General features: G+C 39.3%; 3 protein-coding genes across 3 annotated transcripts; all 3 read right to left on the minus strand.

Moving 5' to 3' along the window:
- Positions 1-1694: 1694 nt before the first annotated feature.
- LOC119737844 (beta-1,3-galactosyltransferase 5-like) lies at positions 1695-6552 on the minus strand. The gene has a single exon (XM_038212469.1). The coding sequence runs from the start codon at positions 5860-5862 to the stop codon at positions 4762-4764; it is 1101 nt and encodes a 366-aa protein (XP_038068397.1). The 5' UTR covers positions 5863-6552; the 3' UTR covers positions 1695-4761.
- A 1703-nt stretch (positions 6553-8255) lies between these two features.
- Positions 8256-36645, minus strand: LOC119737422 (receptor-type tyrosine-protein phosphatase epsilon-like). Its single transcript, XM_038211762.1, has 26 exons — positions 36493-36645; positions 36122-36225; positions 35011-35251; positions 33763-33886; positions 33003-33152; positions 32116-32299; positions 31708-31750; positions 29315-29323; positions 28497-28578; positions 26741-26820; positions 25727-25830; positions 25339-25429; positions 24907-24983; positions 24607-24643; positions 23613-23710; positions 22039-22158; positions 21496-21695; positions 20614-20749; positions 19503-19652; positions 18665-18758; positions 18164-18240; positions 16833-16967; positions 16157-16285; positions 15235-15386; positions 13166-13301; positions 8256-12658 (listed from the first exon to the last, which is right to left on the minus strand). Exons 1-26 carry the CDS (start codon positions 36536-36538, stop codon positions 12584-12586), a joined length of 2874 nt encoding a protein of 957 aa, XP_038067690.1. The 5' UTR covers positions 36539-36645; the 3' UTR covers positions 8256-12583.
- A 734-nt stretch (positions 36646-37379) lies between these two features.
- LOC119736658 (fibrillin-1-like) lies at positions 37380-49716 on the minus strand. The gene is made up of 15 exons (XM_038210673.1): positions 49463-49716; positions 48286-48429; positions 47795-47917; positions 47123-47371; positions 45810-45950; positions 45206-45463; positions 44831-44974; positions 44084-44344; positions 43466-43594; positions 41159-41287; positions 40527-40829; positions 39614-39916; positions 38874-39167; positions 37849-37998; positions 37380-37405 (listed from the first exon to the last, which is right to left on the minus strand). The coding sequence occupies exons 1-15, from the start codon at positions 49647-49649 to the stop codon at positions 37380-37382; spliced, it is 2841 nt and encodes a 946-aa protein (XP_038066601.1). The 5' UTR covers positions 49650-49716.
- Between the last annotated feature and the right edge of the window lie 6268 nt (positions 49717-55984).

The following is a 55984-nucleotide window of genomic DNA, read 5'->3' on the forward strand; positions in this document are numbered from 1 at the left end:
CATGAAAAAAAGACAACTCCGGAACTGTAACATTGTGCAGCATTAATTCTTTCGTTTTTCTTTCGATGAAAAAGCGCTGAATGCACTTTACAGTGTCAATTTTATTAATATGGCCTTGCATTGAATCACTGCCAGAAATAGCGCCAAGATGACTGTCGCTTTCGACTTGTTGTACGTGCAGAAAGTTTCATGCTACTCTTCCGCCAAAATAGTTCTTCCCTTAGGCTAAAGGGGCATTAACGGCCGGAAATCCCCGGAAATTTCACGTTTTGGATGCTACCACTATTTTAAAGGTCTAGTTGAAAGGAAACTAACCTAATGTCTTACTGTTCCCGAGAAAAGACGAAAATAAAACCCCAGTTGTTTACATCGGACACGATGCGGAGAACGCAATCGCTTACGTATTTCCTGTCGTCTTCATTCAGTGGACACGTTGTGTGCTATATAAATTACACGTGTACATGTACATCCATGTTTCACGTAAAGGGGCGGTGATACACAAAACATCGGATATACCGGAATGCAAATTTCCTTTTCATTGGCCAACTAAAGAATTCACGTTTTTTTCATCTCGCTTAAACTTATTATATACAATAATATTACGAATCCACTGTTTGTTTCACATTCTTAGCGCTAGCGTTTAGAGTTTGATACCTAAGATCCTGGCAAACGTCTTTATGTAAATCAGTGCCCAAAAAGCCCCCCCCCCCCCCCTGCTGCCGATTACATGGCATTTGGAATAAGGGTAGGTCGGAAGGGATTTATTTTTGGCAATTTGTTTTGGTGTACGATCATTAAGGAGGTGTCTGCGTGCAGTCAAGGGTAAAATGTATACTTGACGGTTTTCGGGTTTTTTCCCCTCATCCCCCCCCCCCAAACAAAAATATGGTATATATTAGTATGGAGACTAAGGGTTGTCAAAATAGGGTAGGTATAGGGTAACCGGAGGCGAGTATAACCAAGCTAGAAAAAAAGCGTGCCGCGCCTTCACATCTCGACCCAACTCAATACTTCCTGACAACTGTAACTTGGACCATGGAGCTTTGTTTTATAGCTCCATGCTTGGACGTAATGGTGCAAGTCAGAGAATACACTCGCAAGCGTGCATTCTTAATATACAATTTCACTGACAAATTACGAATCCCCACTTTTTCGTGTTCTCCTTAACAGAACTTTGTCTACGTAATACGGCAGGAGACTTGCTCCGTGGATAACAGGTAAAACTCAAGACTAAACAGAACTAGAAATCCGCAGAACCCCCCCCCCCCCCCCCCAAAAAAAAACCGTGTATTTTTCCCCATCGTAAGTTCTGGCGTGATCCACTTGTGTGAATGTAATCTTCACGTGTTTACTTGGCATTGTAATACCACAGATAACAGAATGGTTCTACAACAAAAGAGGAAGGTTTTGTTTGCATGAAGCAAACAGATAAGACAACCACAGTGGCTTGTGGTAAAACAGTGTGAAAAGGGCAACCGTGCAGTTTTCTTCAGGAGCTAACTTGCAAATAAAACCATTGGAGTTTCTATACCGTGCAATGCCTATAGCGAGTTAGCAACATGCTTACATCATAAAGCAAGGACCAATTCTTCGTGAAAATTCCTGCCACAAATCTGCAGCTGACAATGTCGTCATCACCGCTCCTCAAACTATGAGAGTCAATTGCCATGAACAAAATATAAAACACAGACATGTTTCTTTCTTTCAAAATCAAACAATATGCCACCGCAATTTATTTATAGTTTGGTACATTTACACTTTACATGAAAAGCATACCTTGTTTCCCAATAATGACATATTAAAAGAGGGACTTCTTATGCGATGTTCGTTTATAATAATGCACATAAATAATATCAGGATCACATTGTTACATGTATTACATTTTAAGTCCTTTTACATTTGAACTTCCTCGCATGTGGGAAAATGCAAAGATAGCGCAGTAAATGCTACTGTACACGATAAGTTAATTAACGGAGAATTTAAAAAAAAAAAAAAAAATGAGATCTATTGTCTTCATATACATACATGTACAAATGTACATATTAGTTTTTCAAACTGGAAGTTGACATGTACATTTAATACATTCAATGATATGTCTTTTCTAAACAAATACACATTTTTGTGGGTGCAATATTGTGCAACAATGTAACTTCGGTAAAACTCACTAGCTTCTTGGCTATTTTCTTTAATTAATTCTATAAAGAAAATATTTTCTGCTCAGAACTAATATTGGCTGCTTTTAAGAGAATCCACAGTAGTTAGGGCACAGAATTGTACATACATAAAGCACACAATATGTGCACTATTATTGCATTTTTTGTGCTTGTAAACACATTACTTTGAACACTGGAATAAACTTATACATGTAGTTGTCATCGGGCTTTTCAACTTGTTAATTTTTTTCTTCCTCACGAATGTTCAATTTGTCTATTTCAAGGAAAAGTTCCGTTTTTCCCCCGTCTATATTTGAAATTTTCAACTTTCTGAAAACACATTGTTCATTTTGGGGTACTGGAATGAGTGGAATCGGCTACATCAGAGAATTGATTCCTCAAAAAAGTGGAATCGCGATTCTGATTCCGAAGTTGGAGTCGATTGTATTTGATATTGGCATGGATTCGCCCAAGCCTAGTACATACACCCTGTCTGTTCCGAATGTTAACATTAATGTCAACAGGCACATGCATCAAACAAGTCAGAAAGCCTAGATGAAGAATATGTAATGAAATCCAATAATAAAAACATCTTTAACACTTAACAGCGTTGACAGATCAATAAATTTTGGAACATTTCATGAATGTTTTTCTATGAAATAAACTGCGCTTCAATTTCAAAATTTAAGGAACTTAGAAAAAAAATTTCCTTAGTCTCCAGATGATGTGACAGATTTCCTGGTACATTTTCCAAAAGCAATTAAAGATTCATTTATTTATTTAATTAATTATTTTTTAAGTTTCAACAAAAACTCTTGGTTAAAGATCACGCCTGAAACTTTATCGTATCTTGTGACTTTGCGCAGCATTACAAGTTATTTCAGATTTTTGAAATACTGAAGTGCCTTGAATGGAAGCACTGGCCAAGCTGCACAGGAGAGTGAGAAATCAGTAATTTAAAACAAATCTGTTTCTAACAAACCCTTGTTCATGTAACTTGGACAAGTGAATGAACATGGAATAAAACCAAGTTGAACTTTAAAATGGAAGATTACTTTTTTTACAGAAAAAAAACCCAAATTTAGGCAATTTCAAATAAACCACAATCTAATGATTAAAATTTTTAAAAGTTGAACAAAGAAATTGACTGGAGTGGGGTTTGAAACTCAGACCTCCGGACTGCCGTTACGGTGCTCTACCAACTGAGCCATCCAGCCCTATGTTGGTGGTTCCCCCTTTTGTGAATATCTTTGTTCAAGGGCGCTAGGGTTAGGAAATGATAAAGTAGGAAATGATAAAGTCACAGGTTGGGTAAGACTAAGATTGCAACTAAAAAAAAACCAAAACAAACCTTTTTGATAATATAAGAATTTTGTTACAAATTTTAATATAAACAAAGACATCCTCTGATATCTAATACGCAGCATATACGCAAACCAGAAATTGTTTGTCCAAAAATACGACTCTTGTGAACCTTATGAATTTTGCATTGACTTGGCATAAGTTGCATTGATAGGAGGCAAGTAAAACAAAAAAACCTCTGGAGAGAAAATATTCACATCAGCATGCACTTAAATAACAGTACACCCAAGATAACTAAGATTATGTTATTACTGCTAGTTTTTATTCTAAGATGAAAACAACTGTACTCCTGAAGGGGATAATGAAATTTCAAATTCTTGATTGAAATACTTAGAAAAGGAATCAATTCAGTTGAAACTCAATAAAATTCACCCTTTTTTTGATTGAATGAAGGCTGGTTGATACCTCACACGAATTCCAACAAAGCGAATTTGTTAGGGAAACAGCAAATGTCGCGACGAAACTTCAATCGTTGATGTCACAAAATTCGCATTCATATTTGTGTAACGTATGAACCAGCCTTGAATTTCACTCTACATTTTTTTGGCCATACATGTAGTTTGAGACAGATTGAGTGAATTTTTACTATTATATTTTTCCCATTAATTGGCCAAACTAATTTTGCAATGATCAGGAGTATAATAATATGTTCCATCTACATTCTTGGCTTATGCGATAAGAGCCTCGTACTCTCCTTCACGTTATTACTCTTTCTTTTTTCATTTTTCCTATTTATTTACCTTAATTTAATTAATTTGCATCTAATTATTTGTTTGAAAATTGTGTTAATTTCTTCTTTTTCTATTACTTTATCATTACATTATTGTACTTTCTATGAATTCACTTTGCATTGGTAAATTGAATTGAAATCTGTGCACCATATTTTTGAAGGTCCTATTCAGATTACCTTGCTGGACAAATCGCAAGAAATATTTCAACAAAAATCATACGTATTCTGAGAAATTGAAGCATTTTTCTGTACAGCAATTTCCAATTAATATAGGATGAATTCAATAAATAAACCACGTCAAAAGTCTTTGATAAAGACATGTCTACAGGAAGTTTTTTGAATTTTAATAATCAAATGATCATTTTCTAAAATATTTTGTGAGAACGGCAAAATGTTGTAATAATGAGAATTTCAATGGAGTATAGCGGCCTCAATATAATTACAATAAATTAATTTTCCAGGGTGTACTGTTTACTTGCGCTCGGAAGATTGATTCTGTTGATGTTAAATTGGATTTTATTCCCAATCTGTTGCCTCAGACTCTCCGTGGCACTTGTCATGGGATTCAATGGAATTGCGCAAACCAAGAATTTGCTGGTCAGGGGTAACGCCGTGCACGACCAGGAGAAACAGGTAGTTGCAGAGCCGCCAGTTGACATTGTTGAGAGCAAAGCGTGCCGAGTCTAAGAGTGGCGTGTCAGTGTAGCTTGCCAGTAAGCCAGTGTAGGCATCTTCAGCTGCGAATGGCTGGACGTACTGGGCAGCACTGACCATAGCTTCCAGAACGTCCAGTGACAGGATGTAACCGGTCCCACTGGCATAGTGTTGGTACCGCGACGGCCGGTACGTCTCCTGAGAAACATACCAACGACTCTTTGGATCCCGGACAACTTCCAGGTTCCTGATGGAGAATCCAGCGTACAGTTTTGTCCGCTGTTGGTTGTTGGTCTTCAGGAAGTTTGTTAGAATCTTGGAGTTGACGAAACAGTCGTCGTCCGTTTTGAGCAAGAACTGTGGCCGGCAAGTTTCAAGGGCCCAACTCATTCCGTGCTGGACTTTTAACGTCAGGTTCCTGTAGGTGTCGAGATAATTTCCCATCAAGATGTCGCCGTGCACGGCACTTTCTTTTTTAAGAGACTCTTTGAGCGATGGGTTGTTTGGAGTCCTTCCAATCAGGAAAATCGTCCTCCATTCCGTGCTGTTGGGGTCCAACCAATCCCGAGCCCAGGTCTCCCTGATCGCCTTCCGTCTTTCGTAGTGCTCTGGGGCGGATGTGACCAAAATCATAAGAGGCAAGTTCGGCTTGCAAGCAGGGGAGGGCACAAAGATGTCCCGGTAATCGCGAGGATTCCAAACCGTCACTGTCAAGGAATCGAAGGCACTCAACGTGTTTTCCTCAACATAGGGGACTGTCATGATCTGCCTGCTAGAAGAACTTGATGAGTAACGGCCATTTCTGAAACTGCTGCCGTACTCGCTGACATGATGCGGATTACTTTTTAAGAGGTTCATCATAAGTAATGTACTCAGTGTCATGAAGGTGGCCACAATGGCCGCGGAGGAACTCAGGATCTTGAGAAATATCACCTGCATTGTTCTGCAGTTTAGGCAAGACATCAGTGAAGGCAGCTCCTCCTGGTAGCCCGGTCAATTTCCATATAGCTGTTCGCCTCTAGTTCATTCACGGCCGGCTGCGTTTACAACCCAGCAACGGCGTGGTCGTAAAATATCCCACGTTCCGAACATCTGGAGTTTCCGCCTTGAAAATGAAACTGGCTTGCCTTGAAAACTCAACTTCAAAGTTCAAGGTTCCAAGCCTGATGACAGTGAAATTACCGACAACATGGACAATGTGGCAATTCACCGAAGATACAACAAATCTGTCGCTGCCCTTCTCGGGATCGTTTGGTGGAATTTCCGCCTGAAACAAGTTAGTGAACATGTGAAGTTGAGTCAGCACAATTCTCTTTCTCTAATTCTACCAACAACTCCGAGTCCGTACTCCCGCGATACAACTCTCCAAAAACCGTCGACAGAACCAAAGTTTACTGACGTAAAGACTGAATTTATGGCATCAACTTCCAGATCAGTGTTTTCTCTTGACCGTCAGACGTTCGTGGGCTGAATGTTTACTATCAATCTATCAGCAAATACGAGAATTGAGTGTGCTCCCACTTCATCAATATGTGCAGTTTGGAACGTGGCCTTTCTGGCCTACATTGGTCGCGTGTTATGTTGTGCATGCAGCAATTGCATTTATTTACTACGTGCTCGCTTGCGTGGCGCGGCATGCACAAAAGCTTGTATTCTTGTTGCCTTATCGATCCAGCCAGACGCGCGTAAATGGTTAATTCTTTGCACATAGTTGATGATTTTACGATTTCTTTACCGAATCCCTCACCTGTCACACAATTGTTCCTGGATGTAAACGTTGTGTCAAACTTATCATATAACAAAAATAAAGACAACAAATCAAGTTGTTTAAAATATGAAATACCACGATAAAATCTTACATGAACTACACGGTCTAGAGAAAAATCTGATCACCGCGTTTGACGTCAGAATATTAATGACAGTGGTGAGAAACAAGCGTTCTGATTGGTTTATTATGGGAGGCATGTCTTAGGCTGGAGAGGGCAACAAACTTTCGCATTCGTGGTATTTACAACGGGGAAAGTTTGTCGACCCTGCCGCCAGCCGAAAACTACACATCGTATCTCGTAAAATTTTTACGCCTTTCTTTTTCTCCAACTGAAAAAAGACACGTGTACGTGCAACTGTGAAAAAAAACTAACAATATTTGAGCAATTCGCATGGTCTTTGTTTCTCCTGTGAACACGGTTCTTTATTTGAAACACGAGTCTGGAAAAAGCTGAAAAGTGTGCGGGCTTATACAAACACACAGACGTCGATACCATAATTGCATCATGGAGAGATATTATACATAATTTTAATATAGGCATTAAAAAAACATCACAATGAAGAAATAATGGCCATATTATTGTAAATTGCAAACAATATCCTCTTGTTTTCTGCTATTATATTGTGAAATCATATAGAGCAATGAGGCTCTATGTGAATTCTAGCCCTTCCATTCCTTCCTCCATGCTTACAAGTAGAGTTTTCTTGCCAAAACACGCCGCTAATTGTCAGAAATTGGGCCTAGGCAATGGAACTGTATAAACAGCAAAATATGGAGCAAATAATTGTACTGATCATCATCATATGTTAAAATGCCCACTTTCATTGGGCTTACTTGTAGCATGGAGGAATGTGTTCTTATTCCTCCATGCTTGTAGGCTGGATATGTGCACAATATCTTCTTTTCCCTCGACCATGGCCATGCCGGGGATAAGGGCACGTGACAAGGATGTCACGAGTTCTCCTTAGTTCCCGCCCCAGGGGGCATCAGCGCCACTGCGCGCCATATTATGAATCACACGCAAAGTTTGTTGACCCGACCTTCAACGGGAAATTTCCGCTGCTACAGCCACTGCAATGTAATGTCGTGTTACCCGTATTTATTTATGTCCGTATAACTTCAGTAAACTGCACAGCTGTGTTTGTAAAACGTAATTTACATGTACATATATAATAATACAATTTAATTTGTACCCCTAAATTAACACGCAATTCAGGGAAATTTATTTTTAGCATTTTTTTTTTCGTGACTGTCTAGACGGGTTGGTTGGAGAGATTGGAGAATCGATAATGATTGGTTAGTCAATGGAGGAATAGTCTTATATCGTTTATTATATCATGGAAAAAACGAGCTTCAGTATTTCAATTTTTGTATTATTTATATATCTCTTTTAATTTTTTTAAAAGTTTTTTGAGGGTGGGGTGTGTGACATTTTGGAGGGTTTCTTTGCACTGAACCAATAATTGTAGTATCATTTAGAAAAACCTTTGTCATGTCAATAATATGATTTTTTTCTCGAAAACCCAAAACATTGATTATCATAATAATAATCATGAAGTCAAAAGAAATCGGAATCGCCGGCCACTGGTTTTGCAAATGCTAAGCAGCTTTATTTATATGGCATAATTATTGGGAAAAACAGAAAAATTACAATGACAAAAAAAAAACCCACCAAAAAAACAAACAAAAACATTTACAATGCTGACACCAACTGAACTATGCAATAAGTGCGACAATGTACTGTAATAAAGTTGGGCCGACTCTTTTGTCCAAATGCAGTTGGCCATTTTTTTTTACCCAAGTTATGAACTCAATACCAATGTTTATTGGGCAAAAACAGTGTTTTACCCGCCTTTTTAAAAAAAGTGTACATATGCACGTATAAGTACGCAGAAAACTTTACTTGTTTAAAAAGAAGAAAATTGACAATCAACAAAAATAATTCCAAAATGTACAGATCATCCTTAAGCTATTACAAAAGACTTTAATTAAAAAAGGAATAAATCTGTAGGCGAACCGCCTCAGACTATTCGACCAGTACTAGATAGAGGTTAAACTGTCAGAATATATTTCACTGATAAACTTAGGAGAGTACCAAAAGAAGGCAACGTTTTAAAACATTAAAGCATGCAGGCACTATAATCACTCCTAACAATTAAAAAGTAGAAAACACATTCCACGTTTGAAAACAAATGAAAACAAAGAAATACAAAATGAAGTACTAATTCAAATTAGTGATGCCATTATGGAAAATTGTGCGCCTGAATTTGCGGGTAATTTGAGCAGCTGCTGCAATTTTGTTTCTTTTAATATAATTCCAAATGACGCCCACGCGTGTCCGGTCACATGACTGTGACGTATGCTGTGAATGTCAACTGCTGAGTTGCTACATTCTGGGTACTGAGAAGCAATTCAAACCGCACTGCAGTATATACGCTGTTTGAATTAAACCATTACTTGTTTGTAACTGATGATATTCTGGTTTAAAACCCTTAAAAACTACAAAATATCTCCGCAAGAATAAGTTGAACTTGGATTCAAATTAAATTTGTATGCTGTCTAGCTAAGAAAAATATACACCATCAAGTAATACATCTTAAGAAAAACTGATTCAAATTTTGAAAGTTTTGAACAAAAGTATTTTCTATAAGTCCATTAGGACTGCGTGCAGGGCAGCTCCACGACTTGTCCCGAGCTCCATTTTGACGCAAGAAATACTTATAATAGAAAAATAGTCTGTTCCTAAAACTGTTCTAATCAATTAAAAGGATGGAGAATTGGAGGGGGAGTCTAAATGGGGCAGGAGAATTCTGAAACCAAAAAGAAAAATCTCGTTATCTTTAGCCAATAGATTGATTTCAATTCATTAGCCTATCCCGCCTCCAAAGATTAAACTCCACCCCCAAAAACATCACTTATAATTTCTACATCATTTAATATCAATAATCGTGCTAGCATTTTTAGATAGAAAACACATAATAAAAATATAATTCTATAACTTTACGCATACACTGAGTATAAATATAATATATGCCACTTTAAAAATACAGCGTCCCGTATGAATTTCTGGATAATTGTTTATATAAAAAAATCTGCAATTTCTCTCAGATTTAACCCAATTACTATGGAATGATGAAACTATGCACACATTTTCCTGGATAACGTGTTCACCACAAAAGCAATCGAGAATCCAAGACCAGCTGAAGAAATTGAGACAAATTATTACTAACATATACCTCAAGACATCGAAACTACGTAATTTCAGCAAAGCCTAAAGGCTGTACAAAAATTGATGTGACCTAACGAAGAACATCAACATTACAAGTGTAGGTTTTCCCGGCCATTTTAAAACATTTTTCATTCAAATTCACCAACTCTAAAATTCAATTTCGCCCGAGAGAAATTTCACACGCTTTTAACAAAACCAATTTAGTCATTTGCCATTCAATCTCAAAGTTTGGTAACCCACTTTTAGTCACCGGGTCGAGAATATTCGTCATTGCAGATCAAATTCGTCTAAGTTATTGCCGAATGGCAGCATTCAGAGATGGAATCCGTATTATATAATTCAATTAGACGAATTTGATTTCTGAATAACAAGGTTTGGCGTAGACGAGGTGAAATCGAATACTCCGGGACGAAAACGTGTGCTCATTGTCTGAATTTGCTTGAACTGAATTTGAAATTGTCTGACAAAAGACGAAATTAAACATTGGAAGTGCACTAAATCGATGTTGGTGAACGCCTTTGAATATTAGAAACAGTGAATTCGAATAATAAACGTTTTAACTTAGCCGGGAAAAATAGTAACGGACAAATATTGAGGCTATGGTACTAAATCCGAGTAACAGAAGAAAATAAAAGTCTATAAAGCTGTTCAACAAGATATCAATTATCAAGTACTTACAATCCTGTCATTTAAAATATTAAAAAAAGAGAACTGTTGAAAGACTTTGTCACCTGATTGCATTGTTATCAGGTCATTGTTAAACTGATTACAAAAAAATCATCATGCATAGTACTTTAAATTTTCCATTACTGTAAATTTTCCATTCAAATATCAGTTGGGGGAGAAAAGGGGCGTGGCATATGGTCAAAAGACGAAAGCTGGAACCCTATCATTAAAAATGAAATGCCTTTTCTTCTGCGGGGTTTATCCTTGTTTCCATGGCAACCCATGAACCTGACTGAATTTTATCAAATCTTCGAAATATGGAAAACAAGTTTTGGGTAACCCATTAACTTTTATTTATTTATTTTTTTTTTTAAGTTTTGCCTATGACTAGTCTTATTCCACTTTGCTTTTTTTAAAGCAGACAAAAAAAAGTTGGGGATGGTTCACAATTTAAATGGTAAACTGTTCGATATTTACCCAAATTTACACATTATTTCTACAGCATCCATTCTATCTCACCACCTAATAATTATGTAAAAACAATTGACATTATAAAAGTATATAAACCACAAAAATATATATATTCCACTATATGATACAATCCGATTACAAAAGATGAATTGACGGGAAATATTACAAAATGTTGAGTTTACGAGCTTAAAAAATAGCTTGCGAGCTGACTATGCAGTTTCATTAGCAGCGCTATGTACAGAATTTACAAGGGAAAAATCTGGGTACTTCAAAGTTGCCACAAAAAGTCATAGATTTGCAAAATTGCAAATTTCTTAAACAGAATCTGTGATGTCTGTTCTTTTCGCCATATTTCTCCATTTATACATATTTGTACCCAAATTTTCAAAACCTCTCCCTAATAAATTTGCAGTTTCACTCTAACAATATGTACCAATATCAAGTAAAAATTGTACAAAAATGCTCGTTTTGATTCTCATCAAGATATAACAATATTTTCAATAAATGAATCCCCTCCTGATATGACAATACACCTTTAATTTTTCAGTTCATAAATTTGATAATTCATCGCATATTTTGCATTTTTTTTTGCCAATTCCAAATCATGAAGGATATGTTGATAATTGTTCACATATCTGTATGTTGATACTTGACGTTGACTTACTGTATAGCGATCTCTGAAAGTATTTCAATGTTGATTGTAATATCGCAACTCAAAACAAACCATGTCGATGCACATTCCTCACGATCAGTGACAAATCATAAAAAAAGCTATGTTTTTTCTGGATAATGCAAAAATAACAAATACGAATGTCAAAACATCAAAATCGGTGGTGACTGCGTTGCACCAAATTCTGTGTACTTTGTACCTCAATCCAAATAGCATAAAACAAATCCACGCAAATTTCAGTATTAAAAAAAAAAAGCAGAAACAGTTGTGATATCTGCATATCTGGGTTCACAAACATATTTCAAAATGGTGGGAAGAAATCGTAAAAATCGTAAAATCTTTCCAAAAACCCTTTGAAACTTATATTAATCAACAAAAACTGTGTACGATGGAACCGGTGGTACAGAGTTCACATTCTGTCATATCCTGCCAAAATAGTCTTCATCTTTTGATCAATCCATATTCTTTCCGCAACGGCATAATTATTACAACAGAGTCAAAAATTAAAAAAAAAATAACAACAAAATCCACTAATTGTAATCACTTGCATATATATCTGTTGCAGCTATCAATTTTAAGCTTAAGTACCATTTTATTATCATTTTATTATTATCAGCATCTGATTAACAACTTATGTTCCATCCACACAATACATTAAAAAAAAGCTTGTAAATATAAAAATTGATCTTGGAACATAAAAGACACTTCTCAACCAAAATCAGTTTCGACGTTAACTTACACAGGTAAAAAAGAAATCACGTCAACTTTGTCCCCAGGGTTACTATCTGTCCAACTTGTGTATACACTAGTACTGTAATGACAGGGATGAGCACAAGGTTGCACCTATTCTGCTCACCATGGTGGGGGAAGGGGGCGCCGTTTACTTGAAGTTTGCGTAGTGGTCGAATGAGTCCAGATACTCCATCATAGCACGGTAGCAGAACTGGTACTGCGCCTGTTGAGGGAACCAGCCAAAATCAAAACACTGAACTTAGATGGCGGTTATTTTTACTGGCGGAGTATTAAGTAACTTTGGTAAAAATCATTGTGTCCTTAAGAAAGACACTTTACAGTATTTGATTTACATAAGTCAATGACTCGCACTCGAAATCCTTTCAGACATCAGAATCCCCAAGTTCCTTGTAAACATGAGTTTATTGAAGGTGCTGAGCCAATTACAATTACAATGATAAAATGCATACGCCTGATGGTCGGGGGTAATAACATTAAACATTTTAATGACTAGCAGATTATTAATGCTCAATGCATTACGTCACATTTGAATGGACCCTTGCTACCTGTTGATCAAACAGTATGCATTGACCAATTAGATCGCGTCTTTTGGTCAGGTGACCATAGTACCCCCTTTAAACTCGGCCACCGAGCACTGTGAGAAATGTACACAGACTGAAGGTGGGTGGGGCTTACGGCCGAATCTGCAACTATGAGGGGTGCGACTTACCACATCCTGTACCATGTGAGGGCGCTGTTGCCTGAGCGTACGCACCGCCTGGAAGACGTCGACGATACCTTCGGCCTTGGCCCTCTGGAGCAAGTAGCTGAGCGTGATGAAGACACCGGTACGTCCGGATCCCGCACTGTCAGCAAAAGACACAGACAGAGTTTAAATCAACCTCAACCATTTGAAACCCATCAGAATCCAACAATGCCTTTTTTCATGGATTCCAAAGGATTCAAGACTGTATTGACCAATCACTTTTACTTGTCAACCCAAGTGAAAAGTGACATCCCAAGTGAAATAAAAAGAAATTGGTGATTACAGCACTAAACTTTTGTAATTCTTAATTGTTTACTATGTAGGTGCAAGTGAGTACTTCTTATTAGACCAACTTCCCTGAATGATCTGTCTTCAAATTTGAATTTTTTAAAAAAGTTTATATATCTTTTTTTTTTTTTAATATTGTGCTGTTTTGTGCTGTATACATGATCCTATACTTTGTTGTAATTTTATGCTTCTACTCCTTTTAACTGCTATTTAACAATTTTTAATTCCTGTAAAGTGTAAACGTGGTTATATCAGCGACTCTTTTGTGGCTGCCTACCTTGTGTTTTTATTTGAATAAACCAGAATAATAATAATAATAAAGTGAAATATCAAATGAATCTTTTGCTGAATTTACATTTTGCAACTTGCGACGTTGCGACCGACACCGATCGAACATTGTCAGGCAACTGATGACCTGGTGGGCAGGTCACGTGATAGGCGGTTCGGAATGCCTTGAATGGCCCGGTACCATGTATGAGATAAGTTCAAACGTAGCCCGCCCTTCTTGTTGAGGGATGGCCTTTCTATGCTTTCCCAGATGGCTTCCCTGGTGCCAATTTTATGCCAGTGTTCATCTTGTTTAGGATCTCAACGTTCTCACTACCGAAACTATGGCCAGATTTTTCTGTTTACGTGTAAAAACCCTGCCGAGTTCTTTGCCTCGTTGGAGCTGAGTCTCCTGTGTTGGTATATTCTGGATGTTCCAAGTTATCTCATGTATGGGACCGGTCTATTCAAGGCATTCCTAGCCATCTATCACATGACCAACCCACCATCATCAGTTGCCTGATGAAGTCCGACGGTTTCGGATGCAATGTTGCAAGTTGCGAAACGTAACTCCGGATTGTTTGATATTCCATCTTACACAACTGGTTGTCTGAGAATATACATCAATAGAACACTACAGTGTTACAACGTAAAATTGCCTTATTTATAAGTTCCCCTCTTCCTGAAAATTTGTCCATGTAAATATGATGGTTGAGCATGATGGTTGAGCATGATGGTTGCGTTAAGGGAGAAAAATAAAATAAAAAATAAAACCACAAAAAACAAAAATGACCGAAAAAATGGGATAACTGAATGAACATCATACAGGGGTGTGAGTGACCACTGATAAAACTAGCTTAAAACAGCCGAAAAGGGTGTAAAAAAGCTGAACTTTGGAAATCTCCAGTACTTTTGTACACAGCAAGTGAGGGAAAAAAAGCTGAAGTCCAAAACAAAAAAAAGCTGAAATCAGCTTTTTTAAAACAAAATGTTTGGGGAGTGAACACCCTAAACTCCAAAATGGAAAAACATAATTAAAACAAAAACATTACAATACAATACAAATCACACTAAATACAACCTACATGCAGGAAAACACCTTGGTCTATGCCTCACGAAAAATTACAAAGTGTATTTTTTTCTACCAGTATAAATGCTAAAATCACCACTAAATTTAACACGTTACTTTTCTTATGTAGCTTCCAATTTGTGTAAACTATGAATGTTAGTACAGGATAAGCACCAGACGGTAACCTGGTGCCAGCAGAAAAAAAAGAATGTCTTAAAATATTTAAGTTACTTAACGCTGAAAAAGCCTGTCAAATGAAGCGGTTACTTTCTTACATAACTTCCGATTTGTTTTAACTATAAATGTTGTTTTATGATACGCACTAGAGTGTAACTTGGTGCCAGCACAAAAAAGAAGCAGTTACTTAATGCAATAGTGAAGTAGGCTAGACAGCCTTTTTTTTTTTTACCTGCAGTGAACAAGGATTGGGAATCGTCCAATATCTTGCTGATGTTCGTGAGCCAGGCCAATAACCTTAACCAGGGAGGCTGAGTTGTCTGGAACCCCGACTTCTGGCCAGCCATGGTAGTGGAACTGACGGATCAGCTTGGTACCAGTTCCCTGCAGAAGAACATAAATTATGAAGAAGTTATTGTCAACTAAATCTGCTGAAGTCTCAGGTCATTCATGGTCAAGATTCAAGTCACTCTGGTCAAGTCTTAAGTCACTCTGGCCAAATCTCTAGTCACTCTGGTCAAGTCTCAAGTCACTCTGGTCAAGTCTCAAGTCGCTCCAGTCAAGTCTAACATCACTCTGGTCAGTCTCAAGTCACTCTGGTCAAGTCTCAGGTCACACTGGTTAAGTCTCAGGTCACACTGTTCAAGTCTCAAGTCACTCTAATCAAGTCTCAGGTCACACTGGTCAAGTCTCAAGTCACTCTGGTCAAGTCTAACATCACTCTGGTCAGTCTCAAGTCACTCTGGTCAAGTCTCAGGTCACACTGGTTAAGTCTCAGGTCACACTGTTCAAGTCTCAAGTTACTCCGGTCAAATCTCAAGTCACTCTGGTCAAGTCTCAGGTCACACTGGTCAAGTCTCAAGTCACCCTGATCAAGTCTCACACCACTCTGGTCAGTCTCAAGTCACTCTCGTCAAGTCTCAGGTCACACTGGTCAAGTCCCACGTCACCCTGATCAAGTCTCACATCACTCTCGCCAAGTCTCAAGTCACTCCGGTCAAGTCTCAAGTCACTCTGGTCAAGTCTCAAGTCACACTGTTCAAGTCACAACTAAAAGTCAACATTTAAAATCATTTTAAACATTATGAACATCATACCGAAAGTTGAAATGAGTATTAAAACCATCAAAAACTCTGCCTAAAAAAAACCCTGACCTTTGTAGTAGAGACCTCCAAGTCTCTGACAGTACAGTCCTCTTCCTCCTTGGAATTCTTGACAGACACTGTCAGGAAAGCAGCGTTCATAGACTCACCAGATGGAGGCCAGTACTGGGTGCAAACATTCTTAAAGCAAAGGAAAAAAACCCAAACATACATAAATAAATACATTTTGAGGCGTTAATTGCCTTTATACTCACAGCAGAAGCTGAATTGCGAAGGATGCAGCTACAACGTGGTGGGGTGGTGAAGGCATGTAAAGGCACCTTAGGCAGCTGCCATGCAACTCATGTCTTACCACAGAACACAGTGAGATCGAAAGAACCCTAAGAAAATCCCTTGTGGCACAGAAGAAAATTAACAAGCAATTACACTCATATATGACCCGAGTTGGGAATCAAAACCCGGGCTACAGCAGTGAGAGGTGGGTGCTTTACACACCGTGCCACCCATGCCAAAGAAAACCCCTAACATCATGATCTCTAAAGTTGAGACAAAACCTTGTCTTACTTTGCTGAATGAAAGGTAAAGTGAGATGGGATGGTTACCTCTTGCTAGACATTTAAAAAAGAAGAGGTTGGGAACAAGACTGGGTTCACATGCACTATTAAGACTCTCATGAACACTGCATAAACTTCAAATACTCAACAAGATTTCTAAAGAATGGGCTAACCTGTCCTCGTTCCTCACAGTCAGTCAGCATGACGATGGTAGAGCACTGATTCTCCCAGGCCATCCGCCAGAAATCACCCATGGTGTTAGGCAGGGGGCCTTGGGCTGCGATGTACGCCTTCTTGTGCTCATAGCCCTGATGAAACAAAAAAAAAACGGACAGAAATTACACTTAAAAAAATCCATGATAAATACTGAATAGGACAAAGCTACACTTTTTCAAAAACTACTTTGGGGACTTGGGAGGTTCTTCTCAGAAACTTATACGCCTGGGATTCTATCTATTAGTAATTATAGTGATCAAGTGAATAAGACATCTGCACTAGCAGTAAGAAAGTTGTGGGTTCGATTCCCGAGTAATTATGATTTCTTTGAAGTTTTTTTCTGATAAGTTCTTGGAGAGCACAGAAGGGTCCTTCTATAAATTTAGGGTCCAAAGTGTGACCGTTTCCTGTCCCTGATACTTCTGAACTTTGTAATTTGCCATTCAAGTATCATTCAGAATGACTTCAAACATTTTTTTTATTTGTTGGATAGGTAGCCTGCTATTCATAATCAATCCAGGACAACTGCATTATCCAATTGGTCACTGTAGTGCCTGAAACCGTCCAAGCTCTCTGTGGTTGTATGGATTCACCACTGAATAATCGCAATGAAATACAATGTAATACAATGTAATACAACGTAGTACAATGAAACACAATGTAATACAATGTAATACAAAGTAGTACAATGTAGTACAATGTAATACAATTTAATACAATGTAGTACAATGCAATACAATGCAATACAATTAATAGTAATACAATGTAGTACAATGTAATACAATGAAACACAATGTAGTACAATGTAATACAATGAAGTACAATGTAATACAATGTAGTACAATGTAGTACAATGTAATACAATGTAGTACAATGTAATACAATGTAATACAATGAAGTACAATGTAATACAATGTAGTATAATGTAGTACAATGTAATACAATGTAGTACAATGTAATACAATGTAACACAATGTAACACAATGTAATACAATTTAATACAATGTAACACAATGTAATACAATGTAATACAGTGTAGTACAGGTGCTAATGGTCTAAGGAGTACATACAGAATTACAAAATCATAGAATTCAGCTGTAACAGGGACAGGAAAAAAAGTGGACCCACATTTCTACGATGATCCAGATGTTTAAACTTCTTTTACAACAGTGGAATCCCCTACAGAGTGCTGTTCAATGTATTCCTATTTTTTGAAACATTTCTAAGAATTGATCTAAATAATGGCTAGAATATTGATTAAAAAATGAAACTGAGGATTTGTGCTTACGTCAATGAAGGAAGCATTGATGTAGTTGGAATGCTCCTGCCCGGTCAGACGTTCCAACTTGACTCGGTTACGGTCGTCTGAAAAAAACAAAAGAATCTCTGTTCAACTATCGTCCTTGTAGTAAGGACAGCTGCTGATTAGATAAAAATTTAAGCAACCTTTTTTCTTCATTTATGAAATTCGTGGCCTCGGCACCCAATGAATGCATAAGTCTAGTTTTGCAGAGCATCTAAGGTGCAGGAATTTACACAAGGCAGAACTATTGGCAAGGCAAAAATCTGAATTTAGCCACATCAAGTGATACGTACTGGGGCCAATGTCATACGGCTCCTAGAGAAGCATGCTGATCTGCTTAAGCACGGCAAGGTTTTGCTGAGCACTGACAGGTAACCAGCCAAAACGCCACACAATGGTATAACGATAGTGACTGGTTCCCTAACTTCTGCTAAACTGTGAATTTGCCAAGTAATCATTCCTGCTCAGCGGTTATTTGTGACTTACATGGGATGACCTGTCGGATTCGGTTCTTATGCTTGTTAGCCTCAATGTTGCCTGTCTTCTGATCTGTGTTGTCTACTGGCAGGCTGGCCACAGTCTGAAAAAAAATCCCCAAAGTATTTAACATCTCCAATGCTTTCCTCCCACACTTACAATTAATATTTCTGTAATTTTTTTCTACTCATAAAGGATTTTTTTTAGCTACATTTGTAGGAAAGACGTGAAATAGATCCTTCCAGATTTCAACCATGAGCCCTGCCCATTTTTGGTTTGTGTAGGTTTCTCACAGTGTTTATTAGTAAAGTTTGACTGAACTACGGTGGTCACCTGACCAAAAGGCAAGAGCTAATTCGTCAATGCAGACTTTTGACTGACGGGTAGAAAGGTCAATTTGCTTCCAAAGCTTCTTGGATTGGTGCAAGGTGGGGGTTGGGGGTGGTTGGTTGGGGGTGGGGGGGAGGGGGCGGGGATTGGGGGTTGGCTGATACACCTGTTGTTGCGGACTGTTTGACTGACGGGCAGAAAGGTCCATTTGCTTTCAAAGCTTCTTGGATTGGTGAAAGGTGGGGGTTGGGGGTGGTGGGTGGTGGGTTGGGGGTTGGGGGTGGTGGGGTGGGGAGTGGACGGGTAGGGGGCAGGGGTTGGGGGTGGCAGATGCACGTGTTGTTGCAAAGAGGGCAGGGGTTATTGCCAAATCCAGAGTCCAATTTAGTCGTCTGCACTGATTAAGCAGAAGGTAGTGGGATTGAGTCCCACCCAAGTAACCTTGTGAATATTTTCTCGTACACCAACAATATTGAAACAGTAGTACCATTGTTATTTTATGACATTTTTTCCCTACCCTGTACTCAGTGTCGACGCCCGCGTCATCTGCGTCGGATTTCTTGGAGCACAGCTTCTGGTTGTAGATGTGGAAGCTACCCACGTCCACCTCGGTGTGTCCGTACAGGTATTCCTCCATCAGAGCCTTGTGGATGAAGATGTACTGAACCTGTGAAGGTAGACATAGAATATCCATTATTGGCTCTGTGTGTCAACGGTTGAGGGCGGTATACACATTTCAAGTTGTTAACTTTCAACTTGAGAAAATTGCAGTGTAGCCAAGCAATGGGGGTACGGGACGGAAAGTTACATTTATTTCAATGGTTCACGTGCACTGTTCATTGGTTTACAGCTGGATATTAATGTGCACACACAGGGGAAGTCTAGGTTTTGATAAAGAAATGAGAGCGAAGCAGGTTGGTTCCTGTTCCTTGCATTATATTTTCACTTGGAAATAAGGGGCTGGGAACCAGTCCAAAAACCGAAACTTTCATTGGTTCACACACAAACATGCAATTATGGCATAAAGATAAACCATGACCAATTTTGAAACTGTTCCCAGCATGAAGCCAGCGAAGAAGACATCATTACACATATGGCATTTATATTTTTGATGTTGTGACTGGACTTGTGACTGGACTTGTGACTGGACTTGTGACTGGACTTGTGACTGGATTTGTGACTGGATTTGTGACTGGATTTGTGACTGGATTTGTGACTGGACTTGTGACTGGACTTGTGACTGGACTTGTGACTGGACTTGTGACTGGACTTGTGACTGGACTTGTGACTGGATTTGTGATTTACTCATGACTGGATTGGTGAGTAAACTTGTGACTGGACTTGTGATTTATTTGTGACTGGAATTGTGAGCTACTTGTGACAGGTCTTGTGATTTACTTGTGACTGGACTTGTGAGTTTCTTGACACTGGACTTGTGACTGGTCTTGTCATTTACGTGTGACTGGACTTGTCATTTACGTGTGACTGGACTTGTGATTACTTTTGACCATACTTGTGATTTACTTGTGACTGGACTAGTCACATTATGATCACATGTCCTTCATAAACAGTCACGTTTCACATTTTGGCCACCGAGGGCGCAACAATGCGCAGGGTCCATTACTCACCAGTGACTGGACGAGCAGGTTGCGCTGGTTGCGCAGTTTGTAGATGACGTTGTAGATGTCCACCTTCTTCTCTTTCTTCATCATGTCCAGCATGGAGTCAATCAGGATGTAGGTACCGGTGCGGCCAACACCAGCACTGAGCAAACAAATGACAAAAATACCCGTCAGGGAAATCTGAAATAGCTCTGATACCCCTTTTGATATCATCAGCAAACCTATTTACATTTTTTTTTCAAATTTTTCCTTGTAAATGATTCAGATTCTCAAAAGGCGTGATAAATACAGCATGGTTTGAGGGGAAGTAGTGGGAATTACTGGTCCCTCGGTGTAGGTCAGCTTGACTACCTCCCAACACGAAGCGGAGGGAGGTAGTCAAGCTGACCTGCACTGAGGGACCAGTAGTTCCAACTATTTTCCAGAAATAAACCATGCTGTATTTGTTTTACTACACCTCGTAAATATTTAGTAGCCTCACTGCCTTGTCGATAACGGCCTTCCTAGATTTTGTATCTTTATTCAGCACAAGATGTTCAAGTTCTTAGTCAGTCAATGAAATAGTCTGGTGCCATCACTCTGTGATGTGTCTTTACTGCAGTAGTTACAAGGACTACAACGGACCGGTTCTGTAAAGATTACACGCCACAGACTACATGTCTACGAGGCGGGTTCCAGAGCGAATTTTTGGTGCTATACCAGAAAAAAATACCGCACGGCAGCGAGCTGGATACCCACTGGGATGACGTCACCTGGGCCCGTATCATTTTTACTTCCAGGACGCGCGGCGGAATAAGCCAATGACACGCTCCAAATTGATCATGAATATTTATGAGGTGTAGTAATATAAAATCTTGATGAATTTGAGGCCGTCGTCAGACTACTGACCTGCAGTGCACTATGATGTTACCGGGCTCAATGCGGGACCCAGTCATGTGCCTGATGCGCTTGACGAAGCACAGCATGCTATGGGGGTACTTGGGGATGCCGAAGTCCGGCCAGCCCAGGAAGTGGAACTGCATCAAGGTACGACTCTCGCCGATGATGGGTTCGGCGTCTTCATCCTCATCCTCATCTGTTTCAATGTGCTGAGAAATAAAAAAATAAAAGATTGCTTGGATATTTGCTGGATTTACAAAACAGACGTATTTAAGAAAAGTAAGGAAATGCAGTGGTGGTTCTACTGCGGGATTTGTTTAGGTCGAAACCTTCCCATTGGGCAAAACAAAATCAGAAAAAAAATGCAGAAAACATAGATCATGTCAGCTAATCCCCCCCCCCCTCCCAACAGCTAAACCCTTCCCCCGAATCAAAATCAAATCTTTGGAATACTTGGGTTCAGCACGACTCTGGAAAGCCAGTTTGAAGCAGGCCTTAGCACCATTTCACACTTGTACTTTCAAATTCGATGCAGGGTTTTGGCAACTGTACCTTCTGCAGGGTGAACTTCCTGATGACGTAATCGGCGCAAGTCACCACGTCATCCAAGGTCACAATGATGTCATCGTACATGATGGCGTCTTCCTCTGGCCAGTACTCGGCACACTTCTCCTGAAATCATTGAATTACATACATTGGAAAATCATACATGCCACACCAGAATATAATGTGCACAAAGGGGAGTCAGGTTGGCGTAGCGGTACTTTCCTAGCCTTCCACCGCTGTGACCCGGGTTCGAATCCCACCTGGGCCAATATGTGGATTGGGTTTTCAGTCCCTGCCTGATTCCGTGGGTTTTCCCCAGAATATTCTTCTGGGCTTTTCCTCCCACCTCTAAAACTGTAGCTTCTTCTCATTGTCTTCTCTCCACAGGTTTCTTCAGGCTTGCGAGCTACAGTGCCTAGGGCGCTTTTGAGGAATCCTTGGTTTCATTACCAAAAATGATTAATAATAATAATAATAATAAAAACAAATACATGACAACTTGGCTATAGGAAAGCTAAACAGTTTGTGCAGCGCTTAAAATCCCTAGCTTTTACCTGCATTTGATTGGTTTATCAGTTTGGACACCAATCCTCCCAGAGACTTTTTCCATTTCTGTGAATAATCTACACAAGGCATATTCTTCACTTGACATGGTGAGCTGCTGTGTTTTAGGCAGACACAGGCAGTGCTGTAGCTCTTTGTTGACCAACTTTGCAAATTTGTTCCTGTAGATCTGTTTTCCTTTAGTCATACAAGTGCTGTGTACTGACCCAGGTCAAGTTAAAACACTTTTCCTTTAAACTCAATTTGCCAGTCCTCTATCCCAATCTTGTTGATTACGCCATAAGGTGATGGATTGTCTACAAACTTTGTACACACGATACTTCACTACCTGGTACAACTGACAGACTGATTTTGCAATTCTAGTGACGGTATCGTTGGCCTTGGTTTTGACTGGTCTTGTGATTTACTTGTGACTGGTCTTGTAATTTACTTGTGACTGGTCTTGTGATTTACTTGTGACTGGTCTTGTGACTGGTCTTGTGATTTACTTGTGACTGGTCTTGTGATTTACTTGTGACTGGCCGTTACTAGGATTGCAGGTTCATTTTGTAAAGCTCTTAGCCCTAACCCTGCCAGACGCAACGCAAGTGGAACATCAGGTGGAAAAGAACTGGTGCACTTTGATGCATTCAGCTAGCAACACCAGTGCATCAATGGTCAGCTCTGAAACAAAGTCTCATTGAACAATGTCACAGTTGTATCCTGCTGCGTGCAGTGACCACGGACTCTGAGGCAGTGTGGCCTTGAGACTTTTCCCCTGATGGATCTTGCTACATTTGGCAGGCTTGTCACTTACTCAAGTGTTGCATGTTGCTACATTTGGAAGGGTTCTAGCAAACATACCCTAGAGGGTTAGGATAAACACATCACAAGCAATGACAGTGCATTGTGCGAAATACCAAAGCGAGCTTCGGTGTGTCCCAATAATGGTAGAAAGCCAACCCACTAATCACAAAAATCAAACAACTTGATCGGTCCTCATCGTTCTGTCTCTTGCTGCCACGCACGCTACCTACCCTGCCGTTCTCCAGGCACTTGGTCAGCATGATGATGGTGGCGCAGTTCTGCTCCCAGACCATGCGCCAGAAATCCAGCACGGTGTCCTCGCGGGCACCTACGATGATAAGAACGAGACTTCATCACACACGTACGAGACATTAGGGAGGTTTCGCAAGCGAACGGATACGCTTACACTTACGTTTAGCTATCCGTATCCGTTTTTTACTTACGTGTAGCGAGCGAGATATGCGTGTTGTCTGCACGTTTAGCGGATAGTGAGTGGCGTATGACGTCATACGTGCAGACGACACGCATATCTCGCTCGCTACACGTAAGTAAAAAAAACGGATACGGATAGCTAAACGTATTTGTAAGCGTATCCGTTCCCTTGCGAAACCTCCCTTTTATCAATCAAGGTATTAACTTTTTAAAGTATGGCGGACACCGTATGAGGGCGCTATTTGAAGTGGGTGAACTCTTTTGAAGAACTCACACTGACCCATTTCAAATAGCACCCGCCTATTGTGTCCACCATACTTCAAGGAGGCATAAAGTCAAATCACTTTTTATTTTCTACAAACAACTGTACATGGATTTGTTCAGTTTGTTAAAAAAAATTGTAAATTTTTGGCCAATTTCATGGCTCTGAAAGCAGAAAATTTTGCAACAGCTGTTGTTTTTTTTCACAATTTTCGAGGTTTTTTTGCTTCCTCCCATGAACATGAATCCCATAAACTGAAGTTTTCTGTGATTCATGGGCTAGCGAAGAATTCCCGTGCTAGCACTTAAAGCACAGAATGGCAATATAGTCCAGAATGCTATGGTTAGCAGAGCCATGAAAGTGGGCCTTGAGCTAGGTAGCACGAGTCACAAAATTTCCAATTTTATATTAATTCTTGCATTCTGGAGATTTTCTTAAACACATCAGTGAGGAGGGAGGGGAGTCTCATCAGTCACCCATCCCCCACCCCTGGGTCTGAAAAAAATGACAAAAACTGTCTTTCAACACACCTTGTGCAGCAATGAACTTCCTTGGTTTCTCATAGCCCTGAAAAAAATTCAAGCATTTTGGTATATGTTAATTCTAAAAATTGAATTAAGAAAAAAACAATCATGAATCTGAATTGAAAATAATGCAAACAGTAAAAATGAAACACATGAAACACTGACTAACTAATATGAATGAGAAATAAAACGTAGAAGTAGAAATATATCTTAAAAACAAAGGTCAATGTTTAGTAAAGATGTTCAAGAAAATGCAAGAACGATTTTTAATACAGTGTTAAAGATTATCCAGAAGAACCAACTTACATCAACAAAGCAGGCATTGATGTAGTCAGATCCCTCCTCGCCTTCTATGGGAGACAATCGGACCCTGGTGTGGTCATCTGTGGGAGGTAGGGAACAAGACCACATTCAACATTTATAAAAAGTTGGTGACAATGTCAATCTAAGCCTGTGCATAAAAATGTTCTGGCCAATCGCAGAGCCCCCAAACAGGTTTTGTCCAATCACAAAATGGCATAATGGGTGGCCGACCAATCGCAAACTAGAAGAGAACTATCAGATAGAAATGCTTTCTACAGAAATTGCATCAGACTAATCATTCATAAATCTGCAGAAGAACAACTGACCAATGACAAAATGGCAGTACATGCTGCTGACCAATCACATATCAGGAAGCCAGATAATGAATATTCAGTGTGCGGCCAGCAGCCAATGGCATTTGGTTATGATACTCACATGCACCAATGTTGATGTAGCGGTTCTTCTCCCTGTTGCATTCCAGATTGGTTGCGTCCCTGGTAACATCACCGGTGGCTTCTGGGATAGACTGCGAAATAAAAAAATACACCAAAAATTTATTTTGAAATACGCTCTATAGGCACTGTAGCTCTCAAGCCTGAAGAAATCTGTAGAGAGGAGACAATGAGATGAAATTACAGTTTAAGATGTGGGAGGAAAACCCCAGAATAATATTCTGGGTAAATCACACGGAATCAGGCAGGGACTGAAGGCCCAATCGAAGTGTGGACCAGGACAGAAATCAAACCCGGGCCTATGAGTTGGAAGCTGCTTTTGAGGACTCCTTCATCAATTTCTAGGAAATCACCAAGAGTTTCCAGCTCACCTTGAACTCAGCCTTGAAGGTCTCGTCGTCATTCTCGCTCTTCTGTCGGACTGTCTCAGACAGATTCTCCAAGGTGATGGGAAGAACCACCATGTGAGTCACCTCTGAAAGCCAGGAAGGAAAAAAGCAATGATGAGGAAAGGTCCAGATGCGAAACTTTGAGGATTTCATCAAAGTGTGAAATTCTTGAGTAAAATTCTTCATATGATTGGTGCTTATAGGCTGCAGAAGTGTGACGTCACGCTGGGTCATCTCCAATAGTGATTGGTCCGAACAATGTCTTGTCTGCCATTTTTACCCTAGGACTTCCACGGGCGATTAAGGTGAACAGTTTCTAGTTGAGATTTTTCAGACATTAAGAATAATTAAGACTGGAGAAGGGTGCAGTGCTTTCATCGCTGACTGTAGTCATCAATCGGAATGTGACGGATGCTGTTATTTTCTTGTTTCAACGGATGAAATTTGTTAAAAAAGTGGGCAATGTGCCTACACCTACGTTAGGCATATGTGTGTTTGGACATCACTCTGGGCAATGCAGGTTATGGTAAATTATCCGGTGTATGACGTAATGGTAAATTATTTCTTACCAGGGAGACACTGGGCATTACAGGAGATATTTGAATGTCTCCTTAATGTTTTAACTACCATATCTAAGAGAGATTATATAGTCGAAAGTTGCTTAAAACAATTCCTTCGGCTGAGAAAAATATAACTGAAACTTTGAGTTGGGGAAAGTTTTTAAGAAAGGGTTCTGGAGGGTTTTTGTTTGTGTGCACATAAACAAAATAATGAATTATCACAATCATATTAACAATATCAACAGAATCACCAAATCACCATTATCACCATCATAATCACCATCATTACTATTATCACTATAATCAACACCGCCACCAGCAACACAAAAAAAATCATAACTATGATCAATGTTTGCTGAAGTCATGTTCTCTGGTTATCGTTGCAAACAAGACATCACCATATTGTTACTATTTACAAACCACCTAACTTTCATACCTGGTTCCTTCTCCATGACTGGTACCATAGCCACGCCGTTCTCGCTATCACGAAGGAGGGGAGTTTGCTTCCGACGCTTCCTGCAGAATTGGACATTTCGAAGGAGGGAAAAATCATCTTCCAAGGAAATCATGTTTGTGAGTAAGGGAACAGCATTTCTTACAAATAGGTCTGTGCATCAACACAACTTGAACATTTCGTCGGTCGCACCACGAACCGGCGTATCCCGATTTTTTGCCAAATTGAGTTTCTGTCATTAACGTTATTATTTCATCAAAGTGCTCATTCTCAGAAAGTTTTATTTCGGAGTTCTAATTAACTAAGAACGCTAATTAGACTGTGTGGCGTATCTCTAAAAAATGAAAAATGCTGCACCACGAAGTGGCATATCCCGATACGCCGCTTAACACGCTAATTCCCATAGTGCTATGATGTCACAAAGGACCGTCGATATGAAAAATTGGAATTTAGCATTTCACGAACCGACGTATCTCCGTATCTGGCACACGGCCACTATTACGCGCGTTGTATGACATACGATATACATGATAGAAATCTGTTTCACGAAGTGACGAATAACTTTGGAACTGAATTTCTCAAAAACTAAGCAACTCAGATGCACACGGATTGCATACAATAAAGTTTAATCTATAATTTACTAGCAAAAACGAAACAGCTTGAATTCTTACACAGGGAGTATATGGAATGAGCCTACAAAATAATGACCAACTTTAAATCGTTTTTTTCTCGAAACACAAAAAAATGCGATACGTCGGTACGTGGTGCAACCGATGATTTGATGCTTTTCGAAGATAACTGCTTGAATTTTTTTTTGAAAGCGTTTAGGTGCAAGTCATCGAAACACCCTGAAAATACAATACTCTTAAGAGTTTTTACTTACACAGTCTTGCTAAGCAACTAAGCCTATGTGATTATTGCATCACTCAAGTGCATTACAGCAGTATTGTCATGTTTCAGAAAATAACACAGAAAAAGTCTGTGGCACAAAAAGACATCGTGATTTCAAGTCAAAAGAACCTCTGCCATTTGTTCAAGGTAAGAATATCTGGATATAACAATGTTTCTCAAAAAAAACCCAAGGCATAACATCTTTAAAGTGTTATTCATAAATACCTCAGACAGTTTAGCCATTCCTATTGGTCGAGAGCCCGTCACGTGGCCGGTATTAAACGGATGATAAAGACATGGCTAGCTGGTCTTAAACACTTTTCCAGTGTCACAATAAAATGTGGACTCCTAAAAATCCAGTGCCTCTTATCGTTTCATTGGTTGAACGTTCACAATCCTCACGTAGGCATGCGCAACACTACCATGGAGTTAGAATTTTATAGTTCTAAATTCAAAACGCAACGCGCCAGGTGCGTTCTGCGCGACATCGCATAGAACATGATACGCGCGCGTCAATCTCCATAAAAGGGTTGTTTTCATCTTACTCGCCAGCTGAACACTCCATTATTTTGCAGGAGGGATGATTCAAAACCATGAAGTGAATTTGTTGAACAAAATCGGGATGTTTTGAACGAATTATATGATTTTTTTTTACCGAAAAGGTATTTATGAATGGGAATAAATATGTACTCCGTCGGTATTTATCACTCTGTTTAATACCACTTAGAGTCTGGGTGCTGATAATTACCCTCGCCTCCGGCTCGGGTAATTATCAGCACCCAGACTCTAAGTGGTATTAAACAGAGTGATAAAAACCTCCGGAGCACACATTTATTCCCTTACTTACATGTAGATAACCACTCCTAGAGCTATGACGACAGCTATAAGTATAGCCAGGACGATACCAATGGCGATTGCAGCTGTGTTCACTGTTTTCAATGGACAATATGTATTGTGAATGAACAATTTATCCAACAATTTATCTAAGCTTTAACCAAAATCAATGTCTACGTTTACTAAGAACCATCCTAGATTTTTCAGACTCCAAAACTTTGCATTAAGTCAAAGACAGGTTCTTCTTGAAATCTGGATTCTTTCTCTCTACTACTGCTGTGCATTTTCAATTAACTTTGTATTGGATTACTCAAACTTGAATCTGAACAAAACTTCGAACACTGACATTGATCTAATTAAAATAATAAGAACATCAAATTTGTATAGATATATTTTTTTCCATTTGTAGCTGACTAGCTGATATTCAACAGATTTTAAAGATATAATTTAGACTAATATTGCTCACAGAAGCTCTCAAATCATGCATCTACAAAATGTAAGGTGGCTGTCCACAAAAATACCGATTGGCATTTTGACAAACAGAACCACACAATTTATACAAATGCAGTAACATCGAAGACATTTTTGTCATCTTATCGAGACCGTTTGGAAAGTGGATATTCAGTGAATGATCGCACATTCAGGTATTCGGTATATTCCGCACAGCCCTACTATCTAACTCACATATCATCGTCAGAAACATCTTAGCCTTTAGCTGAAGTTGGCAATCAATGTATAGACAAAAAATAAAATTAATCTCAATACTTTTTAAAATTTTCTTTTTAATGAAAACAATCAACATTGAGAGATATTTAAAATATGATGACATACCTCCAGCCACTATTCAGAGCAAGGTAGCGGTAAACACACCATGCAAATTAAGGAGAGAAGTAAAAAAAAAAAAAAAAGGTATTATTAGTGGGAGAGGCAAGGATGCAATGCCAAATGTGTTTTAAAAGCTGATAAACTTAAATCATTCCCCTCGGGACAAACAGTGTGGACTCCGTGTGCTAACAAACGAGGGCGCTGCGTGCAAACTAACGACGACAGCATGACTTCTTTGGGAGGGACATTGAAGTGCATTACTGGCGGTGCCTGATGCTCACGCAAAGATGGTTTGTGGACATTCAGAATAAAATCAGTTGTGCATAATTTGCATGCACCGTGCGTGTGCAAATAAAAGCGCAAATGTGGTGTGCCCCTCTCGCAGGAGCTCCCAAAAGCTATCATCTACTGTTTGTACACAGATCCATGTCTGTGTGCTTTCTCATTTTCAGCTTTTGGGGTATTTGTGGATGAAGCTGTGTTGTAGTTGAGTCTGTCACTAGACCAACGGGGGTGCGGGTAATATCTACCGCGCCCTGTTTCTTAACAACCCTCTAAAGCTCATGCACAGTGCCTCATGGCAAACTGGTAGACACACTTCAGTGTGCTATTGGAGTCCTTCAGAACTATATGTCATAAGTCAATTCATAAGTGTTTTTCTTAATTGTATCATTTAAATTTTTGAAGGTATGGAAATAAATGTTCTGAATAATCTGAATAGTAATCAAGTCGTGTCAAAGGAAACAGAGGATGAACGATAACGAAGGAATGCCTTTGTCACATTCATTTCAATAGCTTGTGTATTGAGTTGAGACTGGAGGACTTGTGATGGACTTGTGATGGACTTGTGATGGACTTGTGATGGACTTGTGATGGACTTGTGATGGACTTGTGATGGACTTGTGATGGACTGGTGATTGACTGGTAATGGACTTGTGATGGACTTGTGATAGACTTGTGATGGACTTGTGATGGACTTGTGATGGATTTGATGTTGGATTTGTGATGGACTTGTGATGCACTTGTGATGGACTTGTGATGGACTTGTGATGGACTTGTGATGGACTTGTGATGGATTTGTGATGGATTTGTGATGGACTTGTGATGGATTTGTGATGGACTTGTGATGCACTTGTGATGGACTTGTGATGGACTTGTGAGGAACACGGGATAGACATGTGGTGGACTCAAATACAACACTGGCGCAAAGTTTTCAATGCAACAAACTACTTTTGGAGAGGTCAAGGACAATAAAATAATAATTTTAAAAACCCGCTAAGTGTCTTTTATTTAAGGGTAAGAATATACCTTGACACATTGCATGTGCAAGCAAAAAGAGCTGTTAGTTGAATATCATCAGTCATAAACAATGTTCATGCAATGGTTCAACAAGAACAGCAAAAGTGGATACTATGGACTCTGGGCACATGAGAGAGTAAAGGCCGGTTCACACTTCATGCGTATACAAAAGTAAAGCGAATTTGACTTCACAAAACATTCCCTGGGAAATTGCCAGAGTTGAAATGTGTTCAACTTTGCCTTTGAGTTTGCTTCTGCACCCAGAAAGCACCGGCCTTTGATCCTAACCCTCCAGGGTATGTTTGCTAGAACCCTGCCAAACGCAGCAACATGCAACATTTGTCTAAGTGACAAGCCTGCCCAGTGCAGCAAGATCTATCAGGTCAAAATCTCAAGGCCACACTGCCTCAGAGTCTGTGGTCACCGAATGCAGCAGGATACAACTCTGGCATTGTTCTATGGGACTAGCTCTCATTGTCTCAGAAGCGGCTGTTTATGCACTGGTGTTGGTAGCTGAATGCATCAAAGTGCACCAGACTTTTCCACCTGATGCACTGTGTTGCGTCCGGCAAGGTTAGGGTTAAGGTAGAGCCCTTGAACAAATGCCAAGCACACACTCTTGTTTTACTATACTCTCGAGGACATTGCTTTGTGTTTCCCTTTGTCCCTGTAATATAACACTGTCCAACAGACTAAGCACATAAACTTACTACAGAGGACCGTTTTGAACAAAAGACCCAACTCCCGAGGACTAAAAGGATCTGTTATTCTCCCTTTGTGTGCCGGTCCTCTGGGGTTATGTAGAACACGTACACTCATGCTCGAACTGTGTGTGCTCTGTGCCCAGAGTCCATAGTATCCACTTTTGCCGTTCTTGTTGGGAGACGCAGCGGGCGAGCCACCTTATGGCTTAAAAACGGAGCTCTCACCAATGGTCACAAATCATCATCACAAATCACCATCAACTTGAGGCATGGTGGAATTTTCGGGCTTTCATGGAATGTCATGGAATTTCCAGCCTTTCACGTTATGATAGATGAATTTTTAAAGGAATCTGATGGTATTTAAAAATTAAGAACATAGAAATTCAAGCAACTTACAGGTAATGACTGGTTGCATCAGTGGACTGGAAGAGCAAAGTTCCTGATAGGGAAAAAAATATATAGGAACATTCTTACCAAGTCTGTTGTCTTTAAAGTTTTAGCAAAAAAAACAATTTGAGATTCTAACTTCATGTGTTGGAAACAGGCACTCCACGGAAAGTCACAAAAAGGGGTATTCAAAGCTTTTGAAGAGTTTCTTAAGTGTTTTTTTAAAGTTCAAATGGCAAAGAAAAAAAGTAAATAAGCCGATCAATGAAAAAGCCGCTTGCCTGTGGGGATCTTCCAAATTTGAACTGTCCCACGATAAAGAATATCTAATCTGACTGGTCACATTGTGATGTCATTATTACTGTAACTAGTTCGTCACAAAGTTTTCCTTGGCAACAATGTAAACCCATGTCTTACCGTTCCATCGTCCAGCCTGACACATGCAAGTAGAAATGCTGTGTAGGAGGTACTTGACTTCAGAGCTCCGTCATCCCCTTTGTGTGGAGATGTAGTCGCTCTCTTTCTTCGTCTGGATTCTGGAGTACAGGATGAGGACCCGGTGTTGCCAATCTTGACGTTAGTTTGATCTGTGAGGCTGTTGCTGTGATTGAAATTGCCAATGACAAAGGCATGGCTAGGTATCACATTCTTTTCATTTAGTGTTGTGGTGAAATAAATGTATTTAGTTCCAGGGAACCGGCAAATAGAACGGACTGATTCATAGGGCCCCCTCCACTGTACAACGTGGGCAACAGCACATGTGCATCTCCTTGGCAGCACTGGAAACAAGCCGTTCATATGTAAAGCACTGCCATCAGCATTTGACACTGTTATGCAGTGTTTCTCAGCGTATAGTAACAACATCACAAAAGCTTTAAATTTCTTTAAGTTTTATATTAATAATATAATAATAACGGGTTCTCATATAGCGCTTTTAACTGAGATCGAAGCGGTTTACATTATTATTACCCCTGATCATTGGGCCAATTAAACATTCCAAATACCATCTCAGCTCCCTGAGGAGTATAGGAGTATAGCTCGATGCAGCCTGTTAGGTGCAAGGAAGCTAATTCAATCACACTAACCATCTCTGCCCTCACAGGTACCCATTTTACTCCTGGGTGGAGAGAAGCAATGAGTGACAAAGTGCCTTGCCCAAGGACACACGCACCATGACACCGGGCTGGACTCATACCCACTACCTGCAGTTTTACCCACAGACCACAAATTCAATGCCCTTAACCACGAGGCCAAAGTTTTCATCAAGCATTTGAAACAAGATTTTTTTTAATTGTATGACTTACCCGTTTCGTGACTGGGCGATGTAAGGCTTTCCAGCTTCCTTCTGTGCATCGACAAAGCTGACAAAGTTTTCGATGGGATAATTCACGTCTGGGACCTTGCCTTCAATGCCTTCCCCTTCAGGAAGCTCCACAACCACAATGTCGTAACAACTACAAACGTAGGGTAAAACATTCCAAAGCAATTCCTTAAAAATGATGAAAGCTAACACTTCATTAAACTGTCATCAAAGGATCTTTGAACACAAGGTAAAAAAGGGATCTGCGCATTGGAATTGCATACATCAATACTTACATCCTTTCCGTGGACATGTGCCCAAAGACTTGAACCCTCACCTCCTTGGCCTGTTTTGCTATGAATCATCCTCAATACTACAAACTCCTCCACATTTTTCCACTTAATCCTCCCAAATCAACAAAAACTGAATGTCCATGTGTCCTTAGTCTTTCACAATCCTCCAAAATTGTATGTTGCATTTAGCCTCACAAAACCTCCAAAACTGCCTGGAGGACTTTGGAGGATTGAGGAAGGTTAGGGTTAAAGGTGTTATGAGAAATTTTATAATTCTTAAAAAATGTTTCAAGGGGCACTGTGAGAAAACATAAAAAACTAAAAAAAACACAAACACCACAGCACACGTCAGTCAATAGAAGCGTAGAAGATGAAACCAGTAAAGATGGATTTGGCAAAAAATAATTCTTCCAAACTTTCTAGACAAACTGCCAAAAACAAATCTGCTTCAAAACTTTGATTACATTTTACCTGATTGGTCCATATCTGGTGCTAGCTGGACTCACAGACATCCAAAAACTCTCATGGGTGACAACCGGTGTGTCGTCATCAATGTAGTCTACCTTTGTTGGGGTTACAATTTCCTCAGTCGGGGCTATGAAATCATAAAGGAAACGTCCGCCTTACTGTCAGATTAGTCTGATGTCAAGTTCTTTGAAATCATGCATTCAAGGGTTACTGTGCACTCTCATTCACATGTAGCACGTCTACAGGGATATCTAAACTAGTTGTGAAACAGTCCATCGCGAGTCATCCACTCCCACGTAGAGTTAAATGAACTGTGGCACAGGCATTCCTCTGTTACAGTTCATCCCGTTACTTGTAACTGCACTTGCAAATGAATTTGTGATTTACTTTTGACCAAACACTGTCCAACACGGTACACTAGAACTGGGCAGAGGTGGAAATGATGGTTTGCGGGTATTAGGAAAAAGAATAAATTTCTCCATACAAACTGTTTGTAGCACTTCAGTCAGACATTTCGTTGACAACTTATGGCTGTTTTAAGTTTGCATTTATCAACTTGTCAAAAAAAAGTGAAATAGTGAAAAAAAGGCCTTTAAAGTTTTGAGTTTGTAGTCATGAAAATGAAGGATGCCTACTGTTTTTCATGAAAAACATTTTTCCCCTTACAATTTTTATGGTATTTCTTTCAAATATGTTATCAATATATAAAATTGAAAAAAAAAAATGCTCAATCTATTTTTTTGCATTTTTCTCCAGTGCGGCCTGTGCCCAGTTCCGTCCCACTTTGCCAGAATGCCGCACATATTTGGTAATTTGTAGAGGCAGCCTTGACTTCATTTTTTATTATTTGTTAAATAAGCCTAGTTCCTTATAAACCAAGACTTATATAATCACTAAAACTGCCATATTCATCTATTGCCTCATTCATCTATAGTATGGGCTATTGCATAATCTCTGTTGGACACTGCATTTATTCAATCAGACTAAGTGCTTAAGCAGCTTTACTTCCACAGCTTTGTTTGAAATAAGTTGCATTCAAGTCTAATAGTTGAATCTCTCCCAATCATCGTCAACAAGCATATCATTCCATTGCCTAACTACAGTCACGTCATGCTGTCAATATAATGTTTATCAGGAATGCACGTAACAGTTTCTCTAAAATCTTCCAGCACAAATTTTACGAATTTGAGAGAAGATAACAGCAATGAAACAACTGGTGGATTACATTTAAATAAGCATTCTTGTACTGACCTACTGGAGGGGAATCACAAGTGACGTTGGTCTCCTCGCTTTTGGGGCCTTCCCCTGGCTCCGTCTCTGCGAGAACTTGAAACTTGAATCTGGCGTACGGTTCCAATTCAGTCTTATTGACAACATACAACCTCTCATCAACATTACTCCACGACAGAGAGTCCGACTTGCTTTCATCAAAAATAAGATCCAAACTTCCATCAGATCCAGGCTCTGGGTACATGTACGCTTGAAGAAAAATCTGTGCCAGGGAAAGAGTAATTTTAGCATTTTAAGGCTGATTCTATTGACACCCTCTTCTTACCAAGTTTATCAAGTCTCACCATACACCACGAATGGGGGTTTGTTGGATTGTGGTGTGTCATAAAACATTACAATACCCCATACATATTCATGAGCAAGAGCTTCATTCTCACTGGTATTCACCTAGTGTGCATGCAAGGATTCACGCATAGGATAAATACGCATGTGCAGTTAACTATTGCATGGGCTAAAAGTGTGAGAGTCTACTACGCTTATGCTTTATGAAGGAATCGTGGAAATATTCCAAGGGGGTAGTGCACCTAGCTACATGAAAAGACGACGGCACATGCACAGCAACGTTTTGCTGAGGTAACTGATGCGCAACTTGACAAAGATTTGGTGAATAACTATGAGGTAAAGTAAAACGAACAAACCATGGTTTGTTTTGGGTGGATCGTCGATATTAGATTCCCTGGATATTGGAAGTTGAAAAACTAGTTCCCTCAACTTCCAATACCTCAGGGAGGTAATATTGATGATCCATCCTCAAGCCAGATTATAGTTTTTATACTATTGACTGTCATTAAATAGTCTATGCATCCCTTGGATCTGTGAATGACTGTAAGAGGGTAACATATACATTAGATGGGCACTAGTGACCTTATTGTCCGCTACACATGTGTAAAATTAGATCACTGGTGATCTACTGGCGTCTTCGCATGAGCGGGCAAACGCCGTTAGCAATTTGTTTGAATATCTTTCCAACTGCTCTCCCCCAACTTTCCCTTATTTGTCGCTGAGGGGTTACTGGTGCATGGAACCATAGCAATCGTACAGTATGATGCTTGATGTTTGATTCCCTCCCTACCTTATAAGCTATAATGATGCCATTTTCTTGCTCGGGTGGATCCCATGTGACCATGCAGGCGTCTCCTTCATTGTCTAGAAGAACGTTGATAGGTGCTGAGGGAGCTTGAATTCAAATATGAATAAGAACAATAGAGTAAGAGGGCTCTACAACTATCAAATTTTGTAAGTTAATAGACTTATCAGGTTAGCGCCCCTTGAACAAAGACTTTTACAAAATGGGGAACCCCCAACATAGGGTTGGATAGCCCAGTTGGTAGAGCACCGGAGCAGCAGTGTGGTGGATATTTAAAATTATTACAAACACCTAGTCGGTTGCCCTTGTGGTTTATTAAATAAAATTTAAGGTATTGACAAATTTACGCTTCTTACCACTCTGTGCAGTCTTGCGTACAATACTGTCAGAATCATCTCCCATCAGAGGATTGCCTCCTTCCACATTGAATGCCGTCACATAAATAGTGTAGTTACGGTACGGACTCAATTCACTCACGACCAGAGATAAGGGTGCAGGGTTTCCTGATCCAGGGGCTGTTAGATGAACAGAATATCCATGAACATAAAAGGAAAAGTACTTATTAAAAAATAGGAACAGATCACATGTAGCTCATCACCGGTAAGAAAGGGAGTGTTGGGGGAGACCACAGTTTGGTTCCCCGACCAAAAGATCCGACATATAAAGCGTTTTAAAAACAACTGGCTTTGGCTTCGTCTTAAGGAGATTTGAGGACTCAACTTCTGGAACTCCAGCTACATTTTGGTGCCTGTTATGCTTCAGGAACATTCAATCGATTTATATGAAGTCGAAAGTTGGAAATCTTTGTTTAGTTTGCCTCTCAGTGATTCAGAAGTTGGAGGTAAGGCCGAAGACGAAGCGGAAGCAAAGGTTTTGGAAACTCCATTATTTCTGACAAATCTTAGATACATCAGAGATAGATCGTTTGGTCTGGGAACCAGACTAGGAAGCCCATCGGAAGAGAGATTCTGACGCTTCGCCGATACCTGATGCTCACGCCAAGATGTTGCCTTTGTGCGCATTCAAAATAAAATTAGTAGTGCATATTGTGTATGCACACACAGTGTGAAACTTTGTCTGGATTCATTCCTGGCTTCCTGGCACCTTGTGTGAACATTTGAGGGATTTGGGGATATTTAATTTTTTTTGGTCCAAAAATGACTTTTCCTTTATAATGCCGACTGTGGCGAAGTTTAAGATTTTGTGTGAAAATGGTGAAATTCTTCCAACTGGGTGTTTTGTCTTAAATCTCGTTGTAGTGAGCCGATACTTTGACAAAAGAAATATTATGAGAAAGTTGATGTTTTTGGTCCAAAATTGATGTTTTTGATATTGCAAGGAAGTGTGCTGACCGGCGTTCATTTTTTATAAGATAATTATCAAAACAAACTTTGAACAGGCTTCCTGCAAAACAAAATTATTAGAAAAGAATTGTATGGCAAGTCTTTTCATGCAAAGGCTGGTTCAAACTCTGCGTGAAAGTGAATGCAAACTTGTAACACAGTAACTTTTTGCGCTGCAAATGTGCAAAATCTGAACACACTTAACTCATTTGCACCACATGTTTTAAGATGCCAAATTCATTTTGCATTTGTATTCGCATGAATTATGAACTGGCCTCAACTGTCTCTTGTATTTGAAATTATAAAAACCGTAATAAAAAACCCTGCTCGAATCTCCGTCAACACAAAAGTACAAATAAAGTTACTCACTTTGGTGTGACTTTGGCTCATCAAATGCAGAGTCAACTGTTACAACGTAGTGAGCAATGGTTCCTCTCTCGATTACAGGTGCATCCCACTTCACAGTGAGAGAGCTCGAAGTAATCGCTGTCACTCGGACCTTCTCTGGGGCATCAGGTGCTAAATACAAAATAAATTTGAAGAAAGGTTTACTAAAAAATAAAAAGCAACCATATAATTGCCATTTTTATTAAGACATCAGTAAGTTTTAGAACTATGAAATGTAAATGCTCACAGCCTCTTTAATCACCGCTAATGCGGTATATTTTCAAAATTACAGAATGATAATAGAACAAATCTTAAGAACAGAATACAAATTTCTATAAGCAATAATTTATTTTTAGACGTCTAATAAACGTCCAAATTCTCCATTGATAACACGTTGATTGAATATTCATACCCCATGTATATCATTTAGAGATTACATCTTGTCAATGTTTCTTTTGTAAACATGTGTACAGACACGGATACTTAACTGATAAATGCACAATGCAATACCCATATCGAAAAATGGACACATGGATTTTCAGTCTTATGGGCCTTATTCACGAGTCAGCCATATTGAATTGAAAGAGAGGAAAAATCTTTTTGGGACTTTCAAAGAGAAATGAAAGCAACTTAATTCCTAACTAATTCCAGTCTGCGTCAAGGAATCATTTTAAATTTGTAATTAAAAATTTCCTAATGTTTAAAGCCAGATTGAAAAAAAAAATCCAGTAAATGAAGGCTGCATTGTGCCTGCATAAATAGTCTGGTGCTGTCCCATTGAACAGTTAACACTTACTGAAATACGTTCAGGGAACGCGACAAAAATGGCCAACTCGTGACTAAGGCCCATCCGCTCCTTACAAAGTTTCTCAACAGTACCTAGGCTATTTCTCACAAAGTCACAACTACTGTCAAATTATGTAAAAAGAAAGGTCTGCACCTTGCCTTTCAAAGTTTAAAAACAGTGCCTATTTTTTCACTTGTTATCAGACAGACCTGATTCTTACCTGCCTGTAGAGTTCTAATTGGGTTTGGTCGCATTACTTCCAAGCCTACACCAGCTCTGTTCTGACAGATTACCCTGACTGGGTACTCCATGTATGCAACAAGGTTTGTGATACGTCGTGATAGTGGTGGCTCCTCAGCAAATGCTCCAAGTGTCCAATCAGGACGTCCAGGTTTTTGGTAATCCACCTTACACATGAATGGCAGAGCATTACCATCATAACTGACTCTCCAAATGACCTCGACTTCAGTGGCACTAATGGCCATGGCATCAACATTGTCTACCTCAGGAACCTCTGCAAGGAAGATAGAGAGATCATTGTTGATTGTCACAACTGAACTGAATTTGTCACAAATGATAGTGTTGAAGGTGCATTAATTAACTATAAAGGCAATGCACTTCTGTACATGTAATCATTCAAACTATTAAAAACAAAACGGATTTTCAATCAAATTGTTTTGAAAAAGGCTGTCCCAAATGATGGTTCTGTCCTCCACTCATTTAAACTCAAACAAGTAACGCAGTATTTTTTAATGGCACATAAAACAAATTATCTAGTTCCACCTCTTTAACCAAAGTAAATCCGTTCCAAACACTTTTACAATCATGATGTACAATGTTTTAAACATTCCCAGAGTACTTTATCTCCTCATTCTCGTGAGACTTGAAACATACTACTCTTAAACAAGCAAAACAATCCCTCCTTTGAGATATTTGAATGCATCTACTCATCTCACTTACCGATAACAATGATGGCAGCCTCCCTTCGATCTCTATCTAGGGTAAGATTATTCGAAGTCTCGCAGAAATAAGTTCCATTATCGGATCGGGCAAGATTCAGCACACTCAGTGAACTAGTCAGACGTTCTTGGCCATCAACCGATGAAATGGAATACTTAGGATCAGTAGTCTCTATGACTGCATTGTTCTTATTGTACCAGGTGATCACAGGTCTTGGTCGAGCATATACTACGCAGTCGACAGTTGCAGTTTCTCCCAATTTCCCCTCGGTGCTCTCATTTAGTGATATGATGCGCCCAGGTGCTACAAGAAAAAAAAGGCTGTTATTAGATCACAGTGTTTGGGTATATCTTTACTTTCATTTCAAAAAGTTGTTTTCCAACTACAAGAACATTTCAGATATGATGCGCCCAGGTGCTACAAGAGAGCAATAAAATGAGACTTGTATTTAATTCACAGACAATGTCATTAGGACACAGAGTTCATATAGGACACAATGTTTGGGCATTATGTTAACTTTAATTTCTAATTTTTTTTCTCCAGATTTTTAAAATATGTTTTTCAATTAAAAGAAAATGTCCGCTTTTGTTTAGTTGCGTATCTTTTCACACAAGTGCCTGTTTCATCTATGGATGCTTGACATGTTTTTTTTCTCCCCAAGGAGCCCTTAAAGACCAGGAGAGCTTGTCCGTTAAATGCATCAAGCAGTTATCAAGATTTAGTAGAACGGCTGCTTACATGCACTGGTAGGTGGTAGATAAGCAAGGTTCTATTTATGAGGGGCAAAACCTAATATTTAATCCATTTATGGTAGAATCATAACAACTCATCCCAATTTGTCTGGCAATCGAAGACCAGGAAATGTAGTTATATTAGGGACACACACTAATATCGATTTACAGTGCTCACTTACCAAGGACATCTAATTCAAATTCATCTGAATCTGACAATCCAACTCCGTTTATCACCGTTGTCGCTGTACATGTATATTTCCCACTGTTGTCTGGGCTGATGTCATGTACGATGATCTCATACAAACCCTCCATTATCATACTGGCAGTCTCTGATGTCCCGTTAGGATTGGTTATTGTCACAGGGTTTATAGGAACCAGATCTCCTGAAAGTAGATTGACTTGACACCGCAGTGTAGCGTTATCAACAGCAGCTGTGTCTAAGACTGGTTCCTCAGTCACGGATAATTCTACGTCCAGGTAATCTGCACGGAGGTTCATGGATGGAATGATTGATTAGACATGTATATGAAAAAATACTTCATCCGTAATGACAAAATACCAACAGGTCAGTACCTAAAAGTCTATACAACAAATTATCAATGCAAAGCTGGCACCAAATCGGTACACTTTGTCCCATAATAATCAACTTCCATGTGGCAGCATTAGCAACTTGACACATTCCCGGTTATGAAATTATTCACTGAAATAATTATCAACCAGTTTTATTACCTTTTTAAAAAAATTCTATCAAAAGAAAAAGTATTAACTGGAGAAAAGAAAGTGAATTGTATTGAATGTGTATCTTTCTTACTTTTGTCGCATACAGCATTTGTAAACCCAGGAGTACAGGTGCAGGTACCATTCACATTATTACAATCTGCGCCTTGTACGCATGTGCAGGGTGACAAACACTCAACTCCAAAGAAACCATCAGCACATTCTAGAATAAAATACAAACAATAGCAAATTGTTAAATTGTTTACTTTAAGATTCACTTTTCCAGTAAATACACCCCATTCCTCCCAAATTTAACTTTAAAAACATCAAACATTGATCAAACATTGACCAAAAAAGTCTTGACACTTTTTGTACTATTTTTGCTGGTCCCATGAGGGGCCAGCTTGCAGTCCTTTTTATACACAACGTGTGACTTCTTCTGGTTGTTAGCTTGTGAAGAGAGCTAGAACCAGGTAGTATAGGAATACCTTGCAACAGGCTAAATCCGGTCCACTGTGCAGACCAGATGCATGAACAGACTGCCAGTGAATAGCCATTCTGCATCACTTGAATGGGATATGGTTTGCTATGGGATCAGCTTTACCAAGCTTTCCCTGGTCTTGTTTTAGTATCAGAACAGTGTCACTCATGGATGTTTCTCAAACTGCAGTTTCAAGCAAAACAGAAATAGGTCACGTTGACCAGGCCAAACCAACCCGAAACATTATTGATATAAACCGAATCTGAACTGAAACCAATCTGAACTCCCCAAATCCAACCCGACCCGACCCGACCTGACAAAAATCAAGCAAAAACAGACCCAAACTAACCCGAAGCCGAACTGACCCGAAAACCCCCCGAATATTGGGCTTGGGCAATTGTGTGTCCACTTTTTATGCCTGAACTTAACAGCGTTGCGTGAAAATAGTCGTCTCTAAGTAAAAAATCATACCGTACATAGGTTCGGTGAAGATTCATAACGTTACCCACTGTACTTGTGGGCCTACACGTTTTAGACTGTTTGTGTTAGACTGCAAACCACATGCACATTAGCATGTTTGGTTGACGTAATAGTCGTTGGTTGGTACAGTAACTCTGCAATTAAATAGCATCGCATGAAACTCCAACTTGTTTTTTTTTTTTTTTTTCACAAGATGGAATAACCGACCTGACCCCAAAATCACAAATGCAAAACCGAAACCGACCCGACCCGACTGAAATGATGGACAAACCAACCCAAAGCAACCCGAAGTTGGTTTCAGATCGCGTCGGATTCGGGTTTGCGCAACATTTTACGGTAGTTCACTGTATTTTCCTTGATGAATCCAGAAAACCATAGTGCTTGGGCGGTTTAAGGAGTAGTTTGCTTCACTACAGCACACGGACTAATGGATTAGACTTTCAAGGCACTTTAAGAAAGTGTTTTTCAAATGATTACTTTTCCGATGATGGAACGTGCCAGAACTGATGCAAAAGTTAGCACCTACATGCAGTGCATACAGTACTTTACAAAATGCCATGTTGATTCCTTTTTTAAAGTCATTATCATTTTATTCTAAGTAACCTTAATTCATGCTTTGTATATTTGACTATACAGTAAACTCCGGCGAAGTCGGCACTCTCGGGACCCGAGAATTTGTGAGGACTTACGCGAATGTCGATACTGCTGTAAGTCGTCATTTTGCCGACTTACATGAATGGCCTTTTTGCACACATGATTCATTGCACTAATTGGCTTCGATTTACCCTGGTTTATCTCCTTAGTGCTTGAGTTCAATCCAGCAAATTAATCCTCGAATTTTATCATCACGTTTGGGGTATTTATAGTGGAGACCACGTGCACAAACTAGTAATACATGTACGTGCACAGTGGTATACCACGCAAGCACTGCATCATTGCAGTATTGACTGCATCATTCGATATTCAGTAAGACGACCCCCAAAATGGACAGAGCGCATGCGTAAAGACTAGAGGGGGTTCTGGTACTGATATGCTCACGATGCAGATATGCTCACGATGCATGCAGTAGGAAACCCTTTTGGCCGGCTGTGCAGCCATGCCAATGCAGCGATCATGGCCGTGCCAAACCACTTTTCACTCGACACTTCTTGCCAACCGCAGTACAGGAAGTCGATGCCAATGCGTGATTTTTTGAATGCCGACTTACTCAAAGGATTTTGTTATACTTTTTACGGAAAGGGGTCCGAGAGTAACACTACAACTTGAGCGAAATGGGGACTTAAAACAGCCAACTTAGCAATACAAAATTCAATTGAAACACTTTACAGACAATCAAGACTTTAGTCAGATGGCCGACTTGAGCAATTTGGCAAGTTGTATGATGTCGACTTGGCCGGAGTTTACTGTATTATCAATGATTTCCTTTTAGATCACCCATACCTGTGCACGTCACTCCACTACCAGTGTAGCCAGCTGTACACGTGCACAGAAAACCTCCATCTGTGTTTGTACAGTTTGCAAAGGTATCACAATTATGTCCATTCGTCACTGCAGTACATTCATCGAAATCTATCAATGGAAGGGAAAATAAACAAGATAAATGCAACAATGAGATTTACATTATTTGTTTTGGTCCAATCATTTTAAAAATGACCCAAAACAGGAAAAGTGTGATGTAAAACTATTAAATTAAAATGTAACTAATAGACTAACACACAAGTTCAATTAATAAAACAACAATTGATCACTAATACCATAGTTTAGGCCGTGTCTGAATTACTTGGCAACGGTTTGAAATAACACACATAGGTCTAGGGGAAGTGTAGCTGCTGAACTACTCCCCATAGACCCGTAGACTTGTGTGTTATTTAGCCATAGCAAAGTACTTTGTACGCCGTCATAGCATGTGAAGGTCACAAAACGTTATTTCATTTTCAGCAGGAGACAGAACGGCGATTGTAATTCCTAGAACTTATACAAAAAACGAGAAAAAGTTACATTTTGGGCATATGACAGCTACACCAGTACTAAAGCACATTGTTCAATTGGTATTCCTACCTATAACGGTGACTGTAAATACACAGTTAATCAGAGCCATATTGCCAGCAGCATCTCTTGCTGTACATGTGACATCCGTATCACCAATCCTAAAGGCGTGATTGGTTGATGGTGTACAGGTCACAGTAGGAGCTATTCCTGTAGTATCAGTGGCTGTAGGAGTGGTCCAAGTAACTGTAGTTGATGTCATACTTTCAGGATCGGCAACTTGAGCATCTGGTGACCTACAGGTGTTGGGATCAAAGACGGGAGGAGTAGTGTCTGTGAATAAAAAAGGATGTTTCATTAAAAAGCAATTTCATTTACTTTATTTATCATTCTCAGATCATCCAACGACAAGTTAGTAAATCAATGGACTTACACACTAAGCTCGGTGAAATACAACACAAACTGTGAGGTAAAAGCACACACCATTTTCCGTGAGCTTGAAAAGGTAGTTTCTCCACATTATTAAGGTATAAGAAAAAACAATGTGCTATGAGAAAAAAACAACATTTGCAAAAGCAATGTTTGGAAGGTTTTCTCGCCAGATATAGGGTCAATGTCCTTAATTACGACTGAAAGACAACACTTTTTTTTCTGAGGGGAGACATCGGGTCACAATTTCATTTCATGTGATGGATTCTGTTGTTAATGATTTGTTTACAATTCTCCATCTCTGCGACATTAAGATATTGGACACTGGATTCATAATAAGATTGTCTTCTATTTAGGAATGTAACAGACAACATGTACGTGTTTTCATACCTGTGCAAATATGATCATCCATGTTGGGTTTATTGTAGCCATTGTTGCATGTACATGAGAACCCTCCATCTTCATTATTACACTCAGCATTGACACAATCATGACGACCAGGTGAACCCACTGAGGCAGTGCACTCATTGAAATCTGCAAGAAAAACAATTTAACCAACATTCTATATCACATAGAGAAGATAATAATTAAAGCGTGTTGTACTCAAACCTGACATTAATCTCAACAAATTTAAGAATTGCATATTGACATTTACATGTTCTTACAACATGCAAAGTCTTTCCTTAACATCAAGAACATCTTTCAAATACATTCATTGCACTCCTCTCCCAAAACTTCAAACCTCCAGGATAATTATAAACATACCCGTAACAGTCACAGTAAATGTACAGTCAGGTGTGGCCTTATTTCCAGCAGCATCTGTTGCTGTACATGTGACAGGTGTCTGACCAATCACGAAGTCTGTTCCTGAGGCCGGTGTGCATTCCACAGTAGGAGCAACATTGGTAGAATCAGTGGCTGTAGGATCGGTCCATGTTACCATGGTAACCATGCTTCTGGGATCAGCCACACGAGATATTGCTTGAGGACAAGAACCGGGTGTAAATACTGGAGGCTCAGTATCTATAATAAAAAGAGGAATAAACAGTATATCAATTATATCTTTTAATTAAAAAGGAATATAGACATGCAAGATGGAATAGTGGATGATGTCAAGTAACTAGCTCATGAAAGCCAGCGTGTGTGGGACAGGGTTGGTTTGCGCATTTCAGAATGGGCATACAATTAAAGTGTTGTCACAGATTGACACACCCCTGAATAATTATATATATGCGCACTGCAGAGACATGAGGTCAACACAACCATTAAGATACAAACTAACAAGTCGCGCTTAATGAATAAGATGTGTTTTACTTATTTTTAAACGGAGTGAAAGTAAAACCTAAAAAACTAACTGATTGACCAATACCTGTGCAAGTATGATCATTCATGTTGGGTTTACTGTAGCCATCGTTGCATGTACATGAAAACCCTCCATCTTCATTAATACACACAGCATTGACACAATCATGACGACCAGCTTCCATTGAGGCAGTGCACTCATTAAAATCTGAAATGGATCAATAAAAACATGACGGGAAACAAAAAAGAACAGGAAAACATTTGCCAAATAAGTTACATATATCACTGAATTATTAACAATGTGCTAAGCTATTTTCTGTTCCAATATTAGGCTACATAATAAGAGTGATTTGCCAACCAACATATCTTTAGGGAGTTATATTAGTCTTTGTACCGACTCCCCCCCCCCCCCCCAACAGATATGAAGAGAGAGTTGAGAAGACCACTTTGAAGGACGTTTGAACTTATAACACCTCGCCCACAGATTCTGTGTCTTGATTGGGCGAGAGCGAGTCACATGATACTTTCTATTTTTGCTATCTTTTTGTGCACAGCCAAAAGTACTATACCCGTAGCAACCAAAGTACTATACCATTAGCAACCAAAGTACTATATCCCCGGCACGGTATTTGTGTGCAAATGCATGCTGGTGTGCGCGTTGCGCACTTTGTTCCAAAGAGAGAAATACATTCTCCACCAATTTTGTTCCAAAGAGAGCGCGCCGCAGAGTTGGGTTCAAACATTTCGTAAAGGGGTAGTTTGGAAGAGAGAAATACATTCTCCACCAATTTTGTATTGAAATTGAAGTTTATTTCAACTGTGTTCAGATTTAAATAATTTAAAATATTAAAACCAAGCAGAATCTGTGGGGGAAGTGTTATAAAACAAATATTGAATGCTTTATCTCGTGGTGAAGTAAAACTAGCCTCCCTCGGTGATCCATGGAGCATTCTATTTTCCCTCGGCGATGTCCATGGATCACTTCGGGAGGCTAGTTTTACTACACCACTCGAAGCATTCAATATTTGTATAATATTACCATTGGTACATGATGCACACATGCTGATATTCTTTGCAACTTAAGTGCACAAACCAATCTGCATACATGCAGCGTGTCCCTCCCACTAGGACTCTCAAAAGTAGTCACAAAGCATTATCTACTCAGGCACGTAGCCAGGGTTTTGTTTGCTTGTTGCAAACTTAAAGTTTCATTCCGTTAATCTATTTTAATCATTCCGATTTTGCTTCTCTGAGCGTCCTGATTTTCCTGTTAGAATCTCTAGCTCGTTGCATTCTGCCACTCTGCACTCTCCTGGTTACGCTACTGCATCTACTGCACACACACAAATGTTATCTAAAAATCTAAGATTAACGTCTTACCCGTGATGATCACATCAAATGAACAGTCTCGTGTATTTCCAGCAGAATCCGTAGCTGTACATGTGACTCTATGGGTGCCAATTTGTAAATCTCGTCCAGATGGTGGATTACATACAACATTTACTGATCCACCGTCAACAACATCAGATGCCATGGGATCGGTCCAGGTTACAGTTGTTGTGGTACTTCTTGGGTCGGCAAATCGATTGATGTCTGCTGGGCACTGGGTATCAAAGACTGGAGGATCATCTGAAAAGTTGAACAGAAATTCAATTAAACTTTACCCCGAGCAATTGATCAGAGGAGAAAATGGAAGTAACAATGTGCAACACATATCAGAAGATCTGAAAATGGAAATATAGCTTTAGGTCAAATTAAAGAAATTGGAAACTGAAGTACTGAATTAAATATCAACAAAAAGCAATAATTTTTTCAAAGACTGCGAAGTTTACTACATATATTACTATTTCTGTAAAACAGAGCAAAGCAAGAAATAGACTTCATGTTGCAAGTCCTACTTGGAAGTAGGAACATCAACCTTTGATTAGAGCACTCGAAAACCTGTAATTCTCTCAAATAATGAAGGGGGTTAAGAGAAAGACGTTACAAAAGCTTAGCTATTTGTGTTTTTGAATGGACAAAGAATTGTCCAACCGTCCTCCCTGTAAGTACCTATACACATTGTTGCATCTCCGCTAGATTGACTATAGCCAGCATTGCAAGTGCACGTAAAGCTTCCTGCGGTGTTGGTGCATTGAGCGTTGGTGCAAGGTGATGGCTGGCATTCATCAATGTCTAATAGCCACAGAAGAAGAGGGATCAAATGTTACATGACAGTGCAACTTGCTCAAATTTTAAAGCAAAAAATATACATCTGAACAATATGTGTGGGAAGATGTGATATGGAAGAACAGGAAAAGGTTCAAGTTGATGGGGTTGTAGTTAAAAATGAAGCTACTGCAGTGTGCATTCAAACAGCATGCTATTTAGGTGCAGCTAAGGTGTTCATTGGATCTATGCTTTTTTTGGTCTCTAAAATGCAGCAAAAATAAAGCAGTGGTTGTTGTTCTGTGGCAAAAATGAGACAGATTTTAATCAGAACGAGATGGATGGTCAAAAAAAGGAAGAGAACCCTGACTATTGTGCAAATTGCATCATTCTACCTTCGCATGTCTTGTCATCTCCGTTGTTATGACTGTAGCCAGCATTACAGTTGCAGTTGTAGTCTCCATCTGTATTCATGCAGACTGATATACTTTCATCGCAAGTATGGCGGTCAGAGTTCGTTGCAGTGCACTCATTAAAATCTGACAAAATAATTCAAAACAATATTAAAACCAATGTCATATCACTGTATGCAGTCCAGGTTTTAGACCATTATATTAGACCAAAAGGAGGATTACAACAAATGTAAAGTCAACCTCATTCCCTGTGGGTACGATCTTGCTGCGCAATGTTGTTTCCCATCATGCCTTGCGCCATCATAACCCCTGGCTTTGTCTCATTTAATTGTGTCAGAATATGGCACATTATAATAAGGGCTGCAGTCGAGTCGTTTAACGTGCGCCACCATCTTTAAAATGTTCAACATTGTGTTTTTTGAAGAATCAATCCCTTCAAACATGAAATTTCGATGTCGCATTATTTAGCAAGGATTTATATTAAATGTACGTACCTCTGTCGTCCCTTTACAACACAAGATAGAGGTTTTTTTGGCCAAAAAAAACCCGAGGGCATCCATAATCCAAATCGTACAGGCATCGCTCAGTTTTGAAAAAATGTTCGTAAGTGACGTGATGGGCAGGAGATAACGCGCAGGTGCGAATTCTTTGAAATACGTGCGCAGTATGCTCTGAATAGCCAGTCAGAGTCGTTTACGTAATCATCCACGGCCAGGGGTTAATAAAGGAACGAAGGAACGCACACGAGCCCATGAAGTCGGGGCTGATGTAAAGTATAAATGGTAATTTTTTTAAGGATTGATTTTGAAAGTTGTTATTTTAGATTAAAGACAACAATGTGAAGATTACCAAAAAAAGGGTTGACATGTTGCAGTCCTGAAGCATAAGTCAGGAGTTCTTGGGATATAATCTCACTCATGTCCTTCAAAACTGAATTAGAAGCATTTTAATTCAAAAGGTGAAATTAAGTAATCGGTTACTTATCGTCGGCGTGATTTTTTCTTGCAATATCTCATTGGAAAGCTTAAATGTAATGCTAGAAAATGATCAATTCAATTTGAAAATGTATTGTTCAGGGGTTGCCATACCCAAAAAACATGTATATACCAACTTTAAAGCACTATTAACAAACTACTTATTATATTACATTACATTGTACCTGTAACAGTCACAGTAAATGTACAGTCAGGTGTGGCCTTATTTCCAGCAGCATCTGTTGCTGTACATGTGACAGGTGTCTGACCAATCACGAAGTCTGTTCCTGAGGCCGGTGTGCATTCCACAATAGGATCAACATTGGTAGAATCAGTGGCTGTAGGATCAGTCCATGTTACCATGGTAACCATGCTGCTTGGATCAGCCACTTTAGTTCTATCAGATGGACATGAATTGGCCGTAAATACCGGAGGCTCGGTATCTATAACAATTAAAAGAGGAATAAATACTATGTTGATTTTATCTTGCATTTATCATGAATATTGACTTCAAGATGGAACAATGTGGCTACAATCAGCCACACCAGATGTTGATGATGGACAGGAATTGGGTGTGAATACTGGAGGGTTGGATCTACGGAAATAATAACAATATAAAGGCATCAAACAGAATTAAATTGCAAGTAATTTTTAAATGCACATGTAAATAAACTTTCACTTTTCCTGATTACATTTTGTTAGAAAAGGAATAATGTAACATCCACATATTACATCAGCCTTCGTAAGCATTGGTTTACTGACTTAGTTTACTTAGAATTTAAGAAATGGGAAAATTAGGTGCTGCCAAGAGCGTTTGTAGTGAATCTGTAATTAAAGCTATAGTCCATCATTTGCAGCCATCCGAAAAGTAACTGGCGTAATTATTGTTGAAAAACAAACTTAGTTGAAAGATAGTAAGGGAACTAAACTCCCTGTGAAATTATTCTTTCTGGGAAGCTGTCATTTTGAAGTAATCAACGAAAGAAGGCATTTCCAACGGTGATTCTTAAGAAGCACCGTAGGAAAATTTAAATTAGTAGTTCGTTTTGTTATACAGAGCAGGGCGCGCAAGTATTGGAACGACGCACACGCGCGCGCGGTTGTTATAATTCGTCGGATCAGTGCGCGACGTCGCGTATAGCTGCAATTCAAAACATGATTCAGTAACTTTTGATTTGAAATTGAGATCTTAGAATTCTGTTTTTCTCGGAATGTACAGCTGAAGCTTAGCTGAAACTTTATCAGGTTAGTTGCTTAGTATCCTTTATTAGATTTTGAACTCTTTTGTTGCTTCAAACGAACAAAATGCACACATTACAAATGATGGACTATAGCTTTAAACACTTGTGATTGTTTTATTGTAGAGTAAGTATATATTACAGCAAGTCAAATTCTCCCCATAAATGAGGGGGGTTGAGAAAATAGCAATATTGAATGTACGTGTATAATGTGTCTTCTTTGACTGAATAAGCCTCTGCACTGATGACGTCACACTTTTGTGTGCTCTCCTATGGTGCTCAATGGACCGTGGGCCCCCACTGGCTCAGTAAACGAAGTGTGACCTCCTCAGTGCAGAGGCTTCTTAGGTTTTTAACTTCCTGAAAATGTCAAGAATATCCTCCCCTCGAACAGAAACAGTTCAAATCACATAGCACGGTGATTTTTTTACCATTAATTATTAATGATAAAAAAATCACTGTGCTATGTGATTTGAACTGTTTCTGTTCGGCATAGGGGAGGAAATTCTTTACATTTTCAGAAAGTTAAAAACCTAATAAGCCTCTGCACTGATGAGGTCACACTTTGCATATACATGTACATATGTATGTATGCCTCTAAACACATATGTGTTTAGAGGCATACATACATGAACAGAAAGTTTGGGATGATAGTGAATAACAGGCATGGCTATTTTTAGTCCGTGAGACGAGAGGCCGAAAACGCTTTAGTTTTCGAGATACGCTATCTGTTCCGCCAAATTTTATAAAACTATCTAGACATGTAGATTATGATGTACCATATCTAAAAAACATTGTTCCCTGATCCACAGTTTGTTTGGGAATGGGAAAATCTGGGATAAATACGCCGAAAATTCTGCAGGAGAAAAAAAAACATAAAATACAGCGCCCTCTATTGACACAGTCAGAAACATTTTCGCACGCAATGAGCGATTGCCAGATGATACCTCTTTCAAGTTCCCTTAGAAGATCATTACAGAAAAATGTGTCTAAGCTGTTGCCGAATGGCAGCATTCAGAAATTGAATTCGTTGATTATAAATCAATTAGACAAATTTAATTTCTTGACTAAAATGGTTTGGCGTAGACTAGACGAAATCGATACTCCGGTACGAAAACGTGTACTTGTTGTTTGAATTGCTTGAACTGAATTTTATATTGTCACACAAAAGACGAAATTAAACATTGGAAGTGCACTAAATCGACAGTGATGGGCAAATATGAATAATAGAAACGATGAATTTGCATGATAAACGTTTTAAAATAGCCAGGAAAACCTATATACATGTGGTTTATATCTAATTTAATCCATCAATTGATTGATTTATTTATTCTTTTTGTTGGGGGGATTTAAACCTGCACAGTTGTTACCCACAAAAGAAGAATGGTATAGGTTTTCCCGGCCAATTTCTTAAAATGTTCATTCACTTCTGAAAATCGGTCATTCATTTTCGTCTGAATTTGAGAATCGCTCTGAATATGCGTTTCAGTTTTGCTACCAGAGAATTCATTTCCATTTCAGTTCAATCAATCAAGTGATTGAGCAGCACCTTTCGTTTATGTCCATTCAGATTTGTTAACAAGAATTCTTTATGCTTTTAGAGGGCGATTTCAAACATTCACCATTCTATTTCACTTTTAGTTTAATGCCATCGGCACCAGATACAATTAGTGTTTTTTTTTTCATTAACCGTCAATCAAACTAGCGTAAATGCTTGCTTGCGTAAATGCTTGCATATGCTTGCGTAAATGAATGCACAGGTAATGTAATTGACCGTCTGTTTCTCAAAACCAAATCCACGGACAATGAAACGATGAACTTTCGTTGAATTGAAATGGGATTCAAATTCACACGAAAACAAACGACCGATTTTCAGAAGTGAATGAACATTTCACGAAATTGGCCAGGAATTAAAAGCTATATTTAGATTACATAGGTTTGTTCAATCTGTACTGAATGAGCATTACTTGTTCATTTTTAACTAACCAAACAAGATTATGAGCATGTACGGACCGGATAATTGCTGTATAACATGTCAAAAGTCTCATCAAATTGAAGGACCCACTTTTTGTTTGCAAACTTTTTTAAGAAATGAAAATTAATGTACCGGTATATTACCCTATTTGGAAGCTGTGAGTGGCAGAATTATCGCTGCAATTTGTTTAAGCTGAACCGTTTTACCGATTTTATTATTTTGAGTATTGTTTTAAGAACCGATTCCTTATTTTGTTGTTCAGTTGCTCTGTCCGTTACGTGAAACCACAAATAACCCAACGGCCCACCCACTTCCTTTTTGAGGCAGCATCAAATTTGTGTTACTTTTTTAAATTTCAGGAATAACATTTCTTACAGATGTTTCAGAAGTTCAGATGCTCCAGCAGATTCCACACACTAATATTATTTTTGAAAACATGTTACCCTGAGATAAGAGTTCACAAAACTGTGGTTTAACTATACCAATCGATGTTCAACTAATACAACAATGTAAACATTCCATCTTAAATTTAAAGCGTGATCATTTCATGTTGGACAAAACTATAAAGAAGATATTTTGGTATTCCAATGAGAAAAATCTAGAATATGAAAGAAGTGTCATCTAGCAAGCACTCATTGGCCGAGTATGGGCAGGTCTTGTTCTTGACATGGGTATATTATTATTGCAAACAACGACGGATAGGGGCATGGTGTGAGATCCTGCTCCGAGTGCAGTACGTGTTCGTGGGTTGTGTTCCCGCCATCAAGCACAAAAAAAATTGCGTCAAGTTGAGAACAGACCGCCCGAACTCGGAGTCGGACAGCCATTGCGTGAGAAAAGGTTTCTGACTGTGTCAAAAGGGGGCGCTGTTTCTAATGTTTTTTTCTCATGTAGAATTTTCGGCATTTTTATCCCAGATTTTCTCATTCCCAAACAAACTGTGGATCAGGGAACAATGTTTTTTAGATATGGTACATCATAATTTACATGTCTAGATAGTTTTATAAAATTTGGCGGAACAGATAGCGTATCTCAAATCTACATGTCTGTGAAGTTTTATATAATTCGGTGAACCAGACCACATGACGAGCGAAAAAACGGCCTCGTCCCATGGACTATTTGGTCATAATAGAACTAATTTATACAAAGTCATGAAATTTTGTGCAACCTTAACATCAGGCTGGGCATAATAGAACACTAGAATTAAAGATAGGTTTATGGTTGGTCATGCGATTCTGAACGTCCAACGCTGATGGTCCCTGGATGCTAAGCCTTTTCTGCGAAGTGTATAGTTGTCGCTTAACAGTTATGCACATACGCATAAGATACAAATACATGTACATGCATATGATACGCGCTATGTGTGTAAATTCAATTGTGGAGTGTGATGATCAAGCATTGCTTCTGCTGAACTTATCAATATTTCTCACTCTGGCCAACGTTGTTATTTGATGTTCCACCAGTACATGTAAATAAAAATAGGTGAATAAATACCGGTATCATGTGTTAACTGTCGATTTCTGATGTTTCCTGGATCTGCCCCTGCTAGGGTTACTATAAAAGCAAGGAATGTAGGTCCAGCTGAGTGATTCTTTTTTTTCTCTTGAAATTGTGTGACATGATTTGGAGTTTACATTTTTATTGAAAAAGATCAACAGTGAGTAAAAACAGCCGTGAACAGTCACAACCTTTCTCTTAGTAGTTTGCCTGGCGAGTCAAAATCATTGAAATAAGGCATGCAACTTTTCCTTGTATCCACGGATTTTTGCGTTTTGTATAGGTACATAAAAGTATATAAGTACAGGACACAGACTCTGTTCATATTCTCCAGCGTACCGTCTGGCCTTTTTTTTATGAATGAGCCTGTCGCCATAGTGACCTCTGTTTAATCTGGCAATTAGCCAGGCATAAATATGTTGGGATACAGACAGTATAGTACTGCACGTATTGCGCTCATTGAAAAATCATGCATACTAAGTGTAAGCTGGTCAAATTTGACATCGTAGAAATGTCAGAAAAACATAAGCAGAGAAAGAAGATTTCTGCAACTTTACTCACATAGCTTAATCTCTCTTTTCTGTGTCTGCATTTTCTGTTTTTCTGTATAATTTACTTCGAGGTGTGAATGCTGGTGCTTGCGCCGATACCCTGTGGCTGCGCCGGTTTTAATGTTAGTCCAAGCGCTGATGCCGCTCAATACCGTCCCCAGGGATGTATAGTGTTGCACACTTTTTTTAGGGCATCTTTTATATTCTTTCCCCAATTTTTTCTTTATGAGGGTCCAGTTTTGATAGCTTTTGGGGCTGAAAATAATTTGGGCATAAAACATGATGAGAATACTTCTCTTCTTATCACCATAAACACACTTTTTTTTTTTAACAGCTAATTATTTCTTTTTAAGTTGATTTAATTTATTAATAAATAATGTATTTCATTTATTAATAATGTTAAATAATTTGTGTTTGTTTTAATTCACTTTTCTTAGATATGTTTGTTGAAAACACTGAGTAAATTGCCTCAGGATAAAGTTATACCTTTGTGTACATTGATGTTTACATACATGACATTTTGAAAGTGAAAGGCTGGCAGACTAGTGAAAAGGCGTGCTGATTAGTGAAAAGGCTTGCCGACTAGTGAAAAGGCGTGCCGACTAGTGAAAAGGCTTGCCGACTAGTGAAAAGGCGTGCCGACTAGTAAAAAGGCTTGCCGACTAGTAAAAAGGCTTGCCGACTAGTGAAAAGGCGTACCGACTAGTGAAAAGGCGTGCTGACTAGTGGAAAGGCGTGCTGACTAGTGAAAAAAACGTGCTGAGTAGTGAAAAGGCGTGCCTGGCTAGTGAAAAGGCGTGCCGACTAGTGAAAAGGCGTGCCGACTAGTGAAAAGGCGTGCTGACTAGTGGAAAGGCGTGCTGACTAGTGAAAAAAACGTGCTGAGTAGTGAAAAGGCGTGCCTGGCTAGTGAAAAGGCAGTGCCGACTAGTGAAAAGGCGTGCCGACTAGTGAAAAGGGGTGTCTGGCTAGTGAAAAGGCGTGCTGACTAGTGAAAAAAACGTGCTTAGTGAAAAGGCGTGCCTGGCTAGTGAAAAGGCGTGCCGACTAGTGAAAAGGTGTGCCGACTAGTGAAAAGGCGTGCCGACTAGTGAAAAGGCGTGCTGACTAGTGAAAAAAACGTGCTGAGTAGTGAAAAGGCGTGCCTGGCTAGTGAAAAGGCGTGCCGACTAGTGAAAAGGCGTGCCGACTAGTGAAAAGGCGTGCTGACTAGTGAAAAGGCGTGCCGACCAGTGAAAAGGCATGCTGACTAGTGAAAAGGCGTGCCTGGCTAGTGAAAAGGCGTGCCTGGCCCGTGAAAAGGCGTGCTGACTAGTGAAAAGGCGTGCCGACTAGTGAAAAGGCGTGCTGACTAGTGAAAAAAACGTGCTGAGTAGTGAAAAGGCGTGCTGACTAGTGAAAAGGGGTGCTGACTAGTGAAAAAAAACGTGCTGAGTAGTGAAAAGG

Source organism: Patiria miniata, unplaced genomic scaffold (genome assembly GCF_015706575.1).
Source record: "Patiria miniata isolate m_02_andy unplaced genomic scaffold, ASM1570657v1 HiC_scaffold_3, whole genome shotgun sequence".
Taxonomy (NCBI): Eukaryota; Metazoa; Echinodermata; class Asteroidea; order Valvatida; family Asterinidae; genus Patiria; species Patiria miniata.

Excerpts from the sequence above, each read along its gene's own strand:
- LOC119737844 (XM_038212469.1), bottom strand. The coding sequence starts at position 5,862 with ATGTCTTGCCTAAACTGCAGAACAATGCAGGTGATATTTCTCAAGATC.
- LOC119737422 (XM_038211762.1), bottom strand. The coding sequence starts at position 36,538 with ATGGGAGATGATTCTGACAGTATTGTACGCAAGACTGCACAGAGTG. Across the intron at positions 26,821-28,496 it reads CTAGGAGTGGTTATCTACAT|GAAGCGTCGGAAGCAAACTC; the intron begins GTAAGTAAGGGA and ends CCAATTCTGCAG. Across the intron at positions 19,653-20,613 it reads ACCTGCTCGTCCAGTCACTG|GTTCAGTACATCTTCATCCA; the intron begins GTGAGTAATGGA and ends CTACCTTCACAG.
- LOC119736658 (XM_038210673.1), bottom strand. The coding sequence starts at position 49,649 with ATGGTTACCATGGTAACATGGACTGATCCTACAGCCACTGATTCTACC. Across the intron at positions 47,918-48,285 it reads AGATGACAAGACATGCGAAG|ACATTGATGAATGCCAGCCA; the intron begins GTAGAATGATGC and ends TGTGGCTATTAG. Across the intron at positions 39,917-40,526 it reads ATTTGAATTAGATGTCCTTG|CACCTGGGCGCATCATATCA; the intron begins GTAAGTGAGCAC and ends TTTTTCTTGTAG.